Consider the following 72089-nt stretch of genomic DNA (forward strand, 5'->3'; position numbering starts at 1 on the left):
TCTGAAACAAAATCTTTCCTCAACTCACAGATCAGAGAAATCACTCAACTTCAAATGCTTATAACTCAAGAACAGGAGTGAATGTCGCCAATGTGATGATCATGTATTATTTTTCCTCTTGTCAAGTGCTATCATTCCTGAGAGTTTGAGCAATTTAAATTTTTGACTATTTTTGCAAAAATCCATGCTGTTTTTTTTATTGATGAATTTCATGAAAAATGCAAATCTCCCAGATTCGGTTGACATTCAGGCTATGGATAGAGGTTGACCTAACAATACACGTTTTAAGGCAGAAGTGGTCCTTGTCTATGGACCTTAACATCCAAATTTCAAGAGATTCCATTAATAATTGGGAGATGAGATATCGTGTACACAGACGCACATACACTCATACATACATACACACACACACACATAGGGACGTTCCGATACTTTCGATACTTACTGGTATCGATACTATGCTTTCGATACCGGTGGTATCGGTATCAGTATCGAATGATTCGATACTTTACTGGTATCGATACGCAAGTTGGAGTATCGAAACGGTATCGAATGGCGAAATGGGTAAAAAAGTAGTTCACTTCAATTAATGACATAATCATAAATAAATTTCTATATAAATTTTAGAAGATTATAAGGATTAATATGGATGAAAATTATAGTACTGATTCAATAAGAAAAAGTATTGAAGGATGATCGTTGTTATGAAGTGAAAATTATAGGCTACAAGGAACAACGAACAAGTGAGTCACAAATTACCCCGCTTCCGACACCACGCCGCTATGCTAGTAGTTTCTATTCTAGTTTTGTTTTTGTTTTGTTGAGAATTGGAAATAACATTGAGATTGAGAATGAGAAGTTCAAGTCCCTGAAGTTGAGAGTTTTGAAATAGTTTGTTGGTTTTCAGAAACCTGGAAATACCGATACCTGAATTCACCATCTTTTAATTTGTGAGCAATTTTTTGGTGAGGTTAGAGTTTCCTAGCTTTGAATTTATGCTGTTTAGTTGTTCAGTGACATCATAGCTTCTTAAGTTGTAACATATTTAATTTGGATTGATTAATAAGAATCCCTAGCTGAAATATTTATAGGTCTAAGTGAAGTAACTGGCTAATATCGCCAAAGAGATAACATAAAGATTAGATAATATCAGATCGTCCTGGCTAAACTGTACAACAGCCTAAGAGAATTGAATAATTTTTTGCTAATATATAATATTATATAAATATTGAAGGTTGAGGTTAGGCATAAACATTAGTGATCGGCGACCTAACGATCGACCGAGCCATGCAACGTAGAATCTGATCAAACACCTTGGCAGAAATTTATTGTGGCAAAACGGTATGCAATTTGAGGAACAAAAGGTCTCACGTGGCTAATTATTATGATGCATGAAACAAATAATAACATATAGAAAATTAACTAGCATGTAGAGAGCATATTTAAAAACCCAATAAAAATAATTAAATGTATCAAGGAAGTGGGAGGTCACCAGGCGCATGAATACTGTAACAATTTGCATGCACCAATCACATAATGGCAATTGATAGGCGGCAACAGTGATCCTCAATACTATAGGATAAGTACCTATATATAATATATATTTTTATGAATTATCGGAATTATAGTGGAAGCTCATATCTGGGCCTACAAAGATTTTTAAAAGACTGTATCCTATAAAAAACCACGACCTAATTTTTATAATTATTAAAATATTTCATGCTCTATCGACTGATGCCAAGCAGGAGGCTAATCGTTATTTAAATATAAAAAATAACGTGACAAAGTATACCAAACATATTTCGTATTTGCCCAGTGTAGCAGTTACCAGACATTATGACATCACTAATAACAAACAGTACATAACTGACACAAGCTCAGTCAATATTGGTTCAAAAATTATCAATTTGATCTACTATTAAGACCACATTTATAGTTCTTGAACAAATATTCCTACAATATGAAATCAAATTGATAATTTTTGAACCAATATTGACCGAGCTTGAGTTATTTACCCATCTTTAGGGACGTTCCAGTTCCGATACCACCATTCTTTCGATACTTGGTATCAAAAGGAGGGTATTGATATTAGTAAAGTATCGAAAGAAACGTATTGATACCCTTATTGACCAAGCTGGAGTCATTTTCCCATCTTGCCAGAGGGTCTTCTTTGTTTCGACAGAATATTGAGACTATACTTGATAGATTGCAGTTAGTAGATAAGTATTTTAGTTGGTAATTCCGATACTTAATGCTCACTCGATGCTTGTGGTATCGGTATCGATACTTTTCTCTCGATACTTGTGGTATCGATACTTTACTAATATCGATACCCTTCTTTTGATACCGATTCGATACCAAGTATCGAAAGAATGGCGGTATCGGAACGTCCCTACACACACACACACACAACACACACACACACACATACAGACCAATACCCAAAAACCACTTTTTTGGATTCAGGGGACCTTGAACCGTATAGAAATTTGGAATTTGTGGTACCTTAATTTTTTTCGGAAAGCCCTAATACCATAGGTAAGGAAAGTGAAAATTAATAAAAAACATAAAAATCATGAAGTACCCTTTTCTTTATAATTCTTTCAAGCTTTTTATATTGTTTTTATTAATGATCAGACATATTGAAATTAGTATGGAATCATCGTGAAAGTAACACTATATCACAATGATCCTCCAAAAAAATAGATATTCATGATTATTGATATATTAAGTAATAATTGGTAACCCTATCGTTCAGTGTGTTTCCATACAAATATTTGCACAAAACTCTGGCGAGAGGCAGCATCTATAAAGTCAGTTACAGTGATATATTCTGTACCAATTGCATTGAAATTCATTATGTAAGCTCTTCACGCAACAAAGATAGTTTCTTGATAGTAAAATTTTTGAAACTCATCTTCAATTTTGTTCAAAAACGTTATCAAATTTGTACCGACGGAAAATCGAGTAGAGAAAAGCTTAATGTAGTTGTGAAGTGTGACGCTAGATAGCGCTGGCAGCAAACCTGATACAAACCATCGTGATACTATATCATTGGACAAGCAACGGAATGCTCTGCCTGATGCTCTACCTAGAAATTACAAAATTATTGTATAGTAATAATAAATTACCGCCGTGAAGCTTGCCCCAACATATCAAGCCCAAAATTTGAAACATAGTTATGCCAATATTTAGGGCTTTTTTTGGGCTTCCAGAATATCCAAGTTTCAAATTTTGGGCTCAACCGGAAGTGGGGTTTATGAGGGTTTATATATTGGCGGGCCAGCTTCACGATTAGCCCGCGACCATCACCGATCTTGGAGATGAAGGTGTCATTCGATAGAGCGAATTTTGGGCTTCCATTCAATACCATTTTCAAATTTTGGGCTCAAAAAATACGACCCTGAGAGACATCTAAAGTTTTCAAATTCAGCGGTCCAGCTTCACGGTTAGCCCGCAACCATCACCAATCTGGAAGATGAAGGTGTCATTCGATAGAGCGATTTCATCCTACCATTTTCAAATTTTGGGCTCAAAAAATACGACCTGAGAGACATCTAAAGTTTTCAAATTCAGCGGTCCAGCTTCACGGTTAGCCCACAACCATCACCAATCTGGAAGATGAAGGTGTCATTCGATAGAGCGATTTCATCCTACACCATTTTCAAATTTTGGGCTCAACAATACGCTGTGTTAGCAGAGGAAAAACGTTATAGGCCGGTGTGTGGGGGGGGAATGTATTGAACCAGGTCTCTTGTCGCCCAATATTATACCTTGTTCCAACACACACACACACCACACACACACACACACACACACCACACACACACACACCACACACACACACACCACACACAACACACCACACACACACACACACAACACACACACACACACACCACACACACACACACACACACACACACACACACAACACACACACACACCACACACACACCACACACACACCACACACACACCACACACACACACACACACACCACACAACACACACACACACACACACACACAACACACACACACACACAACACACACACACACACACACACCACACACACACACACACACCCACACACACACACACACACACACACACACACACACACACACACACACACACACACACACACACACAATAGTTATTCCTAATATATTCATCAATATTCAATATTGTTTTATTTATTAAATAAAAGTAGTCAATTGAAGTGTTTTTATTTTTTGGCATGTATTGATGTATGTTTACACTTACAAATTTGTTGCTGCATAGCCAAACTGCCACATTGATAACTTGAAAGTTCTCATAAAACGTCTCTTTGTCCATAGTGTACGAATGCATGCCAACATACTCTGTCACCGTTGGAGTGTATTTCGAGTCCCATGGGCATTGAATACACCTGCAATGGAATCGGCATTGGGTCAATTGAATAAAATTCACAATCTATTGGCTAGCAACTATAGCGAGGTCTCTCTCACTGTTATAATGACAGTATTTGTTCAACATAGGTGCTGCTCTCCTTGTCTATCATTCAACAAAGCAGATGGTGCCATCCTTGTCTACTTCCGCAACGTTACCAGATCATTTCATTAACAATAAAAAATCAATATAATCAATCAATTCAATCCTTACTATGGAAAATCATCTAGGGCCGGATCCTGAGCTTGGGATTTAGCTTAGTTCTAGACTTTGAACAGCTGGAGTCAGAAAATTGGCTTTCCAAAATGGAAAGTAGTCATAGTCTATGTTTAAATTGAATTTCGAAGAACAAGAAAACTGAACACAAAATAAAATAAAGAGAAAATTTTTGACCCCGCAGTTCTGTTCAGGGTAGTGAGGAGGTGAACATAGCAAAAGTTCTCACCCCTACCAACTGTGCTAATGGGGTGAGGGTGGTTTAAAGATACCATTTTTTGGTTTCTGGCGTAAAACTAAAAAACTATGCATCCTAAGGACTTGACTGTCATATAAAAAATTGAAGCTTACATGAATTCCTGAAATATTCATTGCACAACTTTTTTTTATATCTCCTCTAGTTTTCGGGATATCCGCTCTTGAAGCTGTAACATTTTTGAAAAAACATGTTTGCTACCATTTTTTTTTCTATTTTTGCTCTTATTACTTTTTTAAAAACGATAGGAGATATCCATGATGATTATGATCTCATAGAGCATTGAATTTTTTTTTGAAATGATGTATCATATCACTATTACAAGTATTCCTTTCATTGCTATAGCAGCTTGAATGTAAGGGGCGGAATTTTCATTGCTGCAACAATTGATCGTTCGACAACGACGTTTGAAGGGGGTGTTTTCCAAGTTTTCCTTCCATTGCTATAGCAGCTTAAATGTAGGGGGTGATATTTTCATTGCTGCAACAAGTGGCAACTCAGCGGTTCCACACCTTCAACAGAGGGGATAAAAATGCAAACTTTTGCTATGTTCACCTACTAACTAGTCCAAATCATGCTGCAAAGTCAAAAATTGTGTCACAGACACCCCCTTCAAATGTCATTGTCAAACGGTCAATTGTTGCAGCAATGAAAATTCCACCCCCTATATTTAAGCTGCGATAGCAATGAAAGGAGAACTTGGAATAGTGAAATGATACATCATTCCAAAGAAAATTCAATGCTCTGAAAGAGCAAAAAATCAGATGAAAACCTGTTATTTTAACAATTACACACAGAATGAATATTGTAGAAGATTATCTGTTATATGACAGTCAAGTCCTCAAAATACATAGTTTTTGAGTTTTATGGCAGAAACCAAAAAATGATATCTTAAAACCATCCTCACCCACTTAGCACAGGGTGTAGGGGTGGGAATTTTAATATGTTTATCTCCTCACTACCCTAAACAGAACTGCGGGGTCGAAAATTGTCTTCCCAACTTCCTCCTCTATAAACATTCCTTGACTGGACTAATAGGTAAGGAAAGTAGGCTATCGCTTTCCGAAAAAAATTAAGGTACCCCAATTTCTAAATTTCTATACGTTTCAATGTCCCTTGAGTCTAAAAAAGTGGTTTCTGGTGTGTGTTGTGTGTGTGTGTGTGTGTGTGGTGTGTGTGTGTGTGTGTGTGTGTGTGTGTGTGTGTGTGTGTGTGTGTGTGTGTGTGTATGAGTGTATGTGCATCTGTGTAAACGTTATCTTATCTACCTATTAACGGAATTACTTGAAATTTGGAACTTAAGGTCCTTATACTATAAGGAACCGACAAATACAATTTCGATCAAATGCAATTCAATATGGCGGCTAAAATGGCGTAAATGTTATTAAAAACAGGGGTTTTCGCGATTTTATCAAAATCGGCTCCTACAATTTTGATCAAATTCATACCTAGAGAAGTCATTGATAAGCTCTATCAACTGCCACAAGTCCCATATCTGTAAAAATTTCAGGAACACCGCCCCATCCATACGAAGTTTGATTCAAGATTCCCAATTTTCTGGCTTCAGTTACAATTTGAAGAAAAAATTTCAAGTGAAAAAGATTGAGCATAAAAATATTTACAATTAATGTATTGTATCATTTAGACCAAAAATTGAAAATAAGCTTGAAATTCGAGAAAATAAGATTATTCAATTGCAAACTGTTGACAACTGTGAAGAGACTTCATGTGTCTGCAGTGCTATTGACCTGTCACCAGCTGGCTCAGATCCTGGAATAGTGGACTTGAGATGCACATGTTCACTAGCATCAGTTAATCAATTAACGGCGAAGAAAGTTGTGTGAGTGCGCCATCAGATTTTTTTCTTGGCAAATGAACAGTTGATATCAGTGAATAATATACTCCATCATAAGCTATTCTCTATTGATGGTAGTGACAATGCAGGGAATCAGCAATGCTGTACTGCTATCTTCCTCCACTGCCATTATAATGTGGACTTCACTACATGCATCATTTGTGACTGCAGAAGAATTGCATGGAACTGGCCATTCACTATCTGACTAAGGCTCAACTCACACTCACGCGACTTAGGTGGAGAAGAGACTCAACTCTAGTCGAGAGCATGTGTTTTCAAATGGTGACATCACAGAGACTAGAATCGACTGGTCTGAGTGTCACCATTTGTAAACACATGCTCTCGACTAGAGTCTAGTCTCTTCTCCACCTGAGTCGCGTAAGTGTGAGTTAAGTCTGAGCTGTTACCAGGTGATCCAAGGTGTTAGATGTTGCAATATGCATGTCGGTCTGTCACCACTATCTGCTGATGTAAGCCAACATTGTCAATTTGTCTCTGCCCGACTACAATTAATGTTCATCTGCAGCTGTGTGCATTATTTCGGTACTAGGATGTCCTGAGGCTCTATTCTCTATAGATGGTAGTGACAATGCAGGGAAACTTTTAGAGGTTTGATGGGTGTTGGCATATTACACAATAAAGAATGGTTTCAATGAAGGAGTTTTTGAAATGAATAATCAAAGGATCGAATTATTCAGTCCTTTCATATAATCAAAGGATTTTGAGAGAATTCTGAAGTAATTTCAATGTTTCTAATTGAGAATATTTGAAATGATTGATCAAAGGAATTGATCCTTTGTTGATCAAAGGATTTGGAAGGACGTCTGGAATGATGTCAATAGAAGAGTTTTTGGAATAGATGATAAACTCACTCCAATGGTTTCCTTTGATGGAGATCCTCTGCATTTAGAACCTTGTCATAAAATCGGCCCAATTGGAACATGCGACTCGCTCCAGAATCCAAAATCTTTGTATGGAGATATTGCTGGTTGATATTCCCAGTATAATGAACAGCTGAGATTAGATGCCTCGCCAGTTGAAGATCTCTGAAGGCCACAAGCCTCAAACTATCCAATGTCCAGATGTGACGACTAGTTCGCTTGGCTAAAATTCTGTCAAAACATTTTGCAAATAGTCAATGGATTCACCATATCTAGTGGGGTACATTCAATAATGGCAGCACTTGATGAACATTGGTGTTGCCCTCCTTGTTGAAAGATATTGATAATGAAAAATCAATAGTCTCCTCTCAAAATGTTCCAGTCATTTCTAGTCAAATGAACTATGAGAGTAACCTTGAAAGATGTTGAGTTTGACTACCATACTTTCAGAGTATGAAGTTTCCTCAAGATCATGTCCTGAGGACTTCACTCATGGACTACAAAACAAGTCAGTTTGATAATCCCACATAATCAATACTTTAACATAATTGTACACATAGGGCCAGCTTTCGATCACAGGATTAAGCTAAGTTCTAGATTTTTAACAGCTGGGGTTAGAAAATAATTAGCTTTCTGAAATGGGGTGTATTCGCAGTCATAGGTTAAAGTCACAGTCATTTTCACGTTTGAATCAAATTTCGGAAAACTAAAAAATTTAACACAGTATAGAATAAAGAGAGAATGTTGTGGAGTTCAATCTATTTTGAACTATTCAGGAATGTTTTATTTTGTCAAGGAAAACCATTTCCAATGATAGAAATGAGGAAATAAAGATTATGTAATAAAACTATGCCCCATTTCGGGGAGCCAATTTTCTGACTCCAGCTGTTTTAAGTCTTATAACCCTCCAACAATGCAACATAATGGAACAAAAACTTGGAATAGTGAAATAATACATCATTCCAAAGAGAATTAAATTCTCTACAAACATACAATGATAATCAGTTTTTATTTTGCATTGTTGAAGAGTTATAAGCCCTGGAATAGCAAAACATTGGATAAAAACCTGTCATTTTAACATTATATTACTCATATCCAAGAAGAAATATCTCGGTAACTGTTGGGAATATCACAAAATTCCACTGAACAGAAAGTGTAGAGAATTCATCGAGCTTTATTTTTGAAACTTTTAAACCACCCTCATCCCCTTAGCACTTAATTCAAAAATAGAGACTTTTGATAAGTTCTCCTCCCAACTAGTCTCAACAAATTTGCAGAGTCAAGAATTTTTTTTAAAACATTCACTCCAAATTCCGTTGTTCATTGGTCTATTGTTGCAAAAATTGAGATTTCACACTCAACACTAAAGCTGCTGCAAAAGGTGTAGGGAAATTCATAAAAGTGAAATTTAATATTATAATCAAATTTAAGAAAATTAAATGCCTTATAAGCTCACAATCAACATGGATTTTTTCCAGAAAAGAATTGGTGACAAACGTGTTTTTTCAAAAATGTCACACCTTCAAGAGCCGATATTTCGAAAACTGAAGAAGATATGGAAAAAGTTGTGGAATGAATATTGTTGGAAATTATGTAAGCTTCAATTTTTCATATGACAGTCAAGTCCTTGAGATTTATAGTTTTTTAGGTTCATGTGATAAACTTAATTATAAACCACCCCCACCCTCTTGGAACAGTGGATAGGGGTGGAGACTTCTAATATGTTCACCTCTCTACTACCCTCAACAGAACTGTGGGGTCAAAAATCGTCTTCCCAACTTTTCCCCCTATACCCTTTTTCAAGCATTCATTGCCTAGACTATGAAGTTTCCATGTAGGTAGGTAGTAACCACAGTTTTTTTCACATTATTCATACATAATATCAATTGGTAGTATTATATGACTCAATATTCAATATTGACTTGATAACTTAATATTATTTGGTCATTATTACTCACAATATGAGTAGTCATTGCAGAGCATTTTAAGGCTGCTCACAGTAGTGAGGGTGGGGGGACTTTTCGCAGACTGCAGAATCACCCTAAATATACTACTCTTGTATAAGAGAAGACTACACTACTTGTATGAGAGTCATACTCTTGTATGACTGCCTTTAGTTTTCCTATAGTGAGGTCCACGTTATAATAGCGGTGGAGAAGAACGTTGCCGAACCTCTGTCTTGTCAATTCCTTCTATAGATGGTAGCTGAGACAGGCTTATTGATGTGATATTGATTGTTCATTTTCGTTAAAATAATCAATTATATTTTATTAAGCAAGAAATTTTATTTTTCAATAATTCCATGATGGATTTACATGATTAAGATGGAATATTTTGTTAATTAATTATCAATTCTACATTGATAAAAGACGATCTGGTAACAGAGTGAAGCAAGAAAGAGATAGCGCTATCTGCTTTGTTAAATGATAGACAAGGATAGCAGTACCATTGCTAATCAAACACTTGCATTATAACATGAACCTCGTTATAGGAACGAATTTGGAGAGTTAGAGAGTAGATAGGCAAGAATTATAAAATTCGTCACCTCAAAGGCACTGCGATAGTATGTTTCGGGAATGTATCGGCTTCTGGTAGAGTTTCCAGTACTAAGTTCATAGAGCCAACTGTGAAAAAGAAGTGCAGAAAATTGTATGAAAAACTTTGTTTTTCTTTCTAAGATTTCACACTTCAAAAAGTTGAAGTCACAATACTACACCTTTTTTGCTTATGACGCAACTCACACTGATTAGTCATTGCAATTAGACTTGTCCTCATAAGCAACTATGTGAAGTAGTGTGACTAAGCTTAACTAGTCTTGTCTTGACTAACCGGTGTATGCCCAGCCTAAAACTGATGCAACGGTCAAAGAGAATCAGATGAAATTACACATCAAATTGAAGAGGATTTTATGGGTGCATGATGATCAGTATGAATTCTTCTTCATCAATCATTGTAAATTCTTCAGGTCAAAATCCAAGAGTACGAACAAAATGGTCAGGTCAGTGTGTAGATTTCAACTTGATAGCGTTCTTCTATGTCTATTGCCCGGTTGCAGAGTCGCTACATAAAGTCACCCATAGTTGACAGAGCTGTTAGTAAACAACTAGCCCATAAATAGATGTTTGTAGCAGAGTTGTTTGCCAGACACCTTTCAACTTTGGCTCTGATAAGGCACACACATATGTCACACAGCTGTTCATACCACTTTTTGCGTGGTATGCTTCTATCCAAGTAATGTATGGGCAACGGGGAGGAAATCACTGTAAACAGTACTTCCTAACCTCTAGTCGAATGACGTCACAACATGGCGCTTGTTTATCACAATACTGCTGTCAGCTTATTGTGATGTTTATGTTTGGAGGTTACAAATCAAAATCGTGAACTTATTGTTATTAATAAAAAAAATGTAATTAAACTAATTTGTAATTATTTTCAGTTAGTTGGATTTTCTGATAGCTAAATGAATGAATTAAGTAAAATAAAATCAGAGGTGGAAGTAAAATAAGTGACTGGTGTATTTATTATTGTATAATATTGATTGGAAAAAATTATATCTTTGCCTTCTGGCATTTTGAATGAATTTGGAAGCAGAGCAACCTGTTTACAAGATATATATCTAATGAATCTGCATATGATGCTTATTATTAAAATTTATAATAATTGATTAATCAAATTCATTGAATTATACAATTTATTGAAATTGTAATACATCTTTGTTCATGCTACTCAAATAGTCAATGATATTTTATCCAGTTTATTTATTCAACAACAACAACAATGACAAAACAACTTAATCATAAAACACTTACATCATTCACACTTTATCTACAGTTTCAAATAGCTAACGTTATTATAATGTAATCAAATACTATGAATAACCATTTTCGTCTGTCTTTTAAAACATGCAAACAAGTCAACATAACCTTAAAGTACACTTGACACAAATGTATAGTGGATTTATATGCACGATTTTGGGCATTTAAATAAAGAGCACTTCTACTTATTGGTAGCCTCAGATGACGTCATCTGTCTGTAGGTTTTTCGTCTCTGCAACGGAAAAAACAGTTTGTTGGCGCACTTTTACCTATCGGCAGAGCAGTAGCTGACAGAACGTCTCTGCAATGAAATTGGCCAGTTAAATAGTTGAGTCCGCGCTCTTAACTATGGGCAACGATATTTGTCGACTCTGCAACCGGGCATATATCAATTACTCCAGATGTACTTATCATTGCACAGTGGTTAAGTGGCATCAAGCTATGAACAGATTGGGAAAAAGTGCCATACCTTATGAGCATAGAATAATTATCTTCTAATCTATGAGATAAAATGGAAACACAATATACAGATAAAACTTATAGGAAAATCTATAAGCTTCAATTTTGTATGGGGTTGTATGACGCATATAGTTCTCGAGATGTTTACAAAACCAAAAAAATCACCCTTGTACTACCCTCACTCTATTATGGGAGAGTTCTTCTTGAATTATTATTATTCATACAATTCACCACCCAAGGAAGGGGTATTTAGCTATTTCGATTGAAATAATCATGTTCACTCCCTAAGCATCCTTGAAAGAGACACGGGATGAATCAAACTTTAATGTTACAAACTTTCCCTATTTAGCTTTTTTTGAACATTGGTTGCCTGGACTGAAAGCCTCGTGATGATTATGATGATAATTTTCCCATTTACAATTCTATACAGTGATTGGCAACATCCTTGGGGTATGCGATAGAATATACATCTTGAGCTTTATATAATCACTTCACTTGTTTGGGCTGCTTTATCAAAATTTTTATTCAAAACGATAAAAATCATGAAGTACCCTATCATTTAATGTTGATATGAACATACATTATTTCATATCATCTTGTTTATTCTTGAATTTGAACTTGAAAATGGCAAAAGTTGACCAAACCATATCGTTTGAAATGTTTTTAATGAAAGGGCACTTCATGTTTTTGATAATCTCGAGTTTTGTTCTAGAATGAGTTTGTTAATGTTATTCCAAATCATCTATCATCATCCCCCAAGTCTGTATCATCCTTTTCACAATCTCATTTTCACATTCACTTATCAAACAATTCTATGACAAATCCACATTACAGATTCTGTGTGAATTGAATCACATTGAAACTTTGAGACTTACGGAATTTGATAACTTTGTATTCATATTCCCCATCTCCTCTCTGTTCTTCCTTCAAAAATCTCTGATCACTTATTTGTAGAGCTTTACCTCCATTGGGCAGAAATAATGTTCCAACAGCTGTCGCTGGAGGCCTATGATAGACTCGCATTCTCAAATCTGTTGATATCATTTTGTTCTGCACGATTATAAAGTCCTGCAAGCAGCAATCAAGATAATGATTATATTATTGAGGTGCGTACAGATATACGCACCATGAACATGCTCCGATCATGAACAAGATGTTACACGAGAAGTTTGCAATATGTTCACAAGATGATCGCGTGCTTGTCTTAATTATTGTTTACTACAACCACCACCTGTGTAAACAAAGTCATGTGCATTCTGGTGACGTCAGCACATGTAGCGCTCCTACAACAATGAAAATTTGTTGATTATAGCTAATCTATATCAGCAAGTGTTTTTATTGGTGTGGGAGCCCTACCTGTGCTGACGTCACCAGAATGCAATATGGCTTTGTTATGGACGTGGTGTACGGTTGGTGAGGTTACCTCATAAATGTGAAACGTTTTAAAAGTTTACAGCTATTATGTAAAGTAATAACTATTATGTTTATTGCATTTATATAATTATGTTCTATTACAAGAGGTTATGTCCGTCAGACCCAGTTACACGAAAGCCGGTTGAATTTTAACAGTGATTAACTTTACGAGAATCAATCGGAAAAGGCATTTTTGGAAAAACAGCTTCTCTGATTGGATCTTGTGGAATTAAACATGGTTGAAATTCAACTAGCGTCTGTGCAACCGACACTCAATCTTTCAAAAGGTGAGAGATTCGGTTGAGAGTTCGGCTTTTTCCTTTCTAATTCTAATGTACTGGTATTATTAAAAATGTTTTTATAATTGAAAACTATTTGATTTTGATAATTTATCGAATAATATTATTATTTCGATGATTTCATATTTCAAAACAGATATCTTTACTAATAAACAACAAAAACGTTAACCGCGCATGCACAGTTATTTAACTTGCATCTCACCCTACAAGCTTGCCAAGCTTGCGCTCTGTTCGCGTTCTGTTCTTGCGAGACCTGCGAATTTCTTGTGATTGGCTCGTTTAACGTTCGTTTGCGGAGCAGCGTGTAAGTCTGTAAGCACCTTTAGAATTCCTTACATTCCAGTAATTATGATTATAGTGAAAGTAGCCTGCAGTGAGATTGGAGTATAGAATAAGGCTAGTTACACCACTACCTCTATAAACAAAGCCATAGTTTGACAGGTTGTTGACAGGTTGTTGACAGGTTGTTGACAGGTTGTTGACAGGTTGTTGACAGGTTGTTGACAGGTTGTTGACAGGTTGTTGACAGGTTGTTGACAGGTTGTTGACAGGTTGTTGACAGGTTGTTGACAGGTTGTTGACAGGTTGTTGACAGGTTGTTATCTCCCTGATAGGCTGTAGCAACAGTTATCCTGTTTACAGTTCTTCATTCTCCTCCTGGCATGGGCAGTGCTTTTAGTCCTTATCACAATCCACAATCTCCTGCTTCTTGTCAAACATCGACTTCTTTGGGCACTTTCTTCGAAGATAACCTCTCTCTCCACAACCCCAACACTTCATCTCCTTCTTCTCGATCCTGAGCCTCTCCAAGACCTTCATAATTATTTCCTCCATGATAATCCTCTACCGATACTGCTCAAACACATACATGGCCCCTCACCGTGTCACAGCTTCATATTCCAAACCCGAGTGATTGCCTCACTGAGAGTCTGAAGACGAGCAAGTTTGATGGCTTGTTGAGTTTCCTGCTCACGAAGACCATTCAGGAATCCCTCAACAGCAAAGCTTCCATGAACCTCATCATGCAAAGATGGGTAAGCATTTCTCAAGAGGCGAGCAATGTCAGTTTCAACTTCTTGGAGTGATTCATTTGGCTTCTGAACTCTGTTCTTCAACTGCAAACGGTACAGTTGATCAATGTGTAGTTGGCCAAATCTCATTTCCATGCGCCCCAAAAGTTTATGGATGTCTTGTCTATCAGCCATTTGAATCATCTGAAGTACTGCCAGTGCATCTCCACAAAGCTACAGGCTCAACATTGCAGCCTTCACTACTGGCACCAATCCTTGTATAACTGTAGCTGTATCAAACAAGGTAATTCACCCATGGCATTTTTCCATCAAAAGTTTGTAGTCCACTGTTCTGAGTTGGCATAACAATAGGCTCATTGTAGTTATTGACTGGGGTATCCTTCTCAAGGTGGATAGCAGAAGTAATATCTACTTTCAAGGTTGCTCTAGCACCACCATTTTCATCAATTTGCAGTTTTTTAATCCTCTTATCAAATTCATCTTCCATGTTTTTGAGCTCAGTTTCCAATACCTCATTGTTTTCCTGAAGTTTTCCAAATTCACTTTCAAACTTACCTCTAAAAATATTATTGTTTACTTGTAATTTTTCATCAAATTTGCTTTCCAGGGATCCAACAACACTCTCCAAAGATAATCTATTTCCTTCCAATCTTCTTCTCGATGATGATTCATTTTCTTCTACTTTCCAATGATGATTTATTATCTTCCAATTCACTCTCAAATTTACTTTCCAATGAAAATTTATTCTCCTTCAATTCACTCTCTATTGATTGAAATCTACTCACCATCAGCCCTCCAGAATCTATTCCGAATAAGAAGATGTCTGGGTCGTCACTCTGAGTGAGTAATGCTTCATGAAGACGATTTTGTAGAACAGATCTTAAGCCATTTGTATCCAAATCACGCTCTTTGAGTTCGGCTTCCAATTGTCTCACTTTCAAACTTGTGCCAAACCTTTCCTTACCATTTTAGATTAAGTTTCAAACAATATAACAGAGTTCACAAATATTCACAGATCAATAGCAATTTCAATCACACCAAGATAGAAGACTGACTTGAAAGATTTACTCACGTGAAGATTGAGATTAACACATGAATATGAAAGTCTAATCAATTAGAGATAAAAGTTCAAACTCTCTTGGAAATAAAAGTTCACACATGAAGATAACATTTTATAAGATTGCCTGAAGAATGATATCTCACTTCTGACACCAATTTCAAGAGTCTCTAAACTGATAAAACACTTGAGTCGATTTATACTGATTTATTCCTTACAACACTATAACACATAGAGGTGAACTAGAAACAACAATAAACTGATAGCTACCTAATAAATTACATAGAACTATCACAAGCTTATTTGAAACAATATGAATAACTGTCACCAAGAATAATAACTGTTTAAACAACTACAAAAGTCTATTATCACTTTATCACTAATCTGTCACGATTATCATTACTCTATCACGATGAGAAGACACAAACAATACGACTGTCTGTCAACTGGGCACCTGAATGCAACTTGTACCATTTCAACTTGCATCATTTATATATGCAACAGAATCGAGGGTTCTGGATTTGTCGAACACGCCCAACCAATCACAGTGATTGTTGTTGTGTGTGTGTGTGTTGGTGTGTGTGTGTGTGTGTGGTGTGTGTGTGTGTGGTGTGTGTGTGTGTGTGTGTGTGTGTGTGTGTGGTGTGTGTGTGTGTTGTGTGTGTGTGTGTGTGTGTGTGGTGTGTGTGTGTGTGTGTGTGTGTGTGGTGTGTGGTGTGTGTGTGGTATGTCTGTGAACACGATAACTCCATTCCTAATCAACGGTTTGACTTGAAATTTTAAACTCAAGGTCCTTATACCATGAGGACCCGACAATAAGAAATTCAATAAAATCCAATTCAAGATGGCGGAAAAAATGGCAGATAATTACTAAAAAAAACATGTTTTTCACGTTTTTCTCGAAAATGGCTTAAACGATTTTCTTCAAATTTATACCATGGATAGATATTTATAAGCCCCATCAACTGGCATAAGTCTCATTCCAGGGAGATTTCAGGAGCTCCGTAATATTCTTGAGAAAAATGGCGGATAATGACCAAAAAACCATGTTTTTCACAGTTTTCTCGAAAACGGCTCCAACGATTTTCTTCAAATTTATACCATGGATAGCTATTGATAAGCCCTATCAACTGACATGAGTCTCATTTCTGAGAAAATTGCAGAAGCTCCGTAATATTCTTGATAAAAATGACAGTTACTATAAAACCACATGTTTTTCACAATTTTCTCAAAAACGGCTCTAACGATTTTTTTCAAATCCGTACCCTGTATAGTTATTTATCAGCTCTATCAACTGACATGAGTCTTTTTCCTGGGGTACTAATGGGGGGTCCACCCAATCCTTGAGAAATGGACTTTGTAACCTCCTTCTCGTTCATGAGGTAGGTAGGTAGAGCAGTTTATAAAAAGAACACAGTCATAGTCAAGATATTTCATCTGTAGAACAACTGTTTTGACAAATTTCAAAAAAATCATCGAATTTCACAATTTACAAAAAGGAAAAAGTACTCTGAAAACAATTGTATATACACATATACAGTAGTCTGATCGTAGTTGCAAATATGTTGCCGTCAATCGTCATTATGTTATTCCCCTAAATTATTCTTGTTTGATAATGAGGCTTATAGTTCAATGAGCAAGGAAAGTTGTGTGAGTGTACCACACCAGATTTTTCATCTGGCTATCTCCTTATATGGTTATTTATGTTCAACAGATCTCGAAAACGGCTCTAACGATTTTCACGAAATTCGGAATATAGTAGGTTTATGATATCAAAATTCGATTGCACTAGGTCCATCCCTGAGAAAACTCCTGAAGGACATGAAAAGGATAATTCTTCCTTGGAAAAACAGATGATGATTTCGTCTGTGAATAAATCACAGACGAAATATATTTTTCGTAGTGAATAAATCAAATTGGGTAAGTTACAGTTTTGGGCTGTGCCTGTTAGTACTTCCCCAATCATTTTAAGAAATGATATCAATGAAATAAATCTGTTTATCAATGAATAAATAACGAGCAAAGCTCGGTGCTCCGATATTGGGTATAAATAGATAGAATTTACAAAATGTACTTGTTCAGATGATATCTTTATTCCAAAAACCAAACCATTTGAAGATACATTTTGTTCGACTTGTGTTATTTACTCCTGTAATGTTAAAAAGTAAATACTACCAACAACACAACATCAGTGACAACCTATTCCAATTCATGATAAATATCGGGGCACCGAGCTCCGCTCTAGAGTACCTACAAAAGAATATAAAAATTATTATGAAAGAGGAAATTATACTAATATTCATAGTTCATACAGAAAGGTTCTATCTAATCACAGTGGATTGAGATTAATTCGCAGAGGAATGCAAAAATTTCTCTCACAAAAGCATGTTAAATTTTAATCCTGATTCATTTCACGTGAACCAAATCACAGAAGACCATCTCAAAAAGATAGCTTATCTGATTGGTTCCACTGGAATTAATCAGGATTAAAATTTAACCGGCTTTGTACAACTGTCACTAAGTACCTGATTGAATTATTCAACAGCTGAGTCATAATTTTGTCTCAGTCCCACACACATGCACTCGCTCACTCACTTACATCATCAACAGATGCCGAAATTATCAGCTGTTTTTCCAAGGATGAATAAATTATTTTAATGTCCTTCAGCGAGTTTCCCCAGGGATGAGACCTAGGGTAATCGAGCTTTCATATTATAAACCTACTATGTTCTGAATTTCGTGAGAATCGTTAGAGCCGTTTTCGAGATCCGGTGAAATACAAACATATAAACATCTAAAAGTTTAAACATCAAAACTTCTAAACAGAAATTGCTCGTTTGATAGGATTTAGAATACCTAAACTTGCCGACATTATATATTGTATGAATAAAATCGTTCCAAATTTGTATGAATGTTCACCAAGATTGCTATGCAATATTCTTTTGCAATAAAGAATTATCAATGATATTATTATTCAACTTTTATAAGTAACCTTAACATTTAAAAAGCAAAGCCTCCCTTACTTATCTTTTAATATCCTATTAAAATATGTGTCATGTAGTTTTTCCTGATGTGATGAAGTTCTTTCTAGTCCTCCCGAACAAGAACGGGTGCACTGCTAGTCTCAAAAATAATATCAAAAAGATACTTTATTTCTATTTTAAAGAGATAAGAAACGATGGTATATAGTTTTACAATATTATGAAAACAGAAAGAATTCCTCACAAGACCAAAGGTAAATAATGTCCTATGGAAGATTAGAATGTAGAGGTGCGTACAGATATACGCGCCGCGAACATGAGCAATTCACTTTTAATCAGCTGATTATATCTGTATTTTTACAGAAACGGTAAAATACAGATATAAAAAGCTTGGCATCAGCTGATTAAAAGTGAATTGCTCATGTTCGCGGCGCGTATATCTGTAAGCACCTTAGATGTGAATTTTATTGTCATACACTGACTAATGTTAAAAACTAAAGAGTTGGGAGTTGGGGTACTTTGGGGGTGGTCATTACACATTGATTGGGGGGGCATTACACTTGAATTGGGGGGGGGGGCATGCACCATTGGCCTTGGGGGGGCTGGGTACCCCTGGTCTTGACTAACCGGTGTATGCCTAGCCTAAAACTGCTGCAATAGTCAAAGAGAATCAGATGAAATTACACATCAAATTGAAGAGGATTTTATGGGTGCATGATGATCAGTATGAATTCTTCTTCATCAATCATTGTAAAGTCTTCAGGTCAAAATCCAAGAGTACGAACAAAATTGTCAGGTCAATGTGTAGATTTCAACTTGATAGCGTTCTTCTTTGTCTATTGCCCGGTTGCAGAGTTGCTACATAAAGTCACCCATAGTTGACAGAGCTATTAGTAAACAACTGGCCCATAAATAGATGTTTGTTGCAGAGTTGTTTGCCAGACCCCTTTCAACTTTGGCTCTGATAAGGCACACACATAAGTCACACTGCTGCTCATACCACTTTTTGCGTGTTATGCTTCTATCCAACTAATGTATAGGCAACGGGGAGAGAATCACTGTGAACAGTTCTTCCAAACCTCTAGTCGGATGACGTCACAACATGGCGCTTGTTTATCACAACACTGCTGTCTGCCTATTGTGTTGTTTATGTTTGGTGGTTAGGAAACAAAATTGTAGACTGAGGACTTATTTGTAATTATTTTCAGTTAGTTGGATTTTTTGATAGCTAAATGAATGAATTAAGTAAAATAAAATCAGAGGTAGAAGTAAAAAGAGTGACTGGTGTATTCATTATTGTATAATATTGATTGGAAAATTTTTTTTTACCAGAATTATATCTTTGCCTTCTGGCATTTTGAAAGCATCTTGGAAGCAGAGCAACCAGTTTACAAGATATATATCTAATGAATCTGCATATGGTGCTTATTATTAAAATTAATAATAATCGATCATTCAAATTCATTGATTATACAATTTATTGGAAATTGTATTACATCTTCGTTCAAGCTACTCAAATAGTAAATGATATTTCATTCAGTTTATTTATTCAACAACAACAACAATGACAAAACAACTTAATCATAAAACACTTACATCATTTACACTTTATCTTCAGTTTCAAATAGCTAATGTTATCAAAATGTAATCAAATACTATGTATAACAATTTCCATCTGTCTTTTAAAACATGCAAACAAGTCGACATAACCTTAAAATACACTTGACGCGAATGTATAGTGGATTTATATGCACGATTTGGGCATTTAAATAAAGAGCAGTTTTAGTTATTGGTAGCCTCGAATGACGTCATCTGCTTGTTGGTTTTTCGTCTCTGAAACAGAAAAACCTGTTTGTTGGCACGCTGTTACCTATCGGCATAGCAATAGTTACAAAACGTATCCACAACGGAATTGGCCTGTTGAATAGTTGAATCAGCGCTGTAACTATGAGCGACGATATTTGCCAACTCCGCAACTGGACATTGAATAAAGAGCACTCCTAGTTATAGGTAGCCTCAGATGACGTCATCTGTCTGTAGGTTTTTTATCTCTGCAATGGGAAAACCTGTTTGTTGGTGCGCTGTTACCTATCGGCATAGCAATAGTTACGTATCCGCAACGGAATTGGCCTGTTGAATAGTTGAATCAGCGCTGTAACTATGAGCGATGATATTTGTTGACTCTTCAACCGGGCATATATCAATTACTCCAGATGTTTCTATCATTGCACAGTGGTTAAGTGGCATCAAGCTATAAACACATTGGGAAAAAAGTGTCATACCTTATGAGCATAGAATAATTATTATCTTTAATCTATGAAATAAAAACACAATATACAGATAAAACTTATAGGAAAATCTATAAGCTGGCCAAATTGTACAACAGCCGAATAGGAATGGAAATAATTTTTGCTACTGTATAATATATATAAAATATTGAAAATTGAGGTTAGGCATAAAACATCTACTGATTGGCGACCTAATGATTGACTGAGTCGCACAATCGCACAACATAGAATCTGACCAAACACCTTGGCAGAAACTTATTGTGGCGAAACAGTATTCAACTTGAGGAACTAAACGTCCCACATGGCTATTATTGTAATATATGAAACAACTTATAATTGGTAAAAAATTACTTCGCATGTAAAAAGCATATTAAAAAACTCCAAAAAAAATAATTAAATGTATTAAGGAAGTAGGAGGTTACTAGGCGCATGAATACTGTAATAATTTGCATGCACCATCAAATAGTGACAATTGATAGGCGGCAAAAGTGAGCCGATTCAAATATATTTGTATATATTTCTACAAATGATAAGAATTTATAAAATATTGTTGTACAGTTTATATTTTGGATATGGCCCGAAGGCAAATAAATGATTAAAGATGTAACATAAGTAATAGTTAATAGTTTGGTATGGTCTATTTGAGCCATGAATGGCGGAGGAACAGAGTATTTAAATTTCATTTAAATTAGAAATCGGAAATAAAAATTTTGAATGAGAGAAGAGTGAATTCCCCACTTGCCTGCCAACCAGCACCATGAGAGGTCACCAAGAATTATAGAGCGCAATACCTTACTGTACCTTCTTAATAATTTAAAGTTAAATTGAATTACTAATTTTCTCATAAGACTTTGTGATGCTAATGTAAAGCAAAAGTCATTTGTAAATAATCTTTACCCCTTGGAAGAGATGACTCCGGCTACAAATAATCCAGGACCAGCAGGAGTTTGGATCGACACCAGCAGCTCATAGAAAATTCTGGCACGTGAGTGAAAAATATTGAAATAGTGATAGCGCGCCCTCAGTGCTTCGAAATTAAATAAGAATCAAAGCTAGCTCGTCAAAAGGGTTTTTATAAATTAAGAATTGGTTAAAATACTTGCGCAAGTAAAGATAGTATAGAAGGTATTTTATTAGATAGTAACAAATCAGTACATATATCAAATGATCCATCAATCAAAGAAGACTAAGATCTAGGCTGTTAATACATTATTTATATGATCAATTATTTCTACAATATAATTTGCGATCACTTAATGTAGCTCTGACCCGCACCTGAGATAAAAATATATTTATTACAAAGAAATCTTTTAGAAACTATAGAATTTAATATATATATATATATTTGGATTACTAGTTTGTCAACTTATCATGCTGACTAAAGAAATTTAGATTCTAAATAGAATCGTCCAAGTTGACAAGTATCAGCAGTTGATATCGAAGCTACAATGCAAATAAATGCATATGATCATAAAATGAAAGCACATGGTAGCTTTCGTGCTATAGAATATTTAAAGAATAATATTAATCTGTGATATTTTATTGATTTCGTTTCTGTTTATTATATATTTCTGTCGCTCTAATTTTGCTCTGATTTTTTTTTGAGATATTTGTTAATATAGTATAACATTTTCTTGGTGTACGATTTATTTTTATCCTCAATACTGTAGGATATAAGCTTTTTAATATATATATATATATATATATATATATATATCAATAATCATCAGTATTATTGTGGAAGCTCATATCTGGGCCTATAAAGGTTTTATGAGACTATATCTTAGTAAAAACCACGACCAGATTTTTATAATTATTAAAATATTCTTATGCTCTCCGATTGATGCCAAGCAGGAGGCTAATCGTTATTTAATTATAAAAAATAACGTGACACAAGATACAAACGACTAGAAATGCAAAGAGGAATTGATAGCTGAGTTATTATATTATGAATTGCTCTGGGGTACAAGTGTACCCCGCCCGCCTACTCGTGTTTTGCTTCGGCCAAAACAAATAATATGTGTATGTACTCAACCCAAGAACTGTGTCAAGAAGAATCATCAGATGAGGACTACATTTTTGTGGTAAATGACAATGATGATGATGAAGAAGATATTGTGGTATAAAATATCCAAGATTCAATGCAGAAGAAGCACTTCAACAACCTTATGAGCTGATGATATGATTTTGAACATTGTTGAAGGGGATGATGATGACGTTCCTTTTGCATATTCATACTTGGTGAGGGATAAGGATAGAAATGTTATGAAATAGAGAAATAGAATCCACTTCCAAAAAAATGTGTGAAAACATTTTTCATATTTCGTGGACCTAGAAGAGTGGATAGGGATGCGGTTTTCGAAATTGAATTTTTTAATTTATTCATGTAGGCCTATGAGAAATTGATCCGACTGATAGTAACTTTAACTGACATTTATATCTTGATCAAGGAGAAGTTTTAATAAGATGGAGATGCAAGAATGACTGATGAGTTGGGGATCCGTGCTTTCCTTTGAATTCTACTGTTTCCTCCTGATGCATTAGGGAGTAATAGTAAACCAAGTACATTTGGGATATCAGCAATGAGTCAGTTATTATGTTACATATGTCCATTGACTTCATCTTACATCAACTTGTTTATCTTGAATTTGAACTTGAAAATGGCAAATACTCGCCGAACCTAGTCGTTTGAAATGTTTCTAATGAAAGGGCACTTCATGTTTTTGATAATCTCGAGTTTTGTTCCAGAATGAATTTGTGAATGTTATTTCAAACCATCTATACATCATCCCTCAAGTCTGTATCATCCTTTTCACATTCTTATACTTACATTCACATATCCAATAATGCTATGCCAAATCCACATTACAGTTTCTGTGTGAATTATTACAAATAAAATTATTACAAATTAATACAAATGAAATGTGATGTATGTGTGTATGTGTATGTATATATATATATATATATATTTATATATGATGTGTTATTAGACTACTGTAAGTTTGAACTGACGTTGTTATGACATTTTCATGTTTTTGACAATAAATTATTTATTTATTTATTTATTTATTTATTTATTTATTTATTTATTGAATCACATTAACACTCTGAGACTTACGGACTTTGATAACTTTGTATTCATATTCCCCATCTCCTCTCTGTTCTCCCTTCAAAAATCTCTGATCACTTATTAGTAGAGCTTTTTCTCCATTGGGCAGAAACAATGTTCCAACAGCCGCTGGAGGCCTATGATAGACTCGCATTCTCGAATCTGTTAATATCATTTTGTTCTGCACGATTATAAAGTCCTGCAAGCAGCAATCATGATAAAGAAAGAAAGAAAGAAAGAAAGAAAGAAAGAAAGAAAGAAAGAAAGAAATATTTATTACCAAAATCATTAAATACAACTTTACAAATGTGAAAAATATAAAAATTTTCATATACAATACATTAAAAAAACTTAAAATTAAAATATTTTTCATTTAAACATCGATTATAATATTATCATTGGCGTTACCAGCAAAACTAAGTAGTTTGAGCGATGGCAACGAGTAATCAGTCGGCTATAATTAGTGGCTTGAGATTCAGTCGAAAATAGGAAAAATATAATAAAGAAAAAGAAACATATGGAATGTATGAAAAACTAGAAAAAAAAATAATAAAATTTCAATCCGAAAAGAAGAAGTACTAAGAGTGAAATACTAAGAGAGTAGAAAAACTAGAATGAATTCATAATAATTTAAAAACTCAAAAGAAAAAGAGATGATTCATGTAATTATTAATCTACAATTCACTGTACATATGTAATTATAGTAACATTTAGTAACATGATGTAATTCATTTGTAGCATATATGCAATTCCTTTTGTAAGCAAAAAGAGAAAAACAATACAATACAGTACACATGACACAAAAAATAAAACTTAAACTCAGAGAGAGAAAAATTAATCTGGGAGTATAGCCCTACTAATAATAAATTCAGAGGAACTGAGGAAGACAGTATATGTACATCAAATTAAAATATTTTAGGTATGATATCTTCTGTCTTTATCCAGCTTTCAATTTTTAATTTAAGTGCTTTTGTAGGTTTTCCTGCAATGAAATGTTCATAATAGTTATAATTTTGAGGTGCGTACAGATATACGCACCATGAACATGCTCTGATCATGAACGTTACACAAGATGTTAAACGAGAAGTTTGCAATATGTTCACAAGATGATCGCGTGCTTGTCTTAATTATTGTTGACTACAACCACTACCTCTGTAAACAAAGTCATGTGCATTCTGGTGACGTCAGCACAGTTAGCGCTCCTACAACAATGAAAATTTGTTGATTACAGCTAATCTATATCAGCAAGTGATTTTATTGGTGTGGGAGCCCTACCTGTGCTGACGTTACCAGAATGCACTACGGCTTTGTTATGGAAGTGGTGTACAACCTAACCTCATAAATGTGAAACGTTTTAAAAGTTTACAGCTATTATGTAAAGTAATAACTATTATGTTTATTGCATTCATATAATTATGTTTTATTACAAGAGGTTATGTCTGTCAGACCGAGTTACACGAGATCTGGTTAAATTCTAACAGTGATTAACTTTACGGGAATCAATCGGAAAAGGCATTTTTGGAAAGACGGCTTCTCTGATTGGTTCTTGTGGAATTAAACTTGGTTGAAATTCAACCAGCTTCTGTGCAACCGATACTCAATCTTTCAAAAGGTGAGAGTTCGGCGTTTTTCCTTTTAATTCTAATGTACTGGTATTGTTAAAAATGTTTTTATAATTCAAAACTATTTGATTTTGATAATTTATCAAGTATTATTATTATTGATTTGATAGTTCCATATTTTAAAACAGATATCTTAACTAATTAACAACAAAAACGTTAATTGCGCATGCACAGTTATTTAACTTGCATCTCACACTACAAGCTTGCCAAGCTTGCGCTCTGTTCGCGTTCTGTTCTTGCGAAACCTGCGATTATCTTGTGATTGGCTCGTTTAACGTTCGTTTGCGGAGCAGCACGTAAGTCTGTAAGCACCTTTAGAATTGCTTAAAGTAGCCTGCAGTGAGAGTAAAGTAAAGAATAAGGCTAGTTACACCACTACCTCTAGCAACAAAGCCATAGTTTGACAGGTTGTTGACAGGTTGCTATCTCCCTAATAGTCTGCAGCAACAGTTATCCTGTTTACAGTTCTTCTATCCCCTCTCCTGGCATGAGCAGTGCTTCCAGTCCTTATCACAATCCACTAACCCACTCTGACACCAATGTTAAAAGTTTTTAAACTGATAAAACACTTGAGTCGATTTATACTGATTAGATTCACTTCTTACAACACTATAGCACATAGAAGGTTCCAGAATGCACCTGTCACTGGTCGATGACTCCCTGCACCAAGACGTGAACTCACGGGAATGATCTAGAAGCCCCCCTGCTTCTATCATGTTGTTTACCAGGAGGTTCTAGAAAGCGTTTGCCATTGGTTGACAACTCTGTCGACGGGAATACACTGGGAGATTCCAGAAACCTCTGCTGCCTCTCTAAACCTAGCTCCGCAGTGCAGGCTGGATGCTTGGCTGAATCGGACTAGGCGCTGAGACAGCAAATAATAGTAGCGTTGGTGGGAATGCTAGCGGCCGCAGTAACATCTTCCACCCAGCAATGGTCGGCGTAGTTCCGCCTAGCGGACAGACGAAAGATCAATCAAGTCGGTTATTTATTTTGATCCCTCCAGCCAGGCTCAGCCAAGCAGCCGAGACAATAGAACAATGGAGTGGCGGTCTTATTCGCGTTCATCAGCAGTTGTCTTTCTCACGGCTATTTTGATTTTTGTGGTACCTATAATCAATAATAACTCCAGTCACCAGTGAAAAGTTTCCAGAAACGTGGTGTACTACCATATTAATGACTTTTCATGATGATTTGTAATTATTTAAAAACATTGTTTACATTCTGAGCCTTCAGGCTAAACTTGGGGTCGCTGAGAACGAATCTGTAATCAGAATTTCTCTATCACGAAAAATAACGAAAAAACCCAGCTGTAGATCTGCCGGCACCCGTTTACAGTCACCCTGCAATGTGGCCGAAACACTTCCAAGCCAGACACCCATCTCAAATGACGACAACGCCAAGCTGTGAGAAACCATCCTGCACTGCGGCGCTTGGTTGAAAGCCTCATCCATAACACTATGTTGAAGTAGCCTGCACTGTCACCATGAAAAGTAAACTGAGCTAATGACAAATCGGCATGAGAATGGTGCTGGCGCCTTGACGGCAGCAGAGGAGAGCAGTCCCCCACTTTTGTGAGGTATGGGTGGTACAAAGGTTAGTGGAAGGGCAGAGCACTCTTCTTCTTCTTCTTCTTCTCTTCTTCTTCTTCTTCTTCTTCTTCTTCTTCTCCTTTCCCTCCTTCTCCTCTTCTTCTTCTTTTTCTTCTTCTTCTTCTCATGTGTGTGCTAGAGAAAGCTGTCAAGGCCAGCATCATTCTTATTCTGATTCAACATTAGTTGAAGACGGCGCGGGCACGGCCTGGGCAACAGACATGGTGACTGTGCTGATGCGGTGTGATAGTACATGTCCCCGAGCGTTTGAAAGCCTTAGTTTGTTTTCTCACTCGCCTAGAACGTCCGACACTCGACCGTTCTGCGTAGTGTAGTATGTAAGTCCCAGTCATTAATTAGCCAATGCAATTCCTGATAAATCTGTATCTTAATGCACCTGTTCGAATACTGTTATAATGAGCAAAGCATCATCTGATGGAAAGCAAAATGCGTGTGTAGGTGGCGCTTCAGTCTGTACAGCAGGTAACTTCGCATGTGTAGCATGAGCACATGAAGGCCAGTTTCACACGGCAGAATCCTCGCTACTGAAGATCATATTTCATATTTTGCAGCTCTCCTGTGCTTTCACATGGGGGATCTTACGAATAAGCTGACAGATCTAACAACTATGCCGACGTTTGCTCAGAGTATGACTCATCACTTTTCTCAAAGTCTAACTTCCTTAAAAATATAGATAGAAGATTTCTGATGTCGGATTTGGATTCAGCGACCCCAAATTCTTAAAACTTAAAAGCATAAGTCCCATTTTCAAAAATACCCGAAAACAAGGGAGTTATAGCTGTTTTTAATATAGCTTTCCATTATCATATGATTATATAGTAAACGTGCAAAGATAACAATACTCCTGCCTCACGAATAGACAGGCAGAGGTTTTAAGAAGTTTTCAAACACCTGAAAAGTTTGAACATGAACATTCTTAATCTTTGAATGTTCAAAAAAAAAATTAAACTTTGAAAAGATTAATCCAAATATGAACTCATAAATGAGGAAAAGGACAAGTAAACTTCACTGAATTTCAATTGTCATTCAACAATCTAATTCATCAGGTTCAAATGATTGAATATACCAATAATTATTTCTTTGCAACAATCAGAAAAATCTATTATGAACATACAGTGTAAATATTGTGGTGATCTGAATCGATCTATGGTAATAATAGACCAGCCTGGCGACTTTGATGCTTTTGACACCGGAATCTCGTTTTATTTTTATTGAAGAATGAAAACCATGTATCATAGTAAAAAGCAGTTCTATACTTTGTATTAGTATATGAGTAGTGATTAACATAATCATGGCTTGTCGATTTTAGTCGCTGAGCTGTATCCTCAGTCGTAGAACTATGGACCAAGCACGAGCTTTTGCTTTCTATGTCGTATACCGTCGATACAAACTTCGGCTTTTTTGTTGTTCGATTTTTTGCCGTTCTTATGAATTCTGTTGAATCAAACATGGTAATGATATTAAACAAGTTGCGCTGAACCTGGTAGAGTTCATAGGAACGGTAAAAATCAATTTTACGGAAATCGATGTGCATGTAACTGGATTTAGAAGATCAATACGATGATGTGTTCTATCATAATTTAATGATTATCACAGAAATTGTTCAAGTGAAAACGTTGGGCGCAAACCTACTGCCATGAGGTGACAAATAAATTTATGGAAAGCTTGATTGCTTGAATAGTGATCTGGATATTTGTTACACGTTTTTAGTTGAAGACATAATATGTCTTAGAATAATTTTTAATCTGTTTTGTCAATCGGCAGGAAAACGTTGGTTTTTCAAAGTAACTTACTCCCTTATTTTTGGGTATTCAGATTGGGTATCAAGATAAATATCCCACCAAATTTCCTACACGAATACAGTGTTAGTTGTATTATAAGAGCTACAGTACATACGTACTGTATAGTACAGTACCTGTTCGTTTTTACCATATAAAATTATATGGTAATAGAAAGCTTTATTAAAAACAGCCAATAGCTTCCTTGTTTTCGGATATTTTCGAAAACGGTACTAACGCTTAAAAGAATTTGGGGTCGCTGAATCCAAATCCGAAATTAGAATCTTTCTATCTTCATTTTCAAGAAAGATAGTTTTTGAGAAAAAGTGGTGACCGGAGAGACGTAGAATCACCATGTGGAAGCGACGATTTGTCCGCTGGTATCACGATCCAAGCCGGTTTCTGCTTGCCTCGAGGGGAAAAGACGTGACAAAAGGAGGTTCCTGGCTAGGAGTCACCATGTGAAAGACACGATTTGACTCAATGTACTTCGACAAAAAAACGTGAACACTGTTCAGTGTTCAAGTTGCACGTCTCCTATCGTGTGAAAGTAGCCGAACAGTCACTAGAAGTTGGAGAACACTGGCTGCTTAAAAACGGCAACATCGCGCTTCTGTATCTCTCCTACTGTATGCTTTCTCTACTTCGCATGTCCCTCCCAAGTTTAAAGCTATCTAGTATGGACTATAGAATGTGAATAATTCGATTTGAGATCGAAATTTATTATGAAATCCAACTGTCAAATTGATTGAATAACTTGAATAGTCAAAAGTTATAAAAATGATTATGATGTGATTTGAAAAACTGAAGATTATTATTCAACCAATAAATACGAGAGAAATCCACAATTAACGATCTTTCATCATCTATAAGACTACATAGTTTTCAAAACACATACGGTCATTTTGACCGATAACCTCATATTTTAGACTTTTATAGCTTTTCTTCTGGTTTTGAAGACTTTTTTCATGAAATAAATCCTCAAGGATCAATGTAATTAGTAATACTGCTAGGTTCCATGGGTGCACTCATGTTGAAAAGCTGGTTTTTTGAAAGAACATTGTATAATGTACATCCAGGTAGTGGCTATCCATCATCAATAATAAATAATGATTTTTTATATACAGTATACACATTATTTAGATTATACTTTCACATTATCATCACAATTGTTATTATTACTAGTAATGAATAAATTAGCGTTCCTGTTCTAGATTATTTACAAGTAGGTTGGGATATGTAGGTGAGTAAATACTAAATAAATAAAATATTTGTTATATATCAAGACTCCGTGCCTTGAACTGATTGTTAATGTGCTATATAGGCTTGTACATGGTGGGGGGAAGGTACTATGATTGGCTGGCTTCACACTTCACCAGTTCTGCCTCAACAACAGGACAAACATGTGAATCGGTCAATCTGACCCATATATTCCTATAACTGTTAAATACTTTGCTCCTAAAGTGTACGTGTTAAATTGTGGCCTGACTGACGAATTTAATTCAGAACATGTCTATTTATTTATTCATTTATGGAGACAACAGGTAACCCCTAATGTGTCTCCTTCACAAATACAACAATACAAGATTATTATACAATGAGCAAAGTAACTTACTATTGCAATATTGTTAAAAGAGAAAAAACTTTAGAAATACAAGAGAAGGAAACAAAATAGATGTATACAATAAAATTATTATAAAACGGAATATAGAAATGAAAAGATTCTAAAACTAAAATAAAAATGTTACAAAGAATGAATAAAACTAACAAATGAATGTCAGAGGACTGATACCTGCCAATGAAGTGTTACAATAGAGTAGGTCAGTAGATGCTCATAGTCAATAATCTTCCATTATTATTATTATTATTAAACGAAAATCTGAATTGAATGCTGTAATTCACCCCAAAGACTTCTGCTACTGAAAATATTGACAACAGGGTAAACAGCAAGATGGAAATTCGATTAGTGCTACTATTCAAAGATCATTTGTCGGCCCGGGAATCGAACCCAGTACCTCCTAATTGCCGGGCTGACAAATAATTTTTGGATAGTAGCGCTCATCGAATTTCCATCTAGCTGTTCACACTGTTGTCAATATTTTCAGTGGCAGAAGTCTTCGAGGTGAATTACAGCATTTAATTTGGATTTTCGTTTGATAATAATAATAATGATTGATTCATTAGCATTTGAATAATTGCAATATCTCAGTGATTTCTATCAATAATCTATCTCTTAATCTATTTTCCCTTGCATAAAAGACTGTACAAGAAGACTGTAAATGATATTGTGAGCTACTTTCGTACATATGATGGCATGACTCTTGCTATTGCTACACTAACAGCTTCTGGCCGAGCAAATTGAATTCACTTGGGTAGACTCCCGATTAACTACCAGCTTCATGCCCTTTATAAAATACCAATACTGAGAAATTCAATTCAATGTTAGTAAAAAAATATATAATATCAACCGATAGACTAATTTTAACTTTAGTTCTATTAGTTCCAAGTATAATGCCTAGCTTGGCAATATATTTCACTGTATTACTCTCTGTGCCTGTATTTGCTACGAGCAATTTTAATGATCAAATGTATATCATTAATAGATGAAAGTATTGAATAGTACCTTCTAAATGTAGAATAGAAATATGAAAGTCGAATATTGTCTTCTTTTTAAGAAACTTCTGAATTTAATGCATTCGCTTTTTATGCATCCATAACTAACTATACACCGTAATGATAATCGATAGTTCAATAATATCTATTAATAATATTCTACTACCATTTAATTTTTGTTCGTAATTTTATTATATCCATCATTTCATATTAAAACACATCATAAAGTACCCTTCCCATTATTATTCTTTTTTATTTTAAAACAAGACTTGTTTCAATTCATCTTCTTTTATTTAGGAAAAATGGTTTTAGATGAGATGGAACTAGTCGTGTTTTGGTAGAAAAAATTCAAATAGTAGAAGAAATACTTGAAGATTTATATCATGTTTTAATAATTTCAAAGTAGTCTTATAAAGAGAAGTGATAATTCATATAAATAATGAATTAATAGGTTATTGAAAGAATAAATCACAATTACAAAAAAATACAATTTCTCTTATGGTGTAATGAATGTATGCATATGAAATGAAGCATGGTCGGCCTGAGCCACACGTTGCCATATTGAACATGTTCCGGCCTTCTATCTATATAGTAGGCTGTGCTGAGCTCATGTGAGTATCTTCCTCAGCAGAAACGAAAATACACTAGTACATTGGTACATAATAAAATAGGCCCATATTCTAAAGTAGTGGGAATTTGTAGCTTCCTACCTCTGCACCAGTACAGCGCCATACTTCCTGTGACACTTGCTTCAGGGCTGGGAATTCACTTACATCAACATATTTCATTTCTTCAACTTCTGACCCCATATTTGAACATATCTTCGAATTAAATTTCGGATTTGCAACTGGATTGTCCTCGATTTTCAGGCACGTTCTGTAAGTTTACACAACACAATGTTCACAAACAAGGTAGGCTACCGGTACATATAATACAAGTGGAACCTTGATATTATAAAGAGTGCGGTAGCAAAACTTCCTTTTTTTGAAGTAAATAAAACTATAAATGGAAATATAAATCTCAGTACCCTTCTAAATTATTCTGTCACAACATTTTTTGGACATTGATGCCATTTTCAAGTTGTGACAAAATAATTTGAAAGGTACTGAGATTCATATTAAAAGTAGCCATAAAGAAAAAAGACTAGATTACAAAGTTTGTATTCATTTTTTGTAATGTAAGCACATTGGCAACTGCACTTCCACCTATGACTCAATCCATCACAGTAATTAACTGATGTCTCTCCATTTCTCTGCGCCGCACATTCCTCCAAGTCTGAAGTAATTTTGTACGGAGTATAGTCATGTGCAGCGCTGAATTTGTGGTAATGGAAGCAAGGCTACACCAGTTATCTCTCATACTATATTTGGAAAAGAAATACATGTGTCAAGAATATTATTCAGTATAGGAATGGGATATTAAGGTTGGTGAAGACTTTCGCTGTGCTCCGCAACCGAACGTCACTCCAGCAGAGCGATTGATGATCGACCGGTGAGCAAGAGTGGTTCGACCGGGGAACGCGAGAAGAGCTAACATCTTCCATAACGTTCATGATGGGTGCGACTGCAGAGCGGGGGCAGAGCGACTGCGGTGCGATGGAGGTACGAGGGCGGTACGAGGGCGGAGCATGCTCGGTACGGGTTGGAGGTGCGTATATGTGTACGCAGCTTAAGAATAGCTGGTTCCATGAATGGGATATAGGATTAGTGTATAGAAATAGGTCAATAATACATTATTAACCGATTGGGCTCATACTTGGAATGATTCTTACTTTGGTCAAGACCTAATCAATAGACAATACGGGTAACAAACCCAGCTCAGTCCGATGATAAATCAACTAAAGTGCGAGATAAATTACTTTTAACACGGCTCTTTCTCGAAGACGGAGAGGTCCGATGCTCTATCCTCCACTAATCATTCCCACTACCTAGCAGCATTCTCCTTCTTTTGTGTCTGAGTGAGAGAGCTTTGTAACGCATCGCGGCAACACTCCCCTCCATCTATTGCTGGCAATAGCAGGTATATTAGTTTGTGTATGTAACAGAGATGTTTTCATCACAAGAACATGAAGCAAAATGACACAGCGCATCCAATTGTGCACAGGATGTCCGTCTGTGTCCACGCTACAAACTGTGGAGGGAGAAATGGGTTTCTCCTCTTCATGTTAAAAGTAATTTATCTTGCACTTTAGTATTTCTGTGAACAGTAGACCTTGCACTCAGTAAGCTACATCTACCTATTGTTGTGTTTTCTCAAAAAAAATGAATGATTTATTAATTTGAATAAAGTAATCAATCAATCAATCCTTCTCCTCCTTCTCCCCCTCAACCAGCCTCATCACCAATCAAGAAAAAATCCTAAATAAATATAGAGCTTTCTTTCTCATTGTACCGTGACATGTCGTCCCGGAATGTGGGTGTAAGCGCTGTTATCAGGTCTGGCTGCAACTATCTACGTTGATGGAAAGATACATTTTCAAGATGTTCGATGTTTTTGAACAGGTAGTATTATAGTCAACTGTCTACTAACGTTGATGGAAAGATATATTTTCAAGGTGTTCGATGTTTTTGAACGGGTAGTATTATAGTCCACTAAACAGCTGATTTATGATGGATAATTTTATTCCATAGTCTGATTTTTACTCTAATATTGGCGTATGAAGGAGGCTCCTTCCTCCTTTTATATTATCCTTGAAATGCAAAATTTCCAAAAACCTTGTATATACGTCGACGTGCAATTCAAAAAGGAACATACCTGTCAAATTTCATGAAAATCTATTACCGCGTTTCGCCGTAAATGCACAACATATGAACATTAAGAGAAATGCCATACCATCGACTTGAATCTTAGACCTCACTTCGCTTGGACAAAAAATGGCAGCCATTTCTTATTGCTCTAATAGTGTGTGGACGCTAGGTTTGTTTTGTATTGGATTTTGTTTCCAATTATTATTATTATTATGACCTATAATTATTATTATTTTTGAAAGTGACTTGGAGAAACAAAATAATGTGTGTTTTATCTCAGTGAAAATCATATCAGTGCTGAAACTAGAATTATAAAATTATTTTGATGCTATTTCCTGGGAGAATAGGAAAGCATTTTATCCTTTGGTCTGTTGTTTGTTAAAAAATGTAACGGCCAGGTAAGCAAAATGAGGATGGTTGTAAGGCATTTATTTTTAGATTAATAGCTCACTCAATTCCCCAGAATGGGCCATATGAATTAGATTATGAAGTTGAGCATTTGCTTATACTTCTAAAATATGGAGCATTTGCTCCATTTTCTATGAATAAACGTGAGCAAAACCTTTTGCTCATGCTCATCAAAAAAATAGTTCGAGCATTTGCTCAAAAGTAAAAGCTTTTGCTCAAAATTGTATGAATAAACTATAGCATTTGCTCAACTTTTGAAGCAAATGCTTCAAAAAAAAGGTGAGTCTAGTCTAGAGCAGCTTATCACCTTTTGCTCATAGTAAAATGGCTCAACTATTCCGTATGAGGAAGAGGAAACTATAAAACTCTTATTAGATTCAACCATGATATATATATTACCATTAACCCTACAGAAGATTAAAAATACAAAAGATAGTCATCACAAAATAGGAGATAGGCATTTAAGAAGATGAGAGTGTGGACGATTATAAGAAGGCTATTGATATTATAAGAATATGCTGAAGATTATTATAGAGATAACATTTTTTCACGCTATTATTTCGAAATTCTAAACTCAACTAATCTGAAACTCTATTCATGGATAGAAAACAGAGCAGACGACGCAAACACAAGCGGTGCACCCTATTTGCATATTTAGCGCTTCCGTGAGCTATAAAAACAAACTAAGGCTACAAAAGCGAATCAGCTGATGAAAAATCTCTAAAATACGTAAGCATTTGCTCCAAAGCTCAGGAGCATAAGGTAAGAGTATAAGGTAAAGCTTATTCATATAAAAATGAGCAAATGCTTTTGCTTCTACCTTTATTGCTCATGAGCAAAGCCTTATGTTCCATGCTCTTGCTCATGAGCATTTGCTTTGGTTTTATTCATATGGGCCAATATCATTTCTGAAGGAGTTTGTTGTCAAGTTGAAAAAACCTCAACATTTCTAGTTCCACATGGATTCTTACTTACATGAAACTACTCGAATAGTCAATATTGATTGTTCTATCGAAATGTGATTGAACTTGAATGGTGACCCCTGTTTCTTCCGCATTGGATAATTTCCATAACTCTTTGTCCAAACGGTAGTTGATTTTCTCTCTGCGAAGATAAGTTGATTTAGTATTAGTTTAATATGAACGATGGAAATTTTTCATTTATGACATAATCATGAAGATTCAATTTTAGGAGATCTGTTCGATGATTATAATTAATACGGTACCAAGATTGGGAGAGAGTTGAAAAACCATTGAAAATAAAACTTAACTTATGAATTAGGCTATTCGTTTATTCAAAACACAAAAGGACCTGTCCAAAATCAATACTATTCAGAGGATAACTTTCTTCAACTGCTGCTTTTTAGTCAAACAAGTTACAAAGTACATGCTACTCCCATTGGGAAGGTGACCGCTTGAGCCAACTCCTCTGAATATGATTCATGAGTTGTTGTGGAATCGCTTCTCAGTTGTTCAGAACCCACTTCAAACTATAGGTTCATTCATCTATCTTTATCATACACCTAATTCAACCCACGCAAAGAACCCACCTTAAACCATGAGTTCATTCATCTATCCTTATCATACACATAATTCAACCCACGCACAAAACCCACCTTAAACTATAGGTTCATTCATTTATCATTATTATCCACCTAATTCAACCCACGCACAGAACTCACCTCAAACTATAGGTTCATTCATCTATCCTTATCATACACCTGATTCAACCCACGCACAAAACCCACCTTAAACTAAAGATTCATTTATCTATCTTAATCATCCACCCAATTCAACCCACGCACAGAACTCACCTCAAACTGTAGGTTCAGTCACCTATCTTTATCATACACCCAATTCAATCAACGCACAAACCTAGCGTTCATGTGAATATCACCCTGAGTGGAACAAGTGATTCGATATTCTTGTGATATGAAGGAGTGGGGGATTGTGTCAAAATACTCCCTGAGCCCCCCTCCAAAGTTCGCGCTCATGAGCTGCCATTGCCATGATAGTCTTGGCAACAGGGATACTTCTAGGGTTAATTGGCATCTCTTGAAAGATGATATTAAACTAATATTGATTTGAAAAATCATGAATTGATACTGATTAGGCATATCGATCCACTCAAGGTACCGTTAAAAAATACATTGATAAAAAGCATCACTTATAATGGATCTGATTCTAGGAATAGATTAGACATGAAATGTTATTCAAATATACACTAGGATTCTCTTTCTGCAATTGGGCATCACTCGCAATGGAGGAAAAATTACTATAAGTCGTCATGATTTCCATCCTATTGAACATTAATAGATATACAGAGTTGGTGAAGGGCTTAGGTCCGCCACAAAGTGGACCCACGCTACTAATCCACAAAAAGCAACCCACGTCAAGGGATGTTTTGTAAACCATGAGCTTCTCCAGACATCTGTTTGATAATACTAATACATGCAATAAATAGTCCACTTGTCAGCTGATTGATTATGAATAATTCTATAGCAATGATTTACAAAACATCCCACGGTGTGGGTTGCTTCTTGTGGATTAGCATGGATCTTCTTTGCGGCGGGCCTAAATATGTCATACACAAAGGTAATTAGACAGTGGGTGTGATTGGAAATCCTACACAAATTGAAGATACTACTTCACTATGACTTTAATTATCTGGTCCGCCATCTTGGATCCGCCATATTAAATGCAACTTTATTTTTTCAATAGGGAGGTACATGTCATACATGATTTTGATACGAAATTTCAAAAAAGGAATAATGACAAAAACCGCATATTGATATCTCAAACTGTTTCGAAGATATTCACACTATCTATCAATACTATTCAAGGCAGAAAGGAGAGAGAAAAGTCTGAGAACGGCTCAATACCTCATACACGAAGGTAATTTGACTGTGGGTATGATTAGGGATCCTACTCAAGTTGAAAATACTACTTTGCATTCAATATGGCAGATCCAAGATGGCGGAACAGATTTTTAAAGTCATAGTAAAGTAGTATATCCAATTTGAGTTGAATCCCAATCACACTGACCGTCAAACTACCTTTGTGTATGAGATATTGAGCCGTTCTCATACTTTATTTCCTCTCCTTTCTGCTTTGAATAGTACCCCATTATATTAAGCCAGCAATTTCTGTATGTCTGTTTTTATTTCTATATCTGGTTATCTGGTCATTTAAGTTCAACAGATCTCGAAAACAGCTCTGAAGATTCTCACGAAATTTGGAACATAGTAGGTTTATGATATAAAAATTCGATTGCACCAGGTCTCATCCTTGGGAAAATTCGCTGAACAACATTGAAAGGATAATTTATCCTTGGCTGACACAGCCGAGACTTTCGTCGTCTGTGGATTGTAAAAAGTGAGTGTATGATTCTGTGGAAAATCAAATATCGCATCCCCGAAATTCATAAGCTGACATATAGCCAGCTGTAGAATATTATGAAGACAATCATTTTAGAGAATTCAGATATCAATATGCGGTTTTCGCCATTCTCTTATTCTTGGAATTTCGTATCGAAATCATGTATTGCATGACCACCTTCCTATTTGAAGAAATAATTAAAGTTGCATTCAATATGGTGGATCCAAGATGGTGGACCAGATTATTAAGGTCATAGTAAAGTAGGTAGTATTTTCAATTTGTGTAGGATCCCCAATCACTCCAACAGTGTAATTACCTTTTCTTTAGGTATGAGTATCGAAAGACAAAACATTGATGTTTTTTTCTCCTGAACATCGATAAGTGAAAAACATCAAACAGTAAACATCGATGTTTTGAAACATCAATGTTTTAAACATTGACATGTTGCCGTACATTTTATGAAAGACTATTAAACATATCCTCAGAGTAACTCAGATAGTGAAATCGATTTCTTTTTTTATGTACATGTAGAAGGATGGGACAGAGCTTTTAAAAAGTAGTTAACTATAGAGGAATATTATTGATTGGCAGCAACAAAACTGTAAGTAAATAAATGGTTTGTAGTTGTAAGTAATCAGACTCTACGTTATCAACGGAGATTGTTATTTAATCAAATATAAAAAAGAAAATCCAATAATAGTTGAGTCAGAAATATCTCGGGATATCCTCGAAGACTCTGTCTTCGGATCTTTGGGATTTCATCCTAAGCTAATTTTAGCAATCATTGTTACTCATAATCGTATTCATCCAATACCTGATAGTTTTATTTAGGAAATGAGAATGAATAGAGGTGTTTTTTATGGCTATCTACAATACAAGGACCTCTATTCCAGAGCTAGATTAAAAATTGGTATTAAATGTATGTTGAGGAAAGCACTCGTAATAAGAAAAACTCTTTCTTCCTAAAAAACGAAAAATCCGACCTCTTATTCAATTCTAAATAGGTATCTAACCTTGACAAGGGCCACAGTTATGTAAATCCTCAAGAGTATCCAACAGTCTCACATAAAAATACAGAGATCCTGATTGGAAAATTCCTTTTTTTTGGGAAAAACATCAAATGACCGATGTCTAGGTAAAACCATTGATAAGTGAAAAACATCAATGTTTGATGTTGAAACATTGATGTATCGATACCCATCCCTACTTTGTTTGTGAGATATTAAGCCAGAATAAGCGTTTTCGGAATTTCACCCAACCTGTATGTATAAGACTCAATTTATGACTCACCTGTGATACATATGTCTCTCCATAAACTGTTCCTTTTCATCAGCTTCAGGAAATGAAACAAAACGATCTGGAAAAATACAAAAATTTAGTCATAAAAAGGTGTACTTCAGTAGTTATAATTTGACACTTTGAGGAAGCTTTTTTGCTCGAAATCCCCCTCCCCCCTCTCACCATTCAACAATCCCATTTCCACCCACCCCTCCCAACTCCAGTGCTGGGTGGGGGGTGTTCTAAAAATGGATTTTCCCCCTCACACACCACTCACTCTCTCTCACTCTCTCCCCTCTCACCCTCCATCTCACCCTCCCTCTCACCCTCCCTCTCACCCTCCCTCTCACCATCCCTCTCACCCTCCCACTCACCCACTCTCACTCTCTCTCTCTCTCACCCTCCCTCCCTCACTCTCTCTCTCTCTAATCCAATCTAATCTAATCTAATCTCCCTCTCTCTCTCTCCCCCTCTCACAGTGAGGACAAGGGGGATGAGAAGGAGAGAGAGAGATATCTCTCTCTCTCGAATAGATTTTCCCTTCTCCTTCCCCAGTATAGATGAGGGGGGGTGGATATCGATTATCAACTATCGACTATTGGATGAGGGAAAAAATAATTTCCCTTTGAGGGAAAAATTCCCTCTCTCTCTCTACATCTAATGCTATACTGACAGATTGAAGTGAATTGAGAAATTCCCTATCTATCTCTCTCTCTCTCTCTCTCTCTACATCTAATGCTATACTGTCAGATTAAAGTGAATCCATATCTCTACAGAGAGGTCAATGGTCTAAGCTCTTTTACATTTTTTATCTGCAATATCATACAAGCATTTCCAAAGTTCATCAGAATTTGTAACAACAGATAATGGTGAATCATTTGTACAATCATAATGTAGATGACCTGTATCCAGTATATCGAGTAATTTGAATATCTCAGATAAAATTGGAAAGTGCACATTTTCTGTTTTTGTTAACGGCAAATCAGCATCTTGACATCCTGTTGAAAATTTAATATTCTTTGCAATTGAATCAAATTTGTTAAATGGAATTGCCATCAAGAGACGAGTTAATTTTTGAAATTTTGAAAAACCATAACACTGCATGTTAAAACCCCTGTTTGGCATGTGTCTCTGTTCTATAAATTGATAATGTGCACGTTGCGTACTTGTTAGCATCAACAGATGGCTGAGGGGGGTGTGTCTCACATCTATGAAAAGATTGTGGCACACATGCTGGTCTTATCAGCTCCAGCTCTGAGCTGCTACTAAACTAAAAAGTGGGAGGAATATTGGAATGAAAAATCATTTAAACACAGAAAAAGTCTATTTACACATTTCACTACAACTATTCATAATTTCATCTTTGATTTTAATTAACTTATCTATACACAAATTATGAGGACGATAATAACATAGATAGTCTCTTCTTTATTCAAATTCTTTATTCAAAAAATAAAAATAATGTTAAGCACTGAACAAAGCACATCGTCCATCAGGCCTATTTTCATGAATGTTACACACACCATGACACCATGAACTAGTGAAAAAGCTGAAATTGGGTTTTGCAAAATCCTCTGGTATACATTGAACGTTAGTATGCAATCTTCTTAAAAACTTTGCTTTCTCAGCTCCTTTTGTAAATTTTTTTTATAACCTACAAGGTAATCATGTATTAATGAGTCAGTGTATTCTAAATCTCCATCTTCCCATTTTATTTTATGATAGTGACGTTCTAACCATGTTACATCATTATACAATTCTGCATTCAATTCCGTCTTTGCAAATGGCGATTTGAAATGGAATACAATATAATTATTAAACTGATCAATTATAGCAAGTTCTTTCACAATAATTTGATTACAATCTTGTTTAAACCAGTGAAGATTAACTGTAGCAATTTCCATAGTCTTCTGCTTGTCCACTTCTTCCTGTTCAGCAGGCTCATCAAATCTGCTGTCTTTCTCCTCCTCCTCCTCCTCCTTCTCCCGTTTCTGCTCCTACACCTCCTGTGGCTTCTGGATTGGTGTACTGCACCTTGGCAGAATCAAGATCACACTGTATACCAATAGACCAAGTTTGCACTTTGTTCTTACTCTCCAAAATATCAGAACACAAAGAATAGGACATTTTAGATTTCACCTGTTCAAAGGTGAAACTGATAATGAGCCAAATTTTTCAGGGTGCATACCTCATATAATATTGCGCGCAGTGCACTCTATCAATAAAATTACTGAACTTCTTTCACCATGCTCGTCAGAGGTGTGTACTCCATCACACAATCGCTAATTAAAACGCAATAAGTGGAAGTATTTGCAGGTACTGCAGTATTAAATTCCATCCCAATACGAATATTTGTCAAAGATTTCAAATGACTTGTTTGGTGTGAACAATCCACAACAACCAGCTGTGTTGAATCACAAAACGTCTTAAAGTCGATTTCTGTTCTGAGTCTGCTATTGATTGTATGATTATAATATGAGGGAGCGAAATCCAGAAACATTCTATACAATAGTTACTTTTCACCAAGCAGATTTTCGTATGGATAATATTCACTGTTCAAATATACTCTCACATTGTAAATACCACAGCTATCGAAATTGGATATTGATTTTTTAATTTTATTCTTACAATTGGTTTGAAATGCAATTATAAAATATTTTGGACTATCAAAAACCAATGTGGTGCGGACTGCTCTAGAATAATGGAGTAAATTTTGCAAATTTGGTAATTCACAAATTTCCCAATGGCAGAAACTTAATTTCAGGGGAGTGTCAGCATCAAGCAGTATCAAAAATTTCAGTCTTACATGATATTCTAAAGTTATGTAGGGCATTTTCCATTGCAGTTTTGTAATTTTCACGCTAATGCTTGTTCCAGTCACGGACTCAATGCAATTTGGGTCCGTCGGTGACCTCAATAAGATGAGTTCCTGTTTCAAATTCAAAATTATTCTTTGAGAATCTCAAAAAAACGGGAGGATTAATTTCAGCGGTACACAGAAAGTGAATTTATTATCTGTTAGTGTATATCCTGCTCTGTCAAAACCAGCCAACTGATATGAGTTCTTATCAAGCATATTCTTCACAAGTATAGCTCTAATTGTAGATGTTAATCCAATCAATCTCAGAAATTTGATTTAGAAATTTGTTGACCTGCTAATTCATATTGTATTTCGTCAAAAAGGTTACCGATTATGTTACTGCTTAATTTATAGTCTGCCGCAACCGGTGGACCAGCTGCCTCTGCTCCCGGTTTTGTACAGCTAACCATTCCCTCAATAAATATTTGACAATTTACAACTCAATCATGTACCTCAAATAAGAGAATATTTTACTATGGGCCGACATAGTAATATTAACACAGCATATTTAATTCAGAGTTATGGAGCTATGCAGAAACATTTCACTTGGGACAATGCAAATATGATTATAATCTTCAAGATAGATTTATTGAGTCTCAAATTAATTCATAGAGATTATGTTGGAGGAGATATTTCTTATGAAGATTTCAGTAAACTTTGCCATAAAGTTTGAAATTGTTAACCTCATAATTTTTTAACTATTATGAGCGAGTGCAGAATTAATAGTGGTAAATACCAAGATTCACTTGATATGTTTCTTACTGTTCAGTAGAGATTTATTCTTTGTACAGTCATGTTTTCTAAAACACGTAGGAGAAAACTAAATAGCAAGAACGTTGGTTTAATCGATAAGATTCAGAAATTGAGAAAAGTAATCAGTGACAAGCATAAAAGCTTACTTAATTTTGAAAAACAATTGGAGGAATACAATAGGAAAACGCTCTCACTGTTGATAGAGCTCATAATCGAACTGGGAAAAACCAAATCTAGTTTCCACTCTAATCATGGTTTTACACCAAAAAAAGGAAGAAGTGGAAGAGGAATAAGAGAGCATGAAGATTGATGATGAGGAGAAGGAGGAGGAGGCGAGTTATGATAAAAGCTATGGGAGTTCAACAGAGAATCTTTCAAGCTCAACTAAATTTGAAAACAGTTTACTTGGTTCTAGTAAAAACGATGAGGTTTTGGCACAATACCTAAGAACGTTTCATGTGGAAAAATTGAATAATTCAATTAGTTATGGAGTTTCATACGATTTTAAAGATGATGTGTTTTATATTGGAGATCAGCAAGCAATATTCGATAATGGGTATATAGATATTGATAATGACAGATTTCATATAACACATGATTCACTTGAGTTATTATTCAGTTCAAGGCCGAATTCAAATCTTTATAATCAGAGAGATCTGGATAAGTATAAAAAAATCCTAACACTTACAAGCATACATTAAGATCAAAGAGGGTATTTTAAACATAATCAGGGAATTAAATCGCAAATGATTCAGAAATTATTTCCCAGTAAAAAAATTAGTAAAAAGAAGGGATGGGGTTTATTGAAATTTGCAAAAAATAGTTCTCATGATAGAATTTATCGATACTTTGATAATTTTGATGAATTAGTGGAAAGATTAAATTTACTCCATTCCTCAAAAGCTTCTGGCAACACTGGACATGATGTTGAGATCGCATCTATAATTGAAGAGCTAAAAGAAGCAAAACTAATTGTCTAGTGTTACGATGACTTTGCATCGATTTGGTCGGATTGATACACCTAGTAGTGTTAATCTTATGTGCGATATTGACTCGATAACACAGAAAATAATTGAATCGATAAATCAGCAAGGAATCAGCAAAGCTGTGAAATTTTATTTAGATTCGCAAATAACAAAACTCGTTTCGGAAAATACTGCGAATATAGGTGTGAGCATCATTGAAAGAGAACATATTCTAAGTTCATTACAAAATTTCAGTGCAAATATTGATAAAGCTATTGCAGAGAGAACTCTAACTTTAGAATTCGCTCTGAGAGAAGTTAAAACTTTAACAGACAGCTTTTCATCCCAGTTGATCAGTATTAACAACGATAAAGTTGATAAAGGTTTTTAGATGAGAAATTAAAAGGAATATCAGATAAAATTAAGAATTTGGAGGTCTTGGACAGAAACTACCTCAATACTAAATTGAAGCATTTGTGAAAAGCATTCATGATGAAATAGCTGAGGCAATTGAAAATTCGGAAGAGGGGTCTGTTATGAGACTGCAATGTTTGGCCTCATTCATAGATCATCTTAATTTATTCATCCATAAGATAGCTTATGATATCATCAGTGGCTAGGCATGTGTTAGTTTTAATATGAATTGGATAGAAGCTAAGCAACATAACCTCTCCAAAAATCAGGTTGCAGAAATGATAACAACAAAAATGGGATTAGCACAATATAAAGGCTTTGTGTTGTCTCCAAAAACATGGAATCTTGTGAAAGGATAACACTTGGCATTTGAGGGAGAAATTTGAATTTGAAGTACAGTGAACTTAAACGGTTTTCTTGCTGACACAAACACGTGCTACTTCAAGATGATAAATAAGAGTCATTATACATTTTTTTTCATGCGTCTATGATTGATTGACTGAATGTAAAAGTTTTTTCGATGTAGGGGTGATATGAAGGCTTACACTCTTATCTATAGAATTCGGGAAGGGGAAAACATTGAGCCACAGGGGGGCGTAGCACAGGCATCACTTCTCTGGGGTAACATTCAGCCACACGGGGGCGTAGCACACACCTCACTTCTTGATTTTCAGAGGAATGCAAAAATTTCCCTCACAAAGGCCCGGTTGCACAAAAACCAGTTAAATTATAATCATGATTAATTTCATGTGAACCGAATCAGAGAAGACCATTTCTGAAAGGTGGTTCTACTGGAATCAATCAGGATTAAGAATAACCCGGCTTTTTTGCAACGGGCACTAAGTACCTTATTGAATGATTACAAAAGTTTAACAGCTGAGTCATAATTCTGTCCCACAAACAGGAACTCACTCACTTCCATCATCAACAGACGACAAATTAATTATTATCATCAGCTGTTTTTTATTTTCTCCAAAGATGGATAATAATATTATTATCATTCCAATGTCCTTGAACGAGTTTTACCAGGGATGAGACATAGAGTGCTATCAAATATAACAATTATATTATAGCCTAAACCTACTTTGTTCTGAATTTCGTGAGAATTGTTAGAGCCGTTTTCGAGATCCGGTGAAATACAAACATAATATAAACATCCAAACATATAAACAGGAATCGCTTGTTTGATAGTATAGGATTCACTAGTAGCCTATTGATTTTTTTAACATGGACAATTGATGCCCAGGAGAAGTAGTGTCAAAAAGTCAGTTTATAAGAACAAGAGAGGGCAATTTTCAGAAGTTCTGAGACAACCTTGACCTCCAAACTTGAAAAACTCACGCATCCCAACCCAACATGACCTTGAAAATCTAACCCAAACTAGTTTGACCTAGAAAAGTTTAACCTGAACCACTAACAATGATAATTAATGAAAAAAATAGATAAGAACATCTGTCATTGGCCTAGACAAGTCCCCTCAATAAGCGGTGCACACAAAATGGCAATCAAAACAGTAAAAACAGGTATGGAAGATTGATGATAAATTATTTTTGCAGATTTCTACACTAATCAAACACTCAAGACGATCTATACTGATTAGCTCTAGCCTATTACTTATAACACATGGGAGGAAAACTAGACACAACTATCAATTGATAAACAACTCAATAAATTAGACAGGAATATCACAAGCATATTTGTCACTCCACAAACTGAGTATAAATAACTGTAGGAGAATAACTGTCACTGGGGATTATTGAATGAGCAAAGCAAATCCTATGTTTCAATTCAATCAGTGTTTGTTTGTTTGTACCATGGTAAAAGTGGCATTCAAGGTCCTATTTGGATAAAATTTGGTTTACAAGTACTTTGAAACAAGGCAAAAACGTATTTATATTGATTTTTTCCAATTAATCCCTGTTTAAAGATGGCAGCCCTTCATTTGGAAGTTTTACCCTGAAAATCAACCTATCATCATTATTGTGGAATGATGGCTGCTCCTGTCCTCATCTACAGAAGTGAGTTGTTGGTAAGAACGAAACCACTTGAGAGTAGAGTGCAGGTGGCAGAGATGCGATTCCTCCACAGAACCAAGGGCTGCAATTGAAGAGATGATTTCAGGAATGAAGATATCTGATCTGAGATGGGACGAATATCCAATTTGAAAAAGTTGTAGAATACCAAAGACAGTGGAAGAATCATATAAAAAGGATAGCTGCAGAAAGGCTTACCCTCCAAGTTTTAATCTTCCAGTTGTGACCCCGGGTCCCAGGGACCCAGGCAATTTTTGTTTTAGTTATAATTTTGCTTCCATTCTTGCTTTACTGTCTATTGTGACCCATGTAAATTCATGTCAGTAGACACTTAAACTTGATGTACAGTGTTAGTGCTCTGCGACTTGTTGTTTTCGTGAAATGATGTTTCTGGGTCCCAGGGACCCAAGGGTCACGACTAACTTAACTTTTTCGTTTTTTCAAAATGCACATTTTTATGCAATAGTGATTGGATTCAAGCAGTCAATATGTTTATTTTGAACAGAGTCTTCGAAGAATGTACAAATTGACTTCTATATCTCTATTTCAATGACATTAGTGAGGCTAAAAATAAATTCATGGTTCAAGATAAGAATACTGACCCTGAGTGGGATGATAGTGAAACCAATGAACTTCAGGTGATCCTGGGAGTACTAAACCTCCACTGAAAGTGGACTTTATGGGACCTCATATATTTTTAATATATCTAGTAGTGTTTATGTGGGTTTCAGGATTTATAATAGTATTCATCACTATAATTTCATAAATCTCACAAAGATTGTGCAACATGAAATTGAGGGTAGGGTAAAAACTAGTGAACTATGACCTTCCTATTTTTTTCCTATCTTCCTAGTAGTGTTGCATGTAAGATTCATCATAGTATTCATAACTATAATTTTCTGTTCACTTTATATCAAATAATAACCAAACGTTACTTTTCACTACCCTAAAAAAGCAAGGTTTCACAAATTAGTTTTTATAATCATAATTAAGATCGATTCCTGCTTCATCCAAGTGCTTAATGCGCTCATCAATAACCCTTGGACAAATTAGAATCATAGAATAACATAACATCTTGAAACATTTTAAAATATTCAATATGAAAGAAGCGGGTTCCTGGGACCCAAGGTCACGACTAATGTCAGAAAAAAATAGGGTCACGACTAGAAGGTTAAATATATTACTATAAAAATCAAAAAGATAAGTGCAATAACAACACTTAAAATCTTTGGAGGTGTATTAATGATATTATAAATGGGAAAAATTCAGACAGAGATAAAATTAGCATCAATGCGAATACTTTGAACGACTATTTTGCATTGGTTGGAATGGAACATGCTCAAAATATAGGGATATCCAATGATGAAACTGAGTTACAGTTTGAGAAACATGATCACCATTTTCAAAATTCTTGGTTCATAAAACCAATTTGTTCCGCAGATATAGAAGAAATAATCAAAACTCTAAAAAATAGCTCAAGTCCTGGCTTTGATGGCTTAAGTAATATTACATTAAAACGCATAGCAGAATATATTTCAACTCCTTTATCTTACATTATAAATAAAATCTTTAGCACAGGAATATTACCAAATCATTTCAAAATTGCTAATCCAAAACCTTCATTTGAAAGTGGAGATAAAAACAACCCTAGGAGCTATAGACCCATTAGTCTTCTAAGTAATATAGCAAAAATAGCAGAGAAATGTATAGAAAAGAGTTTATTGAACTATATTAATAAGTATAATATTATTCATATGAACCAATTCGGTTTCCAAAAGGACAAAAGCACAAATGATGCACTTGCCTATTTTTTTAACATGGACAATTGATGCCCAGGGGAAGTAGTGTCAAAAAGTCAGTTTATGAGAGCAAGAAGGCAATTTTCAGAAGTTCTGAGACAACCTTGACCTCCAAACTTGAAAAACTCACGCATCCCAACCCAACATGACCTTGAAAATCTAACCCAAACTAGTTTGACCTAGAAAAGTTTAACCTGAACCACTAACAATGATAATTAATGAAAAAAATAGATAAGAACATCTGTCATTGGCCTAGACAAGTCCCCTCAATAAGCGGTGCACACAAAATGGCAATCAAAACAGTAAAAACAGGTATGGAAGATTGATGATAAGTTATTTTTGCAGATTTCTACACTAATCAAACACTCAAGACGATCTATACTGATTAGCTCTAGCCTATTACTTATAACACATGGGAGGAAAACTAGACACAACTATCAATTGATAAACAACTCAATAAATTAGACAGGAATATCACAAGCATATTTGTCACTCCACAAACTGAGTATAAATAACTGTAGGAGAATAACTGTCACTGGGGATTATTGAATGAGCAAAGCGAATTCTATGTTTCAATTCAATCAGTGTTTGTTTGTTTGTACCATGGTAAAAGTGGCATTCAAGGTCCTATTTGGATAAAATTTGGTTTACAAGTACTTTGAAACAAGGCAAAAACGTATTTATATTGATTTCTTCCAATCAATCCCTGTTTAAAGATGGCAGCCCTTCATTTGGAAGTTTTACCCTGAAAATCAACCTATCATCATTATTGTGGAATGATTGCTGCTCCTGTCCTCATCTACAGAAGTGAGTTGTTGGTAAGAACGAAACCACTTGAGAGTAGAGTGCAGGTGGCAGAGATGTGATTCCCCCAAGGGCTGCAATTGGAGAGATAATTTCAGGAATGAAGATATCCGATCTGAGATGGGTATATTCAATTTGAAAAAGTTGTAGAATACCAAAGACAATGGAAGGATCATATAAAAAGAATAGCTGCAGAACGGATTACCCTCCAAATATTAACCTTCTAGTCGTAACCCCGGGTCCCAGGGACCCAGGCAATTTTTGTTTTTATTATAATTTTGCTTCCCTTTGCTTTACTGTCTATTGTGACCCATGTAGATTCATGTCATTAGAAACTTAAACTTGATGTAGAGTGTTAGTGCTCTGTGACTTGTTGTTTCCGTGGAATGATGTATCTGGGTCCCAGGGACACAAGGGTCATGACTAATGTAACTTTTTTGTTCTTCTAAAATGCACATTTTCATGCAATAGTGATTGGATTCAAGCAGTTCATATGTTTATTTTGAACAGAGTCTCTGAAGAATGTACAAATTGACTTCTATATCTCTATTTCAATGACATTAGTGAGGCTAAGAATAAATTTATAGTTCAAGATAAGAATACTGACTCTAAGTGGGATGATAGTGAAAGCAATGAACTCCAGGTGATCCCAGGAATACTAAACCTCCCCTAAAAGTGGACTTTATGAGACCTGACGATATATTTTTGATATTTCTAGTAGTGTTTCATGTAGGTTTAAGGATTTATAATAATATTCATCACTATAATTTTGTAAGTCTTGCAAAGATTGTGCAACATGAAATTGAGGGTAGGGTAAAAACTGGTAAACTATGACCTTCCAATTTTTTTCCCATCTTTCTAGTAGTGTTGCATGTAAGATTCATCATAGTATTCATAACTATAATTTTCTGTTCACTTTATATAAAATACCTAATAACCAAACGTTACTTTTCACTACCCTAGAAAAGCAGGGTTTCACAAATTAGTTTTTATAATCATAATAAAGATCGATTCCTGCTTCACCCAAGTGCTAAATGCATTCATCAATAACCCTTGGACAAGTTAGAATCATGGAATAACATAACATCTTGAAACATTTTGAAATATTCAATATGAAAGAAGCGGGTTCCTGGGACCCAAGGTCATGACCAACGTCAGAAAAGAATAGGGTCACAACTAGAAGATCAAATTATAGACCAGAAGGAAGAAGATCAATAATTGGAAGGACATGTGAGATATGGCAATAAAAACATGTTATGTATGAATTCAAATATATAACTTTTTTGAACTCTCTAACTACTGTATAAGCTGTTTGTGAGTCAGAACAGATAATAGCCCAATCTTTGCACATAGGATGATGATGATGATAAAAATCAACCTTACTTTCCAACACTTCATCAGATCACGTTCAAATTGTGATCATTCTCCTCAGAGCTCCAAAGCAGTTCTATTTTATGTATCACATGCTCAAAATTTCCTAAATTTAAAATAAGAATTCCCCCCACCGCCACCAAGTTCCAATCCAAGTTCCAGATTTTTTATCTTCACAAGTGGAGAGGACCTTCATTCTTGAGCACTCTAAGGTGGTCTTATTCTATATATCACATGTTCAAAATTTCAAAAACTAAGAATTTGATAATTTTGCTCCAGTCCCAAATTGTAACATATTTTATACCAGTTTTAACAGTTATTATTATTATTATCTAAGTATTGGGAAATCTTGTTATTTGGAAAACAGCTTTATCTGTCTTGTTTGCTCATTGTGAGACAAAGAGATCACTTATCAAGTATTCCGCACCATTTTATTCATCAAGTTTCAACTCTCTCTCTTGATTTTCTGTCTCCATCAGTTATATAGCTTGTCTGATTTTCCTCTCTTTGTTGTGCTATCATTTGTCAAAACACTACATGTATTTTGGATTGAAGCAGTGAACAAGTCGTCCTTTCAATTTTTGATTCATTCTTACTATGAGTTTCATAGAGACAACAAACACTCATTTTCTTGTCTGTCATCTTCAATAACTTCTTGATCTCTCATTATTTGGAGAAGATGTAGTCGGTTAATCTTCTGTTCAAATTTTTATGTATCCAAGTTTGGTTAATTCTTTTTTTCAATTTTTGTCAGTTTTCAATATGTCAATATGTGTAAATTTTTCTTTCAAGTAATTTTTTTCACAAACTCTACTTTTTTTCTCCAGTTTTCTTGTGAAGTTCTACAAAAATGTTTTTCTCCTTCAAATCTGCTTATACAGAGGTCGATCAAACCTTCCAATCTACTCAAACCTCTGGAACTATTATAACTACCCTAACTTCTCAAACGACTCCAACTATGCAAATTATGAGAACTACTAGAACTACCTCGATATCACATCAGTAGAAGAATATAATGAAGAAATGATCTGAATAAACAGGAAACCCCTATTGTCGTCAACTAAAAATAGGAATTTGTGCTGCTTTACTTCATGAAAATTAAAGGTTATGTGAATTATTATTTCGGGGCTCCTTCATAAAATGGATGATAAAAAAGGTATTCATATTGAAATTCAATTACAAAACTGTGTAACTTTGAAAGTGTTATTATCTATTGTCTTTTATTTTTGTTTTGTTCAACCATTAATAAATCTGTAGAGTTCATCTCATATTCTTAATTCTTTTTGAATAATCCCTTTCTCACCAAATGCAAATAACAACTTATTATTACCTTAAATCGTTATATGGAATGGTCATCTATAAACTAGCCTAAGAACACTTTGTTGAAAAAAAAACAATTTACATTACAAAAACTGCACCACTCTGCTGTTATTTCCTGATTCACAAGATTCAGAAGGATTCATCCTATAAAAAGTTTCAGTTTTCAATTGATCAAATCTCTTCTCCATTCTGCATTTGATAAATTTTTTGAGTTTGTTCTTATCATCCCTATTCTTCACCACAGAACTCTTTCCTCCATTTTTGAAGTATTTTCTCCTATTACAATCCATAATATTAACCATATTATGTTGTCAATGATTAGCATTATTATTAGTTTTATTGGGAAATTCTCTATATCTTTTCATGTCTAGCCATACTTTTTGTTATTACAAGAAGTAGCATAATGTCCAAAATCATTACATTTGAAGCAACATATTCTACTCAGATCTCTAGTATAAGTATTTCCTGACAAAGGATTCCTATTTACGTTTGTTCCTTTATTTCCCTGTATATTTCCATCAGTAAAATCCACTTGGCATGACTTTGCTAAATGTCCATTACGATTACATTGATAACAACATTTACTACTGAATCCACTTCTTTGGAAGATTGAGAAGAATGATTTCCATTAATTGGAGACACAACTCTATTACATTCTGAATCTGCATATAAAATATTTTTCAAAAGGACAGAAATGTTGGTTAACTCATTAAAAGAACTCCACCTTGTTTGAAATACCAATCTAGACCTTTCTTCCAGATTGCAACCTGAGCAAATATTGCTCACTATTTCTTCTTCAGACTTATTCAACTGTAATAGTTAGGCTGCTCCTTTCATAGATGAGATATAAGTAGCTAATGGTTTGCCTGGCATCTGTCATCTACGATAATGATCTCTTTCTATTACAGGAATAAGTCTTGAGGGGATAAAATAATGCAAAATATCACTATGATAATTATCAAAACTTCTATTTTCATTGATAGCAAGGTCTAATCTCTCGGCAAACGGTCCCTCAGTGGCAGAGAAGATAATATGAGAAAGTTGTTGATTCACTTAATTTGATTGTTCCTTGATCTTCAAACACGCTCCTAGAAACTTCAGCAACTTATCTACATTGAGTCCATCTGTGTTTGGGATTCACTTCACTAAATTCTTGATGGGATTGGGCAATTTATAATATAAATTACTTAACAAAGGAGATGTGAAATTATCAATATGTGACCAATGGCATGAGGTTTGCTTACATTGATAGTACCACTTCCTTCTTCATTTTCATGACTAACATAGCGTGATTGATTTCTAGCCATCATTTTATTTATGTCTCCTTCCTTATTGTAACCTGTAATCTGAAAGCTTGGGGAAGTGTCTTTTCTTGAACAATGAGCCTGATTTGATTCACTACTACCACTTACAGTTACACTAGTTTCCTGATTATTACTACCCATATTATGACAAAGTTCACTATTCACTACGATGGTATTATTAGTAATAGGTCTACTAAAATATTATTTCAGATCAAACGGTAAGTTCAAAATAGCTTGAGTGGGACTTATAGAATTTCTACATCATTAATGAGTTATTGATGATCACACATGACCAGCCCATCTCAGCCTCATACTTTCCACAACAGATAAAAAACTGGTCTCCTCGGACAATTTTTCTAGTTCCTCGTTTATCCTCATCCTCCATATTTCATTTTCCTTGATTGCTCCAAAAATTCTTCTTAAAATCCTTCTTTTCCATCTCTGAAGCAGATCTTCTTCTCTTGTAGTCAATGTCCATGCATGGACATTGTGGCAAAGTGATGTACTTGCATATTTATCTATATTACTTGCCTTCAGAATTCCATTCAAATTTTCAGTTTCTTTAGATAAGATACTATCAATTTTTATCTAATGCTTTCTTACTGGATTCATTATCATAAAAAATTCTATGAATCTTATGATTAGGGCTACTAACTAGTACTCTGTATTTACCTCTTGAAGTATCGACATCACAATCTCACCAATTGTATCTGATGGTACTCCTAAGGATTCAAGTTAGAATAATAGAATCTCTAATAATAAAATCTTTAGTAATAAAATAAGGATTGAATTTTCCACTAGGTAATTATTTAAAATTGGAATTTTCTTTTACCTCATTTTTCACATCCCAATAGTTGATTATTTTAGTCTCAGATGGGAAAGAGCATTTAGGAGAAGCCGTTAGATTGTACAAAATTTGATTTCACAAAAAAAATTATACAATTAAATTATCAAATTAACCAGTTTCCTCCCTCTCTTCAAAGCAAACAACGTCTTTTCCAAGGCCTAAAAAAGCCAAATTGACAGATAATATTGTAACATGAATTAGTCATAGGAGAAAAAAGAATGATAAAAATGGGAATTTTACTAACAAAAAAATATAGGTCTATATGTAATTAAGAGTAGTGCAAACTGTAGTACTGTAAAAGAGAGGCGCAGTTTTTGTAATGTTATTTTTTTGTAAGGGAGGCGTAATTTTTTTATTGAAGAGTGGCATATTTGTAACATTACTTAGTTTTTTTTCTCAACAGAGTTTTATTTGGTTAATTTATTGATGACAATTTCATGTTATGATCTGAGGTAATAATAAGTTGTAATTTGCATTTGGTGAGGAAGGGATTATTCAAAAAGAATCAATAAAATGTAATGAACTATAGATTTTAATGGTTAGTTCAATGGTTAAACAAGACAAAAATAAGAAACAATAAATAATAACAGTTCCAGAATTACACAGTTTAGTAATCGAATTTCAATATAAATACATTTTTTTTATCCATTTTATGTAGGGGCCCCAAAATAATAATCCACATAACCTTTAATTTTCACGAAGTAATGTGGCACAAATAACAATTTGTAGTTGATGATGATGGGTGTTTCCTGTTTATTTTTTGATTTCTTCATAATATCCTACTGACGTGATATCGAGTTAGTTCTAGTAATTCCCATAATTTGCGTAGTCAGAGTAGTTCAAGAAGTTAGGGTGGTTATATTAGTTCCAGAAGTTTGAGTAGATTGAAAAACTTGATTGACCACTGTATAAGCGGATTTGAAAGAGAAAAACATTTTTGTAAAACTTTACAAGAGAAGAAAAAGAAAACTGGAGAGAACATGTAGTGTTTGTAAGAAGAATTACTTGAAAGAGAAATTTACATATTGAAAACTAACAAGAATTGGAAAAAAGAATTAACCCCAAACGGGTATATAAAACTTTGAACAGAAGATTAACTGACTAAATCTTCTTCAAATAATGAGAAATCAAGAAGTTATTAAAGATGACAGACAAGAGAATGAGTGTGGATAGTCTCTACGAAACTTGAAGTAAGAATGAATCAAAAATTGGAAGGACCACTTGTCCACTGCTCCAATATGAAATACATGTAGTGTTTCGACAAATGATAGCTCAACAAAGAGAGAAAAATCAGACAAGCTGTGTAACTGATGGAGACAAAAAATCAAGAGAGAGAGTTAAAACTCGATGAATAAAATAGTTCAGAATACTAGATTAGTGGTCTCTTTGTCGTACAATAAACAAATGAGACAGATAAAGTTGTTTCTCGAATCACAAAATTTTCCACTACTTACATAATAATAATAACTGTTGAAACTGGTATAAAATATGTTACATACTCCCCCCTCTTTAGTGAGTAGAACGTTACTCTTATGAATCAGGAAGGAACTCAAAGAAACAAAAAAATGAGAATGTATGAACTTTCATTTGGATTATTCCTTGAATGCAATTAAAAAAGGAACATACCTGTCAAATTCCATGAAAATCTATTACCACGTTTCACCGTAAATGCGCAACATATAAATATTTAAAAATTTAAACATCAAGAGAAATACAGTACCAAACTGTCAACTTGAATCTTAGACCTCACTTCGCTCGGTCAATAAAAAGGGTGCTTTAAGATTTTTATATTGTTTTATTAATTTAAAAAGTAGCCCATGTGAATGAACTGTTTTCCAATCATATAAATTTGTCGTTTTTCTATTTTTCAAAGTAGACTGATAACAAATCTAATGTTATGGTTGACAGCTGCATGTCTGTCAAAAAAGATGTCCAATGCTCAAACCCTTGGAGTTACATGTTTTGGAGTCAGGTGAGTATGACCGCTACCACCTGAATTTACAAAACCATAGTTCTGGGTTGTGCCATTATCAGTAGTCGATGAAATTATCCAATCAGAGAACTGCAAATCTAAAGTTCCAATTCAGCTGATTCCCAATCAGCTTTCTGATTCCATAAATTCATTGACTATTGATGACATCACAATCTAGCTCTATGATATTGGGCCTGTTCTGTGTACATGGAATGTGGTAAATTTATTGTCCTATTCATAATTTACCAAGTAAAAAGTTCCACGTTCCATAGGAGGAATTTTGACAGATTCTGTTCCAGAAACCTGTTCCAGTTCCAAAATCCTGCCCCAAAGTCGAAGTGTGGTAAATTGTGCGACCTGGTACAGTTCCAACTATCTGAGCTTTCATTGGTCGATTATTGTAGTCTGCTTGCTTCTCTGCGCATGCGCTGATAGTTTGTTCACAATAGCATAGCATAGAATACAGTCATAACCAACAATATGATGTTTGATAACCATTCATCAAATTAATTTTTCTTGATAGAAAATTTGAGAGTAATGGAATAAAATAAATTCACATTTTTCTAGACGGTAGGTTTGTGGAACAGCCTTTCTTCATTCATACAGCTAGTAAACGACACATTCAAGTGTAAATCAACTTTATATGTGCGCGCCAAAAGCTTGAACCAACTATTCGAAATGGCGTTCCATGGGAACATTTTGCACTGGTCACGTGATGGAACAATTTACGATTGGAACTGGAACAATTTACTGTACACAGTTCCAATCATAATATTGTTCCATCACGAGACTAGTGCAAAGTGTTCCCATGGAACGTAAATTGTGAATCTAGGTAGTTGTGGTATGAATCACAGACAAAATATTCTCAACATTACATTATAGAGGATATGATCAGGCTATACCACTTTTGAAATGAATGAGCTATTACTGGAGTCAGGTACTCAATAATATTAGGCTATCTTCTTTTATTGTCTTTTTTCTCATCATATGCAGTTCATTTGTTGATTTTTGTCAATTTCTGGTCAAGTTGGGTTATGTTTAGTTTTCAAGTTGACATTAAGTTATTGAATTGCATAGATAAGGTTGAGTTGAGTTTTGAAGGTAAAAGGTTAGAGCTGTTCCACAATAATTTTGCCAAGAATAATATACTCAACTGATGAATTTTGATGTCTAAGCTTCAGAGTTTTAATGGTAGAGTCTATTCGATATAGTTTTATCTAATGACAATAAAATCATGAAATCCTTGATAAATATTAAAGATGTTCGAGACTTATAAATACTCTCAATTCATTGAAAAACGTAACAATATCAATTTAATATGTATTCAAAAGACCTTTATTTTAGAAATATTAAAATATCTCACCCAATCTGACTTTTCTGTAAGTTCGCTTTGTAGATTCATCTTTTTGCGTCTTACTTTCACAAAAGATATACTTCACTTCTTCTATTGTCAACTGATTATCAGAGTCACGAATACTCACTTCATCATAATGATAAATTTGACCAATTTGTATTCTGTTTTTCACTTTCAAAACAGTTACTATTCTGTAGTAGACATAAGAAGTGCGATGTGAATCATCAGTCACAGTCTGGAACAGATTTCCCATATCATTTTAAAATAAGGTAGATAGCCTAATCCACTCATGAGGTCTAGAATAAATTACTGAATTTGGCTAATGAGATGATTACTCTCAAATGTCAAATCACTCATCATCTAATTAGGAAAGTTTTTAGTGGAAAACATTGAGAAATATCAATAGGTTATGATTATCATGAGACAAGTAATCTAGAAAAAGTCTCGACTCCAATCTCTCTACCCACAAGATACTTCTTCAAAATCACAGTTCTGCAAGGAACATGGATCATAGATCAAAACAGCTTCTGAACAGCAGTGAGGTCCACGTTATAATGGTAGAATTTCATCAACATTGGTGTTGCTATCCTCATTGATATTTCAACAAAGTAGATAGTGCTTTACTCTACAACATTTCTAGATCATACATTAGAGCCTATATTGTACAGTTGTCTTACATTATGACATGAATATCCAACATTCAAAGAATCTAGCTTTCATTATCTAGGGCTAGGCGCACACAAGTTGGTCAAGACAAGACACACGTTTGGTCACAATACTTCACATAGTAGCTTATGAAGACTCATGTCTAATTGCAATGACTAATCAGTGTGAGATGTATCATAAGCAACAATTTGAAGTATTGTGACTAAACTTTTCTGATCATGTCTTGTATTGTCTTGACTAACTGGTGTGCGCCCAGCCTAAGAGTTTTTAACAAGACTAGTAGGAATTGAGACCAGTTGACCAGTGTGATCAGATGAGCAATTCTTGTTAATAATATTATTGATCTATTACATTCTTGTCAGTTCAAATCAGAAGCTTCATCATCAATAGTCGCATGAAGGAAATATTTAGTGACATGAGGTTCAATAATGTATTCTTGTATTCAGATGACGAGATTCCTTGCTGAGGTCTCATCTAGAAGCTCTACATGAGGTTTTCTGTAGGCTGAGCAAGGCTAACCTCACTGCGAACCTTGATAAGGAGACTTTCTGTGCTCCCAAGACTCCTTTTCTAGGACATCTTGTTTCCTACAATTCCGTCTTAATTGATATGGATAGGACTTGAGCTATTATTGATTTACCAGTATCCGAAAAGGTCAAGGTTACCCGAGTTTATTCAAAAGTTCATTGGTATATTCAATTCCCATCATAATTATATTCCTGATTTAGAAAGAAATATTGCTGCACCTCTGGATGTATTGAGGAAAAATAAGTTAAACTTTCGTTTGTTCTTCTGAATGTCAGGATGGGTTTGAATAGCTGGTAAACATAATCACTCAACCTCCTGTTAAATGATGATTGATGATTTTTTGCTGGGGTACTCACAGCATGTATTGATGTTGCAAGTTGCGACATGAGGCTGAATTTAGGGGGGGGATTTTTGGAAAAAACTAGGGAAAATGGGGGGAATTTTTCAATATACAGTTTTTAAGTACCTAAATGGATACCAAATTTTTAGAATCTGGGGGGGGGGGATTTTGTGACATGGTCCATTGGGGGGATGGGCACACCTGATTTTTCTTGCAAGTTTATTCTTTGAAGTGATGCGTTTTTGGTGGCACCAGGAATGTGCCAAGAGTATACTGGCGAAATAGACCATCAGTAGCATTTCCATCATGGACTCCCTCTTTCTACTCTTGGAACGAGATATTCTGCTCATGGAAAAAGAGCATTTGCTGTGTTGCTTAGTGTAAAGAAATTTGAATTTTGGCTGTAGGACATGATTTTCTATTTTTGGGTGTATTCTTCCTCCCACCTCTACTAAATTCAAAAATGGGTACCTAAGAAATTCTGTTCAGAATAATTATTGTTAATTCACGTGATGTGTGGCTTTCTATCATTACTAGAATAAGATCCTAGTTGTATAGGGTGGAAGTGGTAGGTTTGCATAATGTTGAAAACCACTTAAAAAATACCCCTTTTTTGAAAACTCTTAGCTCTGGAATCAAAAATCGTAGAGTCCTGTGCGACCACTCAATTTATTCTATCATCTTCTATCATCTTCTATCATCTTCTATCATCTTCTATCATCTTCAATATTTTTGAGAATGCTTTTTCTCGAAAAGTTGAAGGCTCTCAAGATTAAATGGAAAACTTAGAAAAGTCCAAAATTTTGGGTTTTTGGAAGTTTTGGGGGTGAAGCCGCCCTCTGGCGTGTCAGCAAATTCCAGAATGGAATTCAGCGCCCCAAAATACATGAAGAACTTTCACAAAAAATTCTTTCGGGCTGTTTCCTGGAAAACGACCATTTGACTGAATGAATTCGACTAATCAAGCAATTAATGTAGCATTACAATAATTACTCGATTACTGTGTGGTAAATAGGGTGTAAATTTGAAAGATTGAAATTGGCTCCATTTGATATTTTTGACAAGAGAAGCTCACAAATTTTGACAAGAGAAGTTTTTTCTTCTGTCAAATCCACTAGAGTTTGTGATGTTGTTTATAATTGCATTCCCATTTCAGAGACATTTATATCTTCAAGAATCGCATTCAAAATCAAAATAATCATTAGATTAAGATGTACATTACAATTTTACTTATCATGGTGCTTCTAAGAAAATTAGGTTGCAAAACCAAGGAAACTCAAACACAGGACCATTAAAAATAAAAATTAAGCAAAGGAAATCAGAATAATAGTGGATGATGAAGTTATAATTTATTTTTGTCAAAGATTTACCTTCAAACTCATAGGCTTGAAATTACTAGAATTCCTGTATACAAAATATTATCAATTGTATTCGTTATGTTCTATATTGAGTTACACTTAGCAAAATATAACATTGTAAAGGTGGGAAAAAGTATTAAAATTAACTACATTGGGATATCTCTATTTAATACCTTGATTTTTGAGCCATGATTCAAAATGTTGACATAAAATATAAAAAAAATCATGCCCCCCCCCAAAAATGTTGATGGCGCAAATTGCGCCATGCCCCCGCCCCTTGTGGGCACCCCTGCGTGACACAATCTCTCTACCCTTAAAATACTACTTCTAAATCACAGCTCTGCAAGGGACATGGATCGTAGATCAAAACAGCTTCTGAACAGCAGTGAGGTCCACTGATTTGAATTTCATCAACATTGGGTGCTCTCCTTATTGATATTTCAACAGAGTAGATAGTGCTTTACTCTACAACATTATTACTAGATCATACATTAGAGCCTATATTGTACAGTTGTCTTAGATTATGACATGAATATCCAACATTCAAAGAATCAAATTTCATTATCTAGGGCTAGGCGCACACCAGTTGGTCAAGACAAGACAAGACACGTTTAGTCACAATACTTCACATGGTAGCTCATGAAGACATGTCTAATTGCAATGACTAATCAGTGTGAGATGCATCATGAGCAACTATGTGAAGTATGTGAGAAAACTATATGATCATGTCTTGTATTGTCTTGACTAACTGGTGTGCGCCCAGCCTAAGAGTTTTTAACAATACAAGAAGATTGAGATCAGTTGATCAGTGTGATCAGATGAGCAATTCTTGTTTATAGTATTATTGAGCTATTACATTCTTGTCAGTTCAAATCAGATGCTTTATCATCAATAGTCGCATGAAGGAAATATTTAGTGACATGAGGTTCAATGATGTATTCTTGTATTCAGATGACGGGATACCTTGCTGAGGTCTCATCTAGAAGCTCTACATGAGGTTTTCTAGGCTGAGCAAGCTAACTCATTGAGAACCTTGATAAGGTGACTTTCTGTGTTCCCAAGACTTCTTTCCAAGGACATCTTGTTTCCTACAATTCCGTCTTAATTGATATGGATAGGACTTGAGCTATTATTGATTTACCAGTATTCGAAAAGGTCAAGGTTATCCGAGTTTACTCGGAAGTTCATTGGTATGTTCAATTCCCATCATAATCATATTCCTGACTTAGCAAAAAATATTGCTGCACCTCTGGATGTATTGAGGTAAAAAAGTAAATTTTCGTTCATTCCTCTGAATGTCAGGATGGGTTTGAATAGCTGGTAAACATAATCACTCAACCTCCTGTTGAATGATGATTGATGATTCCTCTAGCAAGTTTATTCTCCAAACTGATGCGTTTTAGTAGCACCAGGAATGTGTCAAGAGTATGCTGGCGAAATAGGCCATCTGTAGCATTTGCATCATGGGCTCCCTCTTTCTACTCTTGGAACGAGATATTCTGCTCATGGAAAAGGAGCATTTGCTGTGTTGCTTGTTGTAGAGAAATTCGAATTCATTGTTGAACACACCAGATTCACTTTACATTGGTAGACCTTCTTACAACTGTGCCTTACATTGAGTAATACAATTCACCCGATTATTTGGTGTTGCAAGTAATATTGTACTTTAGAGGAAAATCCTTTTCTCCCATCTTATCCTTAATTCTATTGTGGAAAAAGCATATAATATGGATAAAAAGAAAGAAAAATGCAAACCCATCAACTTGAATCTTAGACCATACTCTGCCTGGTCAAATTTATAAGGGTAATATCACTGGTTCAACTCACCTCGCACCACTGGACCTCCTGTGTTAAATCGAACAAATGTGGTAGTTCATTAAGTGTAATCAAAACCGGATGATGTGGGAGTTTAATTTCAATATTCTTGGGAAGCCAATGCTTTTAATTAGTGCCACGGGTTGATCTCCATCTCTCGGATTGTGCAGCTTGTGGAACAAGAAAGTGGATAAAAACTGGATTTAAGCAAAGTGAAACATTGAGAGACGTGAGAAGATCTGATAATGTTGACTTACAGTATTTGTGAGCACTTAGGACCTATTAATAAGAAACTATCACCAAAAAATACTGATACAGAGTAGTACTACTCATATTATTACAGCCTCTCCAAGGTATGATATGAGTAATCTATGATTAAAATATTCTTATCTCACTCACTCACTCACTGATCACGATTTCTGGGAAACTACTGGATGGATTGCAACAAAACTTGGAATGTAGCTCCGTTATAAGTCCTAGGTGCTCACTAAGAAATCTTTTGGCGATATTTCAACTCTTAAGCTGGGTTTACACCAAAGTTATAAACAAAATGTTGATAAATGATCCTTATAGATTCTATTAAATTAAACATAACTAATCATACACATGATTAACATGTGTTTGTCAAGCTCCGTTCAATCTGATAGAATCTATAAGGATTGAGTCATTATAGCATTTTGTCAATAACTTTGGTGTAAACCCAGCTTAAGGGTGGTTTTTGAGGGTTTAAGTTCGTCTTTCAGTATGTATATTCTTCTGCTCCCAATTTAGCTTATTTATAACTGAATTATAACTGAAATGTCCATATAATATGTTAATATAGAACTGACGAAATCTAGAAAGAGTACCTCTTCGGAACAGTTGTTTACTGGCAACTAAATTGATAATTTATCAGGTTGGCATTAAGTTGAGTTGACTTTATTAGGTTGGCATCAAGTTGAGGAACTAATTCAAATGCATTTATCGAGAAAAAATTGATTGGGCACTGCTGCTTCAATCAGAGCTATTCCTAGGAATAAAGATAATTTTTATATTTCATAATACAAACTTCTATGACGGGAGCTGCTTCTATCAATAATTGATCCTATCCTATCAATACTTATTTTGTTTGTATATATGACAGATCGCGAAAACAGCTTGAGCAATATTCCAATGAAATTTAATAATTCAGTATGATATTATATGGAGGGTATTTTTAAAACTTCAGAAGTGTCCGTTGTGGAATCTTTTTGCAAAGAATGAGGAGATTCGGCCAAAATTCAACTTGGCAAGAGAAAGGGGATATTTATTTAAACGGCCAGATAGCTGTTGTTGCTTTTCCTGATGTAAAAATATCTTCCATAGAAGTACAAAAAAACGCTTTTTCTCATGAATCAACTATTCTCGAACATTGATTGTTTCACCAAAGAAAAGAGAAGGTTGCTTTCAATAAAAATATTTGAGGATATGCATAACAGTTCCTTGATATTCACTTGAACTGTCAGTATTCCACATTGGTAGCATCAATGCTCTCCATTCAAACAATGCTGACACATTGAAGTGAATCGTACTATAATTTGTTAACATTAGAACAGATGAGGATCATATTTTTCATATCGATCATATCATACATAATTATATTGATCATATTGATCATATCGAACATAATTATTATCTAACACGACATAGGAACAACCATGGATATTATATAACTAGATTGATACACGGAACTGAACTCAAATCACCATACTATTCAGCTCAGATTTTATACAGGAATGTTCCAGATATTGTGAGGGAGGCCGAGAGCAGCAGCAATGTGATTTTTAAAAGCTCGTTGATGAAATGGCTCTTCAGCATAGGCTGGATTGGAGCTGAGAGGCTAATTCACTCACCTTACACCTAGCAAGAGTAAATGCAACTGGGGAATAACTTTATACATTCATATTTCGAAATGCTGAATTCATTTATACACTCATACCTCATGTTCAAGTATTTAGAGTTTCAAAACTAATAGAGGCTTATAAAACAATAAATTACCTCCGGTTTTTGGGTCCTCTCGCTCTTCCACTCTAGATATCAAGCTACACCCAACACTATATTATGTTGTCACTTATAATTCACCTACTGTTATCTGAATCTTAGTTGTGTAATTTTAATTACACATATTGTAATTTATAGTTATATAATACCATAATTATAACTACTTAGGAATAATACTGCTTGCAGGAACTGTCCCCAATCTCAGACGCATAGTCTTACTGGGGGAATTCCACTCAATCAATATGTTCTTTCTACTGTTTATGTGAAATTGTGATTCTTATTTTGTTGAATATCAAATATAAATATGTACATGTATTGTATGCCAAGTGGAAATAAACGAATTGAATTGAATTGAATTGAATTGATATTTGATGATCGCTACTGTTTCAATTTCAATTATGTTTGACATTTTTGCTTTTCATGCCAGCTGTTATAATTATGTGAAATGAGCTCCCATTGAATGAAATCATAATCATTGAAGTCAATCATACTAAGCAAGCAATTTCTGTTTGAATATGTGTGTTTGATGATATGTATGTATGTCGGAGGGATCTCGAATACAGCTCTAACGACTTTGATTAAATCAGGAATATAGTGGGTTTGCAACAAGAAAATTTATTTTGGAAGAGGTCTCAACTCTGGGAAAATTTGCTGAAGTTCCTTGAGCAAAGATTATGGGTCCCTCAGGTAGCAGCTGATCACAAGAGTGTTTCCCATGTCTGTTGAAAACGTAAGAGAGTGTGAGCAAATGAAAAAGATTACGGTATAATAGCTGTAGTTGAGTTACCAAACTTGGCGACCATATTTAAAACATTGAAGTATTCATGGAACATCTGGAAGAATAGGTACAGAGAGTGACCGGATGATAGCGGGATAAATTTAAAATCCGTCTCTTCAAACATATGGTAGTTGAATGTAATGTCATTGTGAGGTGATAGAAATACGACTAATTTCCTCAGCTTCTGTTGTATTGGCTCCTCTGTTGCTCTATGTTGAGCATGGCTGCACCCAGCCTTGAGAGAGCCAGTTGCACTGTCCTAATCCACAATAAATACCACGAGAACCAATCAGAGGAGCCTTCAATTGAAAAAAAAAAACTGCTCTGATTAGTTGTAATGGGATTCAATCATGATTGAAATTGAACAGTCCTTTTTGCAACTGGGCCTGATATTTCCATGTTTCAGAATCAGCTGAAAACTAAATCGAAGAACATAATATTCCATCAGCTGCTCCTATTTCCTTTGATGTCATTACATGACACTAGACAAACCTATTGATATTAATAAATCACAAGTAGTCATTGATAAGACGAGTAAATACTAAAGTTGTTTATTCAGATAGAAATTGAATTGTGTTACATGTTAATTCAAATCCAAATTTCATCCCTAAGCTCTTGGTTTCAAGCGGAGATTAAAGGAATAAATAATAAAATTGTAGTCAATAATCAAAGTTATTGAATAAACTCTATTCAGATTCATGCAAATTCACATCAAAATGATCCAACATTAATATTTATGATAGTAAAGTTTAGGACATGAGAAATCAGCCGCAATAATGTTATACTAACTATTATGAATGGACTTCCATGAAAGAAAGAATCATTGGATTGACTGCTTTTACACTTTTGGATAAGTGAAACGAAAAGTAAGCGATAGGCTATGCTAAAAATTCCAGAATAATCAAGAGATCCATGGATACAGAGTCAACAAATCCAAATGACTCAATTTGGAATTTAATCTCAAATTGCATCAAACAAGAGCAAACAGAGAAGAAATTTCCATCATTTGTTGAAAACGAAAGAGAGTGGAAGAAGAAAATAACAACTGTGATTATAAAATTGTTAGCAATGTAATTTGAAAAATTTAGATTATAAATATTTCACAAAAAATTTTACCCCTAATTCCCGTAGCGAAGCACGGGTGCCCTGCTGGTACTTTAAGTATTCAAAAGCATGTATTAAATTCCATATCACTTATGTTATTTAGGAACAAATTTGTTATTCATTTTTATCTAATTAATGATACAAAAACGTATGGCAATAACCTTTTGAAAATGTATGAATTTAGGGCTACTTTCTTGTATAAAATATGAAATAGAATTATGATACCCTTCAAAATTAATAAAATATAATAATTAATATTATTATTTGTATTTTAAATGTATTATTTTATCAATTTGAAAGGGTACTATAATCCTATTTCAACAATAAACTATATAACTAACATGCATGAATAGTTAACAATGTTCAATGGCCTATTTATATCTATATTACCGTACTATATAAAATTGTTATGTTGGTTTGTGTACGCTTCAAAAACTCCGAAAGTACTGCACCGATTGAATTGAAATTTCAACATGATATAAAATCCGCATCAAGGATTGTTTTGGTCTATCAAGTTATAATCCGACTTCAGGACTCTTTCCTACGGTCCTTCAGAGTTTACATGTAATCCTTATGGGAGAAGATTTGTGAGCTGGCCTCACACAGAAATAAAAATCAGCTGTTATAATCATTGCGTCAACCTACAGCCGTTGGTAGATCTGTTTTCCATTTTCTTCTCCTACTGATTCACAAAATTTCAATTCTAATAATAATTTTAACATGTTTAAAATTTTAACATGAGTATAATTTGTGGATTTAAGTAAATTTTTAATATTTTTTGTGATTGTAAAGGAAGATTTTGTTTTGTATTTATTTTGAAATAATTAATCTGATAAATCCAAAAATATTGTAGTAAGTAGTAAGAGATTGCTGTTTCTGTGCTCCAATCACAGAGCAGTATTTTAATTAGGGGGCGGAGCCTAAGCCCCAAGGGGGCTCCAAGCCCCGTCCAAATCCCCCGCACTCCGCGCAGAAAACTCCATTTAAAACCCCTCGCCTGGACCAGTTCTCCCACCGATATGAAAAACCGCCATTCTAGTTCAAGTATTTATTTGAAAAAAGAAATTTATGGGCGTACCAATTGTGGAATCCCCCTCCAATCAATCCCCCACGCTTCGCGCGAGAAGTCTGAACCTCCCACTAGAAGACCTCCATTTTTGTTCAAGTACTTATTTCAAAAAAATATGTAGACATATCACTTGCAAGATCCTCCTTCCAAACAAGCCCCCTACCACCTCCTATGCCGCCCCCCCCGCCGCCCTGCTTTTAGCAAGCAGAATATCTTATAGCTTTGAAGCTTGATCTTTATTACTTTTTCATACACTTACGCTTGGCTAGATCAAATATGCTTCCCAGAGCTCATTAACATCAGTTATTGTCATAACTGGACATTCACAGCTACAACTATAATGGAAATGACCATAACCATCAATCACAATATGTAGTGAATCATATATTTCAGATAATATAGAGAATCTTGAATTGTTTGCATTTACATTGTTTGAATTTTGATTGATATGCTTAACCTCCTTACTGTCAGTGTCATTATCTAAACAGTACTTGGAATATCTTACACTATTTACCAGTTCATTAAATTCATCAAATGTTATACCCATTAGAAGCCTTGATAGCTTCTTGAACTTTGAATAACTAAAGCATTGACTCATAATTTATAGGTTATGTATGTACTAACACCTTTTGTAGTTAACTCTGGCTGAACTCAGCAAAGACTGAGTAAAATACAGCTTACTTTCTTTTATATATGCTTTTCTTTCCACCTGACTGTAGGATCAGAATGAATATGAATATAATTTGATAGTATATAATTAATTCGATTATTCACTTTATCCATGCAGTAAAAAGCGCAGGCGTTGAAGTTTTAAAGTGCTTCATCTCCATCTCTAGCTAAATATTGATAGATTATCTATAATAGACTAAATATTACTAAATATCTAGACTAATATAAATATCAATTGTTAACATTTAACTATGAGACAGACCTACATCACTGAGTTAGATCAGAGATTGTGCAGCAGCAGCAGCAGCAATAGCTCTACTTATCATTAGTTCTTAGTGTTGCTTCTTTTACTACATACAATCGTCTTACTATCATTGATGTAGTTGTTAGATCAGTTATTTTTTTGAGTAAAGACTGAGTAAAATACAGCTTACTTTTTTATATATGCTTTTCTTTCCACCTGACTGTAGGATGAAAATGAATATGAATATAATTGATAGTATATAATTAATTCGAATATTCACTTTATCCATGCAGTAAAAAGCGCAGGCGTTGAAGTTTTAAAGTGCTTCATCTCCATCTAGCTAAATATTGATAGATTATCTATAGTAGACTAAATATCTACTAAATATCTAGACTAATATAGAAATATCTATTGTTAACATTTAACTATGAGACAGACCTACATCACTGAGTTTCATTAATTCCAAGTAAATTAAAACAATCCAGTTTAAGTTAGTTTGAGTCTTACTATTGCATTTCCAAGTGGATTGAAGATGGTTTATCCTCTCTATGTTGACATCATCATACATACTTTCTTCTGTTAAAATCATCCAAAGTTGCTGCATTCAATGTTGATAAATACTTCTCAGGTAGATAAACATCATAAAACGAATACGCACCGCTCTTCTTATAATTTCATATAGTCTCATTACAATCCTAACTCCATACTTTGTTCGTGCTAATCTTGCTTTTCGTATAGGATATTTTAAATCAGGTTTCAAATCATAAATTTGAACAATTGGAATATTTGTATGATGTTTGGTTGAACTTTGCCAAATCAAAAGATAGAGTGTCTTGCATGATTGAAAACACGTTCACACACGCACGATGTTGAATGTAGAATGAATATCAATTTAAAGTTACTGACTTAATTCCCACAATACTCTTCCCCACTACTTCCACTACGAAGACCTGCACAAACATGTTCGCGAGCAGTCAATGAACTTTATCATTGTTTATAGATGATGTAATATTTTTAATACAGCATTTTCTAATTTAAATAGTTTATTCACATTTAATTTAAACGGTCTATAACAACATAAATACTTGTTCATGTCATTGATATTCACTGTTGATGAAAAACTGATAGTAATTCCACTAATAACGTTGTATCTCGAATTTCTTTTTTAGCTTTACTGATTGAATTTTCACATACATCAAACCAATCTAAATGTTCGCAAAGTTTACTTTCTAAATTATCTTCAGCTGCTAACCAATTTGCCATATTCATCCTGACCGATGTTTAATAGCACACTGAATCATCCTACCATCTTCAGCTCTAATTATACCAGTGGAACCAAGACTGAAAAATTTACTGTATTTATACCGCTATTAAGATTACATATTCTAGCTCTATGCGTAAACAGTTCATATCCACAATAAACACAAATTACTTTACTACCATTGTAGAAAAAACCCTGTCTTGCATACTTTCTTTTTTTCTCACTATTATAAAAAGGAAAACTTTTCATAGATCTCATCCTCTCACTCTCACACATATAATCCACATGTTGTTTACACATTACTTCTGACTTTATTAGTAATTCTGAAAGATAATGATTCGCGCTGAAAAGTGCACAACGTCCATCCCTAAACTGATCTATGTATTTTGGAATCTCATTACACCAACTACTTTCAAATTTTTTGTAATCCGGTCTTCAAAATTATCTGATATCATCTCTACATTAGCATGAAATTTCTTTAAAAATTCCATCTATTCTCTACCCTTAGTATAAACTTTTTGATAGTTTTGTAGACAACTTTTGATAATATATCTGAGTATTCAGTATCTCCCATCTCCCATTTATCTTATGATGATAAAATTCCAGCAAGATACATCACGATATGATTTCCATGGAAGTTCTGATTTAGGAAATGGTGGTTTGAAATTAATAAAACATATGTTTGACGTGTATCAATAAGCGCAAATTCTTTTAGAATAAAGATTATCCGAATATTTTTAAATCCATGAAATTCGACCACACAGAAAGTTGAAATATCTGACTCACCTGTTTCTTCAATACTGCATTCTCCTTCTCAGCTTCATTATTAAGCACCTCATCTTCTTCAATCAATTCGCTTTCTGTCTCTGTTTGCGAAGTGTCTCCACTATCTAAATTACACTGAACAGCACAAGAATATGTTTGTCATTCTTGTTTAGAAACTGGTTTAGAATGATTCATCTCATTGAATGAACTATTTACCGGTATAGTAAGCTGAAAATCTATCATAAATATCACCCTCTTCTTCCTCCTTGATCTTAACTAGTTCTTCCATCTTCTGCAGTAGCCTCAAGAATAATGCTGTTGACGATGAATCAATGGTGTGTGTATCACCACGTCTCGCGAGCAACTACTTACTAACCTTCATACTTAAATTAAATATGATTTATGCGCACTCTGTTATGAAGTTGACAAACCTACACATACTATTAGAACCTATTGCACTTCTTTCACAAGTGATGTTAGTGGTTATATTCCATTAATGTATCACTTACAAGAATACAATATGCTGTTGTCGAATTGTTACTGGCTTTTCAAATTCAATTTCTACTCTAACATCAGTTGATACCTACAAGTGATCTGATTGATGTGAACAGTCTATTACAAAATCGGGTTTCATCCTTCAACTTAGCAAAATCAATTGCATTTCGATGCAGGTAATGATGAATCAAGTGTATAACTAATGAATAACAGTGAATTTATTTACATTAATTATCTGATCTCATATTGTCGAACTCCTATTTTTCCATTATGAATGACTCATAATAATAGCATAATTTCATGCTTGATTCAAAATATTAGAAGTTTGCATGAAAATTTTGAACTATTCTCCATTTTTGTGAATAAGTGTACTATAAACCTACTTGCATAATATTAACAGAAACCTGGATTTACAGTGATGAATCTAACTTGTATCAAATAAGAGGTTATAAATGTTTCACAAATTGTAATGATAACTATAGAGCAAGTGGAGTGGCTGTGTACTTGGACGAAAGTGTGGTAGCTACTGCTGATAAGATTACAATAGTTTCGGCAGACGGTTTGAAAGTTAATCTCACTATTGATAATGTTAAACTGAGCATCATTGCATTGTATAGATTTCATTCATTACCTAAGAATTTGTTCTTTGATGAGATAAAAGTTTTGCTATCAGCGTTAGGAAATGAGGAAAATGTTATCTTCACGGTGATATAAATATCGACCTTCTTGAAGATGACATACAAACTGAAGAGTACAACTTTATTATGTCAAGCTTTGGATTCATGTCATATGTGAATGAGCCCACACGAATTTCTAACACATCAAATACATGCATAGATCACCTTTTCTTTAGATATACAGCCACTAAAAATAGTTTCAATCCAACAACTAATGTTTGCAATAACGGAATTACCGACCACTGCACTATTGAATTATATCTTAACCTATGTACAATAGACTAAATCAGTCATTATCTCAGGCTAGGAATAACAAGAAAATTAGGAAGATTGATTATCAAGCGCTTTCATCAGGCTACAAGAGGTTGACTGGACTAGCGTTTATAATCAATCACAGGTAGACCTTGCTTTCAATCAGTTTATCGAAATTTTAAGGATTGTATCAATGCTGTTAGCTCTGATAAACTCATAAAGGCGCGAAATTAAACGAACACAAACCGTGGCTGTCCTCCAATTTACTAAGTCGAGTTGAAATAAAAAATAAACTGTATAAAAAAACAAAAAATCAACCACATAATATCAGATTAAATAATCACTACAACAATACAGAGATAAATTAAAGCTGATATAGACGATTCCAAAAGTAAATATTTTCAGGATACATTTAACAATTGGGAGGTAACTCTAAAGATAGCTGGAAATTGTTAAATTCATTAATCGGGGAAATAAAAGCGACGAGAAAATAAAGCAAATTGTCAATATAATATGGGGAAGCGATCGAGGACGAGGTTGGAATTGCCGATGAACTCAATAAACACTTTGCTCTAGTATCATCCACAAGAAATGCTTTAGATGGGGAGGGCCCTCTGGAACCAAGAAATTCAGAATTAGTAGACAAGCTATTTCCTCAACAAGTAAAATATCCAGGTTCGATGGTCTTTTTTCCTATTACAGTCTCAGAGGTCAAAGCAAC

At 34.7% G+C, this 72089-nt stretch overlaps 1 protein-coding gene across 1 annotated transcript; it reads right to left on the reverse strand.

Moving 5' to 3' along the window:
• Positions 1-4271: 4271 nt before the first annotated feature.
• Positions 4272-57596, reverse strand: LOC111046348 (the record flags this gene model as incomplete). Its single annotated transcript, XM_022331873.2, is given in 8 exon segments — positions 4272-4416; positions 7636-7875; positions 10190-10268; positions 12794-12986; positions 32433-32598; positions 35853-35981; positions 39545-39611; positions 57338-57596. Coding segments are annotated over 8 exon segments (1263 nt in total), but the record flags the coding sequence as incomplete, so codon positions are not given.
• Between the last annotated feature and the right edge of the window lie 14493 nt (positions 57597-72089).

This window comes from Nilaparvata lugens, chromosome 14 (assembly GCF_014356525.2).
Source record: "Nilaparvata lugens isolate BPH chromosome 14, ASM1435652v1, whole genome shotgun sequence".
Taxonomy (NCBI): Eukaryota; Metazoa; Arthropoda; class Insecta; order Hemiptera; family Delphacidae; genus Nilaparvata; species Nilaparvata lugens.